The 61,915-nt window shown below is 38.3% G+C and overlaps 4 protein-coding genes across 11 annotated transcripts in view; 2 read left to right on the forward strand and 2 right to left on the reverse strand.

Annotated features, from left to right (window-relative positions):
- The window catches only part of tspy (testis specific protein Y-linked), a 7,939-nt gene extending 7,722 nt beyond the window's left edge, over positions 1 to 217 (forward strand). For all 5 annotated transcript variants that reach the window (XM_028453897.1, XM_028453896.1, XM_028453900.1 and 2 more), the window contains one exon: positions 1 to 217. This exon is cut by the window's left edge and continues 1,051 nt beyond it. The gene's annotated coding sequence lies outside the window, so the exon portion shown is untranslated.
- Positions 218 to 13,707: 13,490 nt separating this feature from the next.
- Positions 13,708 to 31,714, forward strand: sema3ga (sema domain, immunoglobulin domain (Ig), short basic domain, secreted, (semaphorin) 3Ga). Its single transcript, XM_028451920.1, has 18 exons — positions 13,708 to 14,194; positions 15,924 to 16,060; positions 21,815 to 21,975; positions 23,168 to 23,230; positions 23,315 to 23,434; positions 23,635 to 23,728; positions 23,811 to 23,930; positions 24,040 to 24,185; positions 25,586 to 25,700; positions 25,793 to 25,862; positions 26,011 to 26,155; positions 26,270 to 26,492; positions 26,574 to 26,662; positions 28,890 to 28,931; positions 29,056 to 29,213; positions 29,303 to 29,370; positions 29,477 to 29,604; positions 30,978 to 31,714. Exons 2-18 carry the CDS (start codon positions 15,961 to 15,963, stop codon positions 31,356 to 31,358), a joined length of 2,223 nt encoding a protein of 740 aa, XP_028307721.1. The 5' UTR covers positions 13,708 to 14,194; positions 15,924 to 15,960; the 3' UTR covers positions 31,359 to 31,714.
- Positions 31,715 to 32,946: 1,232 nt separating this feature from the next.
- Positions 32,947 to 44,241, reverse strand: LOC114466471 (wiskott-Aldrich syndrome protein-like). Of its 3 annotated transcripts, none has more exons than XM_028451922.1 (10): positions 43,998 to 44,241; positions 39,209 to 39,349; positions 38,316 to 38,402; positions 38,103 to 38,199; positions 35,879 to 35,914; positions 35,570 to 35,765; positions 35,310 to 35,485; positions 34,235 to 34,692; positions 33,297 to 33,408; positions 32,947 to 33,200 (listed from the first exon to the last, which is right to left on the reverse strand). In XM_028451922.1, exons 1-10 carry the CDS (start codon positions 44,097 to 44,099, stop codon positions 33,142 to 33,144), a joined length of 1,464 nt encoding a protein of 487 aa, XP_028307723.1. In that variant the 5' UTR covers positions 44,100 to 44,241; the 3' UTR covers positions 32,947 to 33,141. The 3 variants fall into 3 exon arrangements, with proteins under 3 accessions (XP_028307723.1, XP_028307722.1, XP_028307724.1); XM_028451921.1 differs by having other exon boundaries at positions 34,235 to 34,707; XM_028451923.1 differs by having other exon boundaries at positions 34,235 to 34,707; positions 44,005 to 44,233.
- A 140-nt stretch (positions 44,242 to 44,381) lies between these two features.
- On the reverse strand, positions 44,382 to 60,026 carry LOC114467385 (sodium-coupled neutral amino acid transporter 3-like). Of its 2 annotated transcripts, none has more exons than XM_028453623.1 (16): positions 59,896 to 60,026; positions 53,222 to 53,314; positions 53,040 to 53,124; positions 52,834 to 52,949; positions 51,991 to 52,064; positions 51,385 to 51,477; positions 50,562 to 50,643; positions 50,397 to 50,479; positions 50,149 to 50,207; positions 49,924 to 50,058; positions 48,552 to 48,631; positions 48,362 to 48,462; positions 48,154 to 48,278; positions 46,849 to 46,993; positions 46,495 to 46,598; positions 44,382 to 45,337 (listed from the first exon to the last, which is right to left on the reverse strand). In XM_028453623.1, the coding sequence occupies exons 2-16, from the start codon at positions 53,260 to 53,262 to the stop codon at positions 45,233 to 45,235; spliced, it is 1,428 nt and encodes a 475-aa protein (XP_028309424.1). In that variant the 5' UTR covers positions 53,263 to 53,314; positions 59,896 to 60,026; the 3' UTR covers positions 44,382 to 45,232. The 2 variants fall into 2 exon arrangements, with proteins under 2 accessions (XP_028309424.1, XP_028309423.1); XM_028453622.1 differs by lacking the exon at positions 59,896 to 60,026 and adding an exon at positions 55,766 to 56,308.
- Between the last annotated feature and the right edge of the window lie 1,889 nt (positions 60,027 to 61,915).

A 61,915-nucleotide genomic window follows, 5' to 3' on the forward strand; every position in this document is an offset into this window, starting at 1 on the left:
AGGCTGTTTAAAGGAAGTAATTTATGGTGCGAACTCGTCAGTAAATGCTCGAACCACAGCCACATCTTGGGGTTACACTGTTTATGTATTTGCTTACTTTTATTAGCAAGTAACTTGTAAATAATACATTAGGCTTGTCTTTTGTATAAGACATCTGTGTAATCCATGGAGGAATTTATCAAACACTCTGGAGTTTTTACAAAAAAAAAAAAAAAAACATGATCAAGAAGGCTATATTTTGTGTGCTATGTTTTTATAGAAGTGCAGTTGGATACTATTCTTTTGGTTGCTCTTGTTAAATTTGTTTGCTTGAAGATAAATGTCCACCTTTTGGTTTCAACCTAATAAATAGAGACTTGTTTCACTTTGTGTAAAATGTGTAAGATGTGTAAAACAAATCAAAACAATGAATTATCACAATGGACAGAAAACCAGACATTTATGTACAAGAATCCAACATGTCACATAATTTAAAATTTTGGGTTTGTTGTCATTTTTCTCTATTCATGGAGGAAAAATACTTTTTTGTATTATGCGTTGAGATCCAAAACAAAAAATGCTCTAACAAGCATCTAATGTATCAAACTCAAGGCCCCGGGGGCTAAATTCGGTCCTTTGAGCATCCAATTCTTCTCGTAGGGGACTGGAAACATGACAGAGAAAACTTGAATTATTGTGTACGTTACCCTCCAAATACTCAAAGTCAAACTCCACAATATTTGTACAGCTCAGTTTTCCCTGTGCTTATATCGCTTGCTGGTAGTTATTTGCTAATGTCATTGATAAAATCCAGCAATTTTCTTCAAATTATTCCACAAAATCAAGGAAATTTGAGTGAAGATCCTACAGGGATTGATATTAATCACTTATTGCTTGGGTTTTATTAGTGCCTTACATTTTTTACTTATAAATTATAGAAACAAAACTTGGGCACTTAACTGATGAAATTGCTCGTTTTCCTGCCAATAATCTTTGGCCCACTTCAGATTAAAATGCTCTAGGTTTGGCCCCTGAACTAAAACGACACTTGATTCATCCAAGCAAGAAAATTTGAGCATTTAAAAACAACACAAATGGTGAACAAACCTGCCACTTTTTGCTGTAAAGAGAAGATGATGCATTGTGTCATCGGGGATTATGTGCCAAACATACATACATCAATTGAGAAGATCAGATGACAAGAAGTTGTAAATTCCCCACAAAAACACTGAGATCTGGAACTTTCCCCCCTTTCATCCTGCTTATTTAACAGGACAGTGGTCAAACAAGGAAAATACCCCCTTTCTCTTATTTCTGAATCCAAGTACCCCCTTTGACTACACCATTTGGCTTAGAATATTAAAAAAAAAATAACTAGAGCACAATGATGGAATGAATGAGTGATAACACATTTTAAATAATCTAATTTTTTTAATAAATGGAGTGGAACCATTATAGTTTTTAAAATTTTCCATCATCTCCCACCTTGTGTGAGACCAAGACTATTCAGTTCATGTTCTAATCAAGATCATTCCCATCATCATTATTATGGGTATCACTTTTAACTAAAAATAGACAATACAAACCTCATATTTTTAATGCTTTCATCTGTTAACTTGCCACCATCTCTCTCTCAAGTACCTCCTGTAGTGCGATCGCGTACCCCCATTTGAGAAACACTGCAATAGGGGGTCTCCTTAAGTCTATCCCAGCTGACTCAAAGCAGGGCACAGGACCTGAACCCAGCACTGAGGCTGTAATGTCAACCTTAACCATCAACTGGCTCACTATTTCCTTTTTGTTGCATGGTCCAAACATGAATGCCTTTACATTGTTGGTTGAGGTCAAACCAGAGCACCATTGTAACAGACACAAGGGAGAACATGCAGACTTCATGGAAATCTGCAGCCTAAGGTCTAATGTCCTCTTGCTGGAATGCAAACATCTTCTCCTCTGTCATCATGTAGCCGTGGTGATGTTAACAGGATTATGTTGTGCAGTGAAGAGCCACTTGATGGCGTTATAGTCCAATTTATCACCTTCTCTATCTTCTAAGGTAGAAGAAAATATTTAGAGTATTTACAATTTATAATCAGATTTTATCGCCCTTACCACTGCAATCGTATTGGACAAATCTGTGACTTGTTAAAGTAAATCCATTAGATTTCACATTTTTTGTCAAGTCAGATGGAAAATGTGACTTATGGCTGAGGGTGCACGGTGGCTTAGTGGTTAGCATGTCTTCCTCACAGCAAGAAGGTCCTGGGTTCAAGCCCTGGGGTGGACTTGGGTCCTTTCTGTGTGGAGTTTGCATGTTCCTCCGGGTACTCCGGCTTCCTCCCACAATCCAAAAACATGACTGTAAGGTTGATTGGAGTCTCTAAATTGCCCATAGGAGTGAATGAGAGAGTGAATGGTTGTCTGTCTGTGTTTCCCTGTGATGGACTGGCGCCCTGTCCAGGGTGTACCCCCGCCCAGCGCCCTATGAGAGCCGGAAATTGGCACCGGCAGACCTCCGCGACCCTGTTAAACGGGAATAAGTGGGTATGAAAATGGATGGAGTTATGGCTGAGTTTTGTTTTTCTTTTCTTTTTTCTAATAGTTTAAAGTCTCCAATAGGACAGCAGTGTCTGGTATCACTGACAGTGTGAATGTAGCACTGCCAATGGCCTCCAGGAAGACATTTTTGGACAGGCCCAGACAAAGGAACAGCAGCGCTGCTGCATTGGTACACTTAAACCCCCTGATTCCACTTTTAATGCACAGCTATAAATATTCCACGAGCAAAAACCTGTCCTACTGTTGGCCCAGCATTAGACGGGGGCATGCAGCTGAGGATGGACATTAGTACTATTAATACAAATAATGAAACACAATGCTACACCCCCTGAAGCAATCCCATGTGAAACAGTGTTTGTGTCCATTGAGTAGCTTTATTCAGCCCGATAATCCAGAGCATTGTTTGTCAGACTATGAATTAATAATAGAGTCGGTTCTTACAATATTGATCGTGACAAACTAAGTACAGATTTCCAAGACAGCAGAAACAATCCCAGGTCCCAGGCTTGTCTGTGTATTGTGTAGAAAGGGATCCACAGTGTAAACTATACACTCCTCTAGGGTTTAGGCCGTGTTGCTACTGTACACAAATCATCTTGTCGTGCCACTTCATGCTCTTCAGCCTTCAGGGGTTCTCTGGAATCTCTCTGTGATGTACGGTAGACTGAAAAGACACACAGGCTTATTCTTTGTGTGATTGATGGTCGGAAGGCTTCTTTTTCATGTCTGTGCACAAGAAAATGGTTCGCAGGGCCTCATGTGTTGACTTTTAAGGAGAGACTCCCACTTATTAACAGCTTTGTACTAAGAGGCCAATTATAAGTGGCATTTTTACATGATCACCGTGACCAACCAGGGGACTACATACTGTATCAGGACAAATGAGTAAACGAGACAGTTTTTATATTTAGCTACGTGAAATCCATTGAATATGTCTACGTAGCACCTGTCAGAGGGTGAGCCCAACATTTGTCCTCACAGTTTATTACTCAGAAGGAGAAAAATAGCTCATCGTTTACAATCTTTAGAAGGTTTGGAACAATAATTGTTTAGGTGGGAGACCGGATTGTGAATTTTATCAGCTTCATCTCAAAAAGACTTTTAAATGTACCTTTTAAATGAAAATATGATTTAAGTCATAGATTTTAACAAAGACACTGTAAAGCAGTAAGAAGTACCTTAGACACACTTTAATTCCTTGTTTTTAACAGTATTTCATTTTGCACATAAATAAAGTTGGTTAATCCTGTCTCGATAAGGCTGAAACCAAACAGCTAAAGGAAATAGAAGATTGGGTGAATGATTATGGAGTGTCAATATTAGCACAGTAGTTCTTTCCTAATTTTTTGTCAGCTTCAGAAGATAAAGGATATTGTGTCTCGTGGGGTGTGGATACCTTTAATTGTTTGCTTTGAATTTCCTAATGTTTAGACTTCAGTCAGAGAACGGTGCTTATACAAAGGGCCTGGCTAGAGCTTACTGGCAACTGGGAATAATCAAAGTCTTCAACCAGACATTATTTAACAGTTGGACTATGTTCGACTTCATCAGCACCACATTTACTGACATAGGCACTGGAATTTGGATTTATCTACTGTATTTCGCCAAATATGTGCCTGTTTGATAGGACCCTTTTCAGAGTTTGATAGGCTGAATTATAATAGTATAGTTTTTACCATTTATCCCCAGTTTACACTAAGTATTATCAGTGAAGCATTTTGCCACAAAAATACTCCACATCATGGCCAGTTTCCACCAATCACTTCCTGCAAAGTGCAAACCCAGTTTACTGGTGTATCATTACCAACTGTTGAACCGTTGAACTCCAGACTAGTAGTAGGGAACATTTAGAAAAAGAGCACTCAGAGAGCGCAAACCTCCAAAATATCCTCTTTGCCAGATATTGGCAGTTACCTGGACCACTGATCCTGATCATGGTACCATGATTATTCACACTTTAAAGGCACGGAAGACATTTCTATCCCCATCAATAACCATTACTGTAGGTCCAAATGTCCATGCACCCCCATGTTTTTGATAAATTGCAATAAAATGCGTAATGTGGATTCAACCCCAATGGAATTTGATGAGTTAACTAAGGAACCAACACAATCAATTACAAACCGAAACATGGATTTCTAAAATTTTGCCAGTAAGAGATAGGGATTTTTAGATTTTTAGAATCAGTATATTGATCCGGATCCCCTCCAAGAAATGAATGGAATCTTTCATGGTCTTTAAGGTCTATCAATGGTTAATATTTTGTCATACTTTTGACGTAATCCTGCGAACAGATAAACAAACAAACAAGTAAACACTGGTGATGATATTAAACACGTAAAAAACACGCTATAACATAAAAACACGTTATAACATATGGCCATCTGTTGGATTTAAGTAACAAGTCTTTCTGAGATCTTCCGAATACCAACTCAACTCAACTTTATTTATATAGCGCAGAATACAATAAAGTCATCTAAAAGCGCTTAACAATGTACAGTAAAATTCATAGTAAGAAAGAAGGAATCTAACAAGATCCAACAGCCTGTTTCTGTATACCTTCACATGCTCATGCTTTTAGGTTATGTTGTTCAAGCTTAAACTGTTTTTCGCACCTCCACGCCTCCGTGAAAATTTGCTGAAGCGTCACAACTCCTTTTTATTTGCAGCTTTTTAGCCCAGCCTCACGTATGAGCTTGATTGTCTGCTCGCCACCCTAATCAAGATGAAGCACAGCATTTAAACTGTGCAGAAGGGAAAACAGTGAAGGTCGAGAAAAGGGAATAGAGTGAGCGTGATGGAGGGAAATGGGTGAATGCAGTGATAAGCTGCAGCTGCCCAGGCCCTGACAGATACACGCAGCAGATGGATGACTCTTATCTGGGAGATCACAGAGAGCTACTCACGCCTGGGCCCGGTTACACAGAGACACCATCACACCAGACAGATGAATAGGCCTAACCCCCACCAGTCTCACAAACTGTAGACACACGCACGCACAACAACCTCCCCCCAAACACACGCACACACAGGATGGTCGAACAGATTGCAGCACCCATGTTACCTTTACGTCTGACATTGAAATCTGGCTCTGAGGAAAGAGAGCAAGGGTGTAAACAGAGATAAGAGAAATCAATTTAGTTTTAATTCAACCTGCAGAATTTTAAATGTGTGCGCAACTGGGAAGCCAGGAAGACGAGCTGGTACCAGCTGATGTGGATCCTTAATAAAAACATCAAAACTCTCTTTCACACACGAACACAAACATTTACTAAGCGTTCATGAATGTTAGCATTGACATTTTCAACATGCACGCCATCCACAAAAAATTTTCAGAAACATTTTTGGGCATATTGTGTGTAATTGAGATTAACATGAGGCTGGAGTTACATCCAAAAGTAATGAAAAACCTTATTATTAAAGAGAATAATATATGGAAATAAAACAGAATAAATGCAGCTATGCTAACCCTTCCAACATCAAATAACATGAAATAATCTTTTGAATGCAATTGCATGGACACTTGTCTAAGATTCACTGAATTTAGGATGTAACAGGTTCAACTGTCAAACAAATGAAGAAGAAAAGAAGAAAAACAAAATGTGTGAGAGAGAAATACTGTATATTCCATTACCAGATAATACTGTACATTGTGTTTCACCTGAAGAACTTTCTGCTTTAGATTTTTATTTTTTTATTTGATAGGGACAGTGCACACTATCTTTTGTTATTTTTATAGTTTTAGGATTGTTCTTTTATGTAATTTTCATAGTTTTTAGTTTTATCTTTTAGAATTGCTGTCCCAGTGTTTCCTCGGAGGGAGGCCCTCTGCGTTGGGGGCTGTGATGGACCATGGCTGCAGTGGTGCCGTCTCGTGGCCCTCAGTGTTGGTGAATAGCTTTTTCTGTTTTGCTGGACTGGGGACTCTGTCTCAACACCCTGTGCCCACAATCTGTGTCCTGCTCCTGGTGCAGATGGCTCCCTGTGATGTCTCCTTACCTAGATCCTCTGTATCCAGCCATGTGCCATTGTCCTTATTTTAACTTGTGTGTCTGTCTGTGGTGGGCGGGGTTTGTACTGGGTGGGTGCATTTTTAAGAAAGTGTCTATTTGTGTCTATTCGCCGTACTGACAACCCCCGGTGCTATTGGTACGGTTACCAAAGTACACGTATGTAGCGTCTTAGGGTTAGGTAAAGGTTTAGGTTTAGGTTTACGGTTAGGTTTAGGTTTAGGTTTAGGTTTAGGTTTAGGGTTAGGGTTAGGTTTAGGTTTAGGTTTAGGTTAAGGTTTAGGTTTAGGTTTAGGTTTAGGTTTAGGTTTAGGTGTAGGTTTAGGGTTAGGTTTAGGTTTAGTTTTAGGGTTAGGTTTAGGTTTAGGTTTAGGTTTAGGTTTAGGTTTAGGTTAAGGTTTAGGTTTAGGTTTAGGTTTAGGTTTAGGGTTAGGTTTAGGTTGAGTTTTAGGGTTAGGGTTAGGTTACAACCCAATATCGCAACAATTTTTAGGGTTAGAGTTAGATTTACGGTTAAGTTTAGTCTTTGTCACACAACCTAAACTGATCAATGACTGACCTATCACGTGACCTAAACTGACCAAATAGGGGCGCTACGTACAGCTAGAATGTCGGTATAATGATACGTAAACCGTACGAATAGCTACTGCCTATTTTTAACAATGTAAAAGCACTTTGAGCTGCATTTTCTTTGTATGAAAAGCGCTTTTTATAAATAAACATTGATTGATCGATTGATTGACATTTATTTTAGCAACAATAAAGGTAAATATGCCAGATCATTACAAAAATTCTAATTTACATTCACAATCCCTAGACAAGTAAAATACAAACAGCAATATGTCAAAAATTAAGACAATTAATCACAAAAAACCCCAAAACAACAACAACAACAACAACAACAGCAGAACACATTATAAAACATCACACAAAGAAGTTAAAAGTTAGTGGAACAAAAGATACCAATAAACAGAACATATTGAATAAATTATGGGCTACTTATGTATTTTGAGTGAAGCAACACTGCCAGTCTGGTTAAATTGTGCACACCCACCAAAATCCATCCAAATATTTTCTAGATCTGCTTCTTCCTGCATTAAGGGTCACATTGGGTTTAGGGGCGGAGTCTGTCACAGCATGTTGACAAACAGCCATTCACACGATCCGTGCTGTGGCCAAAAGATTAGCATAACATACATGCAACACACAATTAATTGTGAGAGAAAGCTGGAGTAATCCCACAGAAACCATGACCCTATAACTGTAAATCAGAAAATCAAAAAACAATTCAAGGTTATTCAACTTCCGTCATAAAGCATTTCATGCATCTGAAAAGGAGAAGGAAGAAGGAAGTTTTTGGGGTCCTAGGCCCTAAACCCTCCTTTTATATTACTATTGAGGTGCACCCACTCACTCCCTCATTCATTCACTCACTCATCCTCCCATTCATTCATTCTGAAGTGTGGCAAAGTTGATAGAGACAAACATGATACCATGAGTATCTTCATACATAATGAGTATCACTATCCCCAAATGCAACAGTTCCAACAGAAATACAATTATGACAACAAGAGATACATATTATTTTTAATGAGAATGAATTGAACATTGCTTTAGCAACACTTGGCTCTCCTCCTGTGATTCTATACCTTTCACTAATAGCTTGTTTTATAGAACTATTTTTGAAGTTGTTGGAATTTTTTTACTCCTTTTCTGATGTTTTTCTCAACCATTTTTACAGTGTCAGCCCACTGACAGAAATACACAGACTGTTGAGGTTAGTCCAAACACTCTTTAATTCATACCCTCCCTCTTTGACCAAGTACTACTGTGCAGTTTGACTGAAGTTTTGTTTGTGCCAGAGATGGTCGAGCTGGGTGTTCTGTTCACCCTCTGATGGACTTCAACTTTTCCAGTATGTAACCTGCCTTACACTATGAGTAGACTTTAATAAGATCCAACGTGCAGGCATGAATAATGGACGAAATATGGTTTATTCAGATGATTTTTTTAAGCTCTTTTATTCTTTGACACACGCTTTGTACATGGCTAGCATTACACTCGCTTTAGGTTTCTTAAAGACGAGCTAGACTTCCATTCCTCCTCCTCCTCCTCCTCCTCCTCTCTTCCTGCACCATCATTTTTATTCTGCCACTCCTTGTTATTTGGAAGCAACTCTTTTTCAACAGCTGTTGATACTCCCAGCTGTGTTTTATAACACGGGGAGAAGTGCCAGTCGTGTCTTCGTCGAGGCAGATGGCGGGTGGCTGGTGAATACGTGGCACGCTGAACGACTGCAGACTCCTGGTGTCGTCGTCTCGGAGAAGCAGTAACAATAATGCCTTTAGCAGAAATCTGTGTAAAGCAGTCGCCTCACTTTAAATGCAGTGCGAGGTGGGCAGGCTGCGACTGGAATGTACATCACGTAGGAGACCTTTATGTCAAAAATGTTTTCCGACGTTGGCTCTCCTTTGATAATCACTGGTGTGTGAAGTTCACGTGTGTCACACAGCATCTGTTCCCTTATCTTTCAGTTTAATGTTTGCATTTTTGTTAGACCTCCAGGATAATAATTAGGAGGCTTGTAAAGGTGATAAATGTGGTTGAATACGAGGCAAATATTATCTCTGCCCTTTCATTCCCGCTCAGGTTTGTCTTTTCAACCTCAGGATGCAATAGGAAGGCCTTGGTCACGCCTATAAAGTTGTGGACATGTTGAAACACTCCAGTTCCCTTCAATTCATCAATACACTCTATTACTGGGTCAAATAATGGTTTGTTTTTCCTCCAGGGTACAATAACTCTGCCTCTGGAATCATCTTGATTGATGGGTCTGGGGGTTTTGTTGCTTTTGGTGCCTACGGGGATAAATGTCTTTTCACGTTATATTACAAAAATGAGATTCTTTTGTGAGTTTTTATAAGGGGCAGAAAAACAAAGGACTTTTTTCTGATCCAGTGGTTCTCAAACCTTCTTGGGCTTACGTAACCCCTTTCTCTTATTTCTGAATCCAAGTACACCCCTTTGTCCGACTACAACATTTTGCTCAGAATACTATTTAAAAACAACAATAATGGAACAAACGAGTGATAACAAACGTTTTTAAAGATTCTAATTTTGAAAATAAGTGGAAAGAAACAGTGTTTAATGCAGTGGTCCCCAACCTTTTTTGGATTGTGATGTAATTTTGATATCAAGAATTTCTGGTGTTTTTTTTTTTCTAGAATTAGTATTTGATCATGTTTGAGGTCAGAAAATAAAAATGATACTGCATTTTAGTTAAACTACATTCACAGAGTGAAATTATAGAAATACTGATGTTTAAGATTATGTGTTGTTTTTATAAATATAATAATAATTAATTATAAATTAAAAATTTAAAAAAATCTATTTTAATTTTGGAGAAATTTCAGGAGACCCCATTTAAACTCCAGGTGATCCCACATGGGGTCCTAACCCCAAGGTTGAAAAACCCTGATTTAGTGGCTCCTGAACAGATTTATTTCTATAGTTTTTATAATTTCTGATCACAACAGGCCTGAGGTGGGACCAAGAATGACACTTTATTTGTTAATTTTCCACTCTCTGTCTTTCAAGTACCCCCTGTAGTGCCATTGCGTACCCCACATTTGAGAAACCCTGTTCTAATCCATTCCCATCTCCTTGATACAAAATCCATCAATCAATCCTGTAAGAATGGTGAATTTTGCTCCTCTTCTCCACTCCTTGTAATCACGTAAATTTCAAAATATAGTTTCAATTTTAAGTGAAGAGCTGCTGCTATTATTTTAGCAAATTGAGACATTAACGTGAGTACGATGGCCAGATACATTTGAAGGATGATGGAGTCAAAGATAATACGTTTCTGAGACATTTTAAAAGTTGGACAGGATGGAGCTCCTTCAGAAACCTGAACTTGGCACACACTCCTGACTCATTTCCTTAGCTTAACATAGGGATGCCTCCTGTGCGACGGGAAACAAAGACCCGGTCCCTGGGCAAGGTTTAACACAACAACTCCTTCATCATAACATGGTCCATACCCAACTTAAGATAAGCTCATGTAGTTCCCAATGATTCAGACTTGAGGAAGTAAATAAAGTCAGAAAAACCCACCGATGTTTGCCAGGAACAACCTCTGTGACCTTTTGCACAGTGACACACGACATTGTCTCATGTGTATATTTCCCTTCACAGGCATGTATAGAGCTCAGAATACATTCAGCCTCTGCCTTTATGCCTCCAGAGCACCGTACTGTGTCACACCCCTCCTCTCAAAGCCAGTAATGATGAGAGACGCCCTAAAAAGCGGTTTTAATTTCAACCTGGGCACTCTGTTAACAGGATGGATGTCCTTTACATCACATGCCCCCCTTCTGGCTGCTTTGTCACTGTTGTCATGAGTGCTTGAAGCCAGCCTGAGAGGAATCCCTGGAATCTCTTTCCATGGACAGGCCTCTCATATGGAGCTGAAGAGTGATGGACCTGACTGCTCTATGTTTAACACTACATCTAAGACTGTTAATCAACTATAAGAATAATCTAAAGAAAAGGTATAAACAGAAGTTTTGTTTGGTTTCAAGACAGAATTGTGATGTTTATTCCAGTGGACCGTGCAGTTCACAGCTATGATTTTAGTAATGTCCAGATTTAATCTATTCTGAAACTTGATATCATTATAACATCATTATGGCTTCAAAAAGATCAATATTACAGAATGAATGGCTTTAAAACTAATTACCATTAGCAAGCCTATTGAACCTAACCAATAAATGTGTTCAAGACAAGCCTTCTTAGTAATGAAAGTTCCAATGTATATAAAACGTCAATATCTACCTATTTAAACAAAAATAACAGTCTATCAGACTTTTCCTTTAATGTAATTTACACCAGGCTTTTTTTGGAAGCCAAGCGACCACTTCTCTCTCATATAAACGTATAAAAATGCAAATAAAGAACATTTTACTCATCAAAAGTATTGATTTTCAATTAAAAGTTATTCTTTTGTAATCTGTAGTTAAATGTTTCATTGTGGGTTAAAAGGAGTTCTAATAAATCAACTCAAATGTGTCATCACTTTTGGTGGTGTTAAAGATGCAGTCTGCAAGTGGTACGGTCTCATGTATATATATGCATATGCTGATGCACCTGCTAGAAAGCCCTGGTGCCAAAATAATATAATCGTATTGTGTTTTGTTTTGTATGTTCGACGTGATTGGGGTAAAGTGACAGTTCCTTCACACTTATTTGACATAATTAAAGCTGCAGTATGTAGAATTGTGAGGTTGGAATGGAAACAACCATGCTCCCTTCTCCCCTCCCTGTTCTGAATCCTCGTGAACGCACAACTGTGGAGGCGTTTGTTGTGACTTTGTTGCAAAGTCCGCTCTGTGTACGTTTTGCCCGAGTATCTTTTGGCCTTTAGACTGTCGCTTCTCCACCACGTCGGTCTTCCTTTTTTTTGGCTTGATTTGCCATATAAGCATTGTGCATCACGCCGCGATGGAGACTTTTCCTGCAGGAACGCTTGTCATTGCACCTTCACTACTGATAGGATGTGAACACCTATCAGCTTTTGTCGAGCAGCCAACAGTAATGCCCAAACAGCTCATGGAGCACTTTATTGGTAAAAAGATCTCTAATTGGCTTAAAAAGAGCATCACTCTGTGATTTGAAAAGCTTGAATACAAAGCCAAGAGAAGGAGCAGAGGTCCAGTTTCCTCTCACAACAGTTTGAATTACACTAAGATCAAAGGTTGTTATAGATTTTTGATAAAATGATGCCAAAACAACTTACATACTGCAGCTTTAAGTGCTGCACATCTGTTTAAAAAAAGCCTCAAGGCAGCTTTCTTTGACTGTGGAAATGGAAGAGGTTCAACCAAAATAGTTGACTACTACTTTCCCCACTCCTTCCACTGTCCCACCCGAACTCCCTCTCACATGTTCCTTTCCCCCTCAGCAAGGCGTAACACTGTCCTCTCTTTTTAAAACTTCCCTCTAATAAAGTGTTTCTTACCCTTCTTTAGGGAGGGCTGGTGATATTATGCAATGAAATAAATGTATTTATTTCACTGAAGTTACAAAACACTCATAGTTGTTGTAAAAAAAGATTGCACTACATGTAGTGTTGAGCTGCGACAGCATGTGCAGATAAGGTGGGAAAAAAGGAAGTGTAGGAGATTGGACAAAAGCCGAGTTATTATACTCTACTTCAACAAATATGAAAATAATAATATATTTACTTATTTTATGAAGTGCTGGTCAAGAAAAATCGAAGAAACTTTGCAATGAAAACAGATTAAAAAAAAAGTGTACATGAAATAGGAATAATAATAATAATAATAATAATAATAATAATATAGCTTTTAATTCACAACTTACTGACATTTGATACTATATGGGAAGCATTTGGATGGACATAGCACCAAAACACTCAGCATTCACATATTACTGACATCTGTATCATATTTGTATATAATTTGTATATTTGTATTATTATTATTATTATTATTAGTAGTAGTAGTAGTAGTAGTAGTATATATCCTACTTTATTTTCTACTATAGAACAATGGACTTAATGCTAATCACACCATGCACCCTCTGTCACACACGCACTTTATCACACACACACATCTACAAGTTGGACTCTAAGTATGTACAAACTGACCATTACGCAACTGTATCTTGCACACTGTCATCTGCACAACTGCACTTGAACTGGACTGGCAGACACTATACTGTATTTCGTTTTTATACCATTATATTTTACCTTAGTACTTTTTTTGTACTGTTTTAAATTTTTACATTGTACTTTCCCTGCATGCCCCTGTGTTCCCATACCTGTAAGCTGCTGGAACTGTGAATTTCTCTTGGAGATGAATAAAGTATCTATCTATCTATCTATCTATCTATCTATCTATCTATCTATCTATCTATCTATCTATCTATCTATCTATCTATCTATCTACCATTTATTGTTTATTTTTTTTTTTTTTTTTTTTTTTTTCTGTGGCTGTAACATAAGCAATTTCCCCCTGGCATTAATGAGGGAATTCTGATTCTGACTGTGATCATTATTAAAATCCAGAGTTTGTCTGTGTGTTGGGCTCCCCAGCAGTGACAGGGTTAATCATACCCATATGGTGAACCAGGAGGTTTGGTCCAATGCTACTGTGGGCCAGCAGGAGAAGGAAGACGACGGCGGGGCAGGCTCTCTCCTTTCCTTCCTTCACCTACACCTTGTCTGCTGCTGCTGCTTTCCTTTCATTCAGCCATTAAAACCATTTGACTGATCAATAGATCTGCCAACAACAGCTGAAGCACAGCGCGCACAGGATGGCCGCGTAAACTTTACCAAGAGTGGATCAGGCGCGGATTTACTGCGGATTCAGTCTCTGCAACAAAAACTATCCATTTTTGTCTTTTCAAAGAGGATTTTTAAACCATTGGGATGGTTTTTTGTGTCTGAAAGGAGATACTGAGGAAGATTTCTTTTTTCTTTTTTTTTTCCCCAGTTGGTTCTGGACCGCGGCGCAACAAAACAAAACAACAAAACGCATTGAAAATGCAGTGGTGACAAACCGCAAGTTTTGGATTTAAAAGAGAGAGAAACACACGAAGAGAGTGAGATCTGAAAATCAAAGGTAAGGACGTTTAAGTCCCCCTCGGTTTAACTTTTAACCCTCACTGGGTTACTGTGTAGCGAAGAGTGAGCAGTGGATAGTTCACAGGTAAGTGCGCACTGCTCCACTGAGGGAGGGAGAGAATAAAGGTTATTATACTGAGCACAAATCCGGTCATTATTGAAAGAAACGCTCTGTTATTACAGACTACATGTAATCTGCCCCACTGAGCCCAGAAAACAGCTCAAATCTCTTGGAAATACCATTTTAAATCAGACCTCTGTTTATTTGTAATTCCTTTGGCAAACAATGATGCCATAGTTTTTACAATGAGCTGACACACTGTGATAAACCTGTGTTTCTGATAGATCTCAGCAACAGTGCACACCCTCTTTTGTGCTGCAATCCTTTATTCACAAAATTGCAAAATAAGTACAAGAGGAGCAGTTTTGGGATCATTCATCCAGTCCTGGTGCTCTAAAATGGTCATAAATGTGTGTTTGGGGCTAAACACCTGACACACACCAATAATCATTCATTATTATTTGTTTTTGTTTGTGTTAATAAAATACACTTGCCTTTTCATGTGCTCTTTTTCATTTGAAATTGTCTTTCCTGAAATCCCAACATGCTCATCTGTTTTGTTCATGTGTGTTATTAGCAGTTAATTTGCAGTCTTTTATTGGGGGAATAAAGGTGAGGCTCCCCTGGGATTAGATATGCAAAATAATACACCATTAAAAAAAAAAAAATCATGTCAGTAAGGATGCAGGGTGTTAACAATGGTTTCTGTTTTAAAACTTCTAATTTCCATTATTTTCAGTGGGAATCATTTTCACACATTAGGTGAGAGACTGAAATGAAATAATGAAAAACAGTAAAGTTTGTGAAATCACACCCCATCCATGAATAACTCTCCTTAAAAGCTCCTATTCTCAGGGCTTGTATATATCACGTGTGCCTGGAGACCTTTGGCTACATGGTCGTCATCAGAAAAAGAAAAGCCTGTGGGACGCCTTATAACCACGAGCAAGGCACACCTTCAGGGAGTGAATTTAATGGATGTTATGGATTCAGCTTTTAGTATTCATAATTTATATGGGATCCTCTCCAGCAAAGTGCAGATGCATAATGAATGCTTGAGTTAAGGTCTAACAGTTAGGCCACGTTCCAACACCTCTAAACTGTCAGAAATGATTTCGGCGAGGGATACCTCTTTCTTTGATCTGACGTGCATTTGGCTTATCAAAGCCAGATCAAAGGCAAAACACTGATGAACACTGTATTGCTATTCTATCAGTTCTCTATTAAAGCAATGCTTGAATCCAACCTGCAGTTGAGTGTGACATGTTTAGAGGAACGGACAGTAGTCTGTATTTTTCAGACTTTTTCCAAGGACTCATGCAGGCTTCAGGTTCCATTATACAGTCTCTGCACATACCCCAGTGCATTTACTCTTTAAATAAATAATAGGGCTGTCAAATTTTCCAGAGCAGGTGTGAAGATTTGGACGTTGTTCTCTCCTGTGAAAATATACGTCTTGCATTTTGAGGCTTCAGGCCAAACTTCTGATCACAAAGATCAGAGAGAAATGAAACGAGAGAGAGAGAGAGAGAGAGAGAGAGAGAGAGAGAGAGAGACAGTATCATGCCTGTCTTTCCTTCCTTCCTTCTTTCTTTTTTTTTCTGTCTCCTATTTCTCATGGGGCACCCTATAATAATAGTTCATTCCTCTTTCTTCTTTTGTCCAGATTTAGATCTCTGTGGGCTACCTGCGTGACCGTTGCCATGACAGCATCTAGAGCCCAATTCCTTCTGTTGGTCTTGTGTGTTTACAGAGGCTCGGCCCTGCAGCAGTCGTCTCCCAGGGTCCGCCTCTCCTTCAAAGGTGAGTTCATGGGAGACAGACGATCAATCCTTTATTTGACTTGTTTCAAACACACATCGGTGCTCATTTTGACAGCAAGTTTAGCTTTAGTCACAGTATTTTGACTGAAAGGCCACATTTTTGATCAAAATTTCAGGACTATTTCAGTTATAGTCTAGATTTAGTCACCTGAATGACACAGTTTATGCGTTTTTTAAAGATTAATTTACCATTGATCAACCTGAAATGGGAATGTATTAATATTTGTAAATACACACAGACAGATTTGATGTGATCAATGTTTAAGACCAAATGAACTGTCTCAAAAACATCAGCTTACTTCCTATTGGATCACTTATCGGCTTGCCCCACCTTCCATGCAACAAAAGTAGTTTTGATTGGATACCTTCCAAAAAAAGAAACTTAGCTCTGGTTGGATTTTGGCCCTTAACATTAGTCATAGGCCGTGTTCGAAATGGCATACTAACATACTACTCATACTAAGTCTGAGGTCAAGATTAGTATGCAGTGCGTTCACATTAGATAGTATGGAAAGATTGAGTATGTGAGAAATACTGTGTCCTATATTAGGACATTTCTTAAGTATGTACGGTGGGCACACTACTTATACTCAACCTCCCCATGATGCATTGCGAGCGGAATGTAAAATCGTCCTGGGACTGGTGTCACGGTCTGAGTTTACCTCCGTACTGATATTATAACCCTAACCCTAACATAATTCAATAAACAAATAAAACACGTGTCCGTTCACTTCGAAAACAAAAATGAACAAAAATTAGGTATTTTTTTTTAGCAAAAATTAATTTTCCGGTAGAGCGCATGTGCACGCATATATGCGCATATACAATCTCAGTACGATGCGCACTCAGACCATGACACCGGCTTCAAGCTAAAAATCAAACATTATCTTTTCAAAACAAAAGCATCTCTTCTTGTCTTCTATTTGTTTTTGTTTTGTTTTGTTTTTTTACCATTTTGTAAATAGGGTTTTGAAGTTAACCGGAAGTTTTGTCAGTAACACAATAGCGGGTGTCCGAAAATCTCCGAAAGGTCGGCATGAAATGTGTTGTATAGATCCAATGAGCACATGTTGATATTGTACTTGGTTAATATGCTTTAAGAACTTTCAAAGGTGGCGAATCAACGGAGATATTTAGCCTCAGTGTGCTTCAGGTTTTTGTCATTGTAGGTTTGAAATGCATCTTGGGAAACTTGGAAGTATACTTCAGTGGGAACGCTCACCATCCTAATCCTCCTAATTATACTTATAGTATATAGTAGACAGTAAATACTCTGTGAGTTTGTAGTGCATAGTATGGAGTGTGCCATTTCGAACGCAGCCATAGTGTCTTTATGAATTTAGTCGACGAAAACTGTGACTAAAATTTGTACTATGTAGTCAACAAAATGAAGACTGACACACATGCACGTTCACATGCACACGCCAGCAGTTATGCTTCCTTTTTGCTCATTTGTATGATAGGTTTCCTGCCTGATGTCAAACAGTGCAGCTCTGAAAACAAAAGGTGGATGTTACATGCTTGGTTTCTTCTTGAACCCTCAAACAGAGTTTTTCTCCACACCCTAAAACACACACGCGCTACAGTCGGACATGTGTTTTTATGTTTGACAGCAGGACATGAGAAGGAAACGTCTGAAATTTGATCACAGGCTGCACTGATAACAAAGGAAGATATTTTTTTTTTAGCCTGGAGGTGTGAATTTGATCAGGAGTTAATTGGTTTGTCTGAGTCTTTGTTGTTGGAATTTGGGATTTTCCTTTCACGTCTCCCTGTGCTCTTTAAGTCTCCAATTGTAGAGATTCACGTTACAAATCTGCTAAAGATGTCTTTGATCAAAACTGACATGGACGGATGATTACAGTCATTTCTGCATCCCTGTCATGTTGGTACTGTGAGTTTGTGGACTGGGCCACAACCCGAGATGCACTCCAATGTCACACCTGAAGAATGTGTGCGTGGCAATCACAGGTTCAGATCACGCTATCACATTCCTGTGTGGTTTCATGTGCAGCAGACTTGAAACGTGCGTTAGTGGTAGGTCAGGTTCAGACAGTGAAGAGGTTTTGTAGCTCTCTGTGATTAGACAAGGAACACAAATAATTCCATGAGCATAAAAAAATGCCAGAAGATCAAAAATGCCTGAAGATAAGTTCCAATTATTACTAATGACATTTGAAACGTGTAAAAACGAAAACAATTATATTTGGATTCTATCAGTTGGTGTATATTTTGACACCAAATTTTAACATAGTTTTGATCATGGTCTGTTGACTAAAATGCAACTTAGTTTTAGTCAAAATGTAGTCATCATGACTATTTCATTTATAGTCTAGATTTAATCAACTAGGCAGGGCAAGGTAAGGCAAATGTATTTGTATAGTGCATTTCATACACAAGGCCAATCAATGTGCTTTACATAATAAACAAGTGCAACAGAAAACATTTACCAGTTTAAAAATCAATAAGAGCATTACAATCAGCAGTAAAAACATTAAAATCAACAATAATATGATTATAAATCTCCTTCTCAGTCATACACAGTATACTAAACGACATTTTTGACGACTAAATCTGTTACTAAAATATACAGCATTAGATTTTATGCATTTAAAAAAAAATAAAAATAGATTCAATTCCCACTGATCATCCTGGAATGGAATGGTATTAAAGTTTGTAAATACACAGACAGAGCTCATGTGATCAAACACATGATCACATGAGCTCTGATTGAATTTCAACCCATTTGACGAAATGATAGTTTAGCTTTTATTAACTGATGAAAATATCAATATATTTTTGATATAGCTTTGATTTTCGAGTATTTTTTCTAATTAGACATAGTCTAGTTATTGTCAATATGACAAAAATTGATTGTCAAAAAAATTAACACTTTGCCTATGTTCCCATTCATCATCAATAAGATATCTTCTCAGTGAAATTTCCTCCCACAACCTAAAAACACGTATATCTTTATGGGTGTCTATTTGTTAGGGATTGCAGGGAATATTTATCAGATGATAAGATCCTTTCTTATCATTTTACACGTCTATATATTTTCTTTAAAAAGAGCACTTTTGTTCCCCATAGTGTTTGATATTATTTGTCATGACTCTGTGAAGATACTTTTAAAAGCCAAAGTTGTAAAGTTGAAATGGGAAAATCATCTAAAAACATGTCTAAATGGCTTCGTATCCTTGTTTGTGTGAAACTGGTACACACATATTGAGCACACAACAATACAGGCAGTTACTCGTGATGTGACACATCAGACAAAAAGACTGCAATCCACTGCTTTAGTTTGGTCGTAGGAATGAGTGTGTGTGCGTACGCGATTCTCTGCCTTTGTGTGTTAAACCAGCAATAGACTGGGCTCCCACAGTAAGCTGGGATAGGCTCCAGCCCTCTGTGACCCTGAATATTATAAGTGGATGATGGATATACATATTTTTAGACTGTTCAAGGAAATCCGCTTTTTTTTTTCTGAGAATTTCTTCTCACACTCTGGCAGAACACGCACTTAAAAAAAACAAGTACAGTCTGCAGCATTTAGACCAATGATTCTTAAATATAGGAACCATTATTAAATATTTCATTAAAAAAACAACTTTAAGTTGATCTCGTTATCCTAAAAAAGTAAGTTAAAATGAATTTAAATGCTAACCATGACTTTTAGAGCAGGTTTGCAATCCTAAAAATGTGTTATTTAGATAGGAATCCAACATGGAGTCACCTATTTTAGAATAGAAATACCAAAGGACAATGTATCAGATATGATATGTTTGTACTGTAGGGATGAGTGAAGCAGTCTGAGGCTGAAATCAGGCAGTGGTTGAATTCTGCACTGTGCTGTTTTGAATTGAAATGATTTTGCAGGACTTAAAGCAGCTTTTACAAACTGTAGGTGTTTTTTTTAAGGGTTTGAGAGGTCTAATTGTAGTGCATTTTCATATGGTGTTTAGCACTAATCCCTTTGGAGTAAACAGCTTATACTTAAAGTGTTTTTGCAGCAGCAGAAACAAAAGTCTGACCAATTACACCAGTTTGTTTTAAATTCCAGAATCAAGCGTTCACATCTCTAACTATAACTATAACTAGGTCATGCTTGCCCTTGCCTTAAAAGCTCTACAGTTCATGATCTCTACAAAGCGTGGAATCTCAGAACTGCATTCAAGTGAAGCTACTGCATTCACAGATTTCGGTCAGCCTTCCCTTCCCCCCTTACCAAACAAAAAGGCGAAAAGTTGGATTTACTCTCCAAACTGTTTTGTGCCCCTCCAAGAATTTATTGTTCATTGTTTGTGACAGCGAGGCTCTTTGTTCCCAGAGGTGCCTGTAGAGGAGCTTTTGGGCGGCTGGAGGACATGTGACCCTTCTGAGGGAGGTGACACACAGTGTGGGGTTAGGAAGGCCTTTTGGAGTATGGAGATCTAGTATCATTCCTTCTGCTCCTGGGAAGCTGCGTCGCTCATCTGCACTTCAAAGTGATTCTTATTCAATTAATATTAGTCAGCATTGCTAGAGAGCAAAAAGAATGGTGTAACTGACACTGACACCATGTTATTGAATCTCATGCCCTTGCTGTGCTGTCACCAGTTTGTTCATAGTGGAGATAAGTCTGGGACTAAATGGCAGCAGTGACAATGTGTTGGCTGGTTGTAACACGAGAGCTTGTGGAAACCCAACTGTAGCCTCTTACTTGAATTGTGCGTCCTTCCTGGTGTTTGCCTATCAGTATCAGAATGTTGGCAAGCCATAAGTGTTTCATAAATGTTTACCTGATGATGGCAGGACATTGTTTTCTATTTTTGGACATTGGGGACATGTATGGGTGTGGCGTTTCTACATTTAGCCCGTTCTCTGAATCTACTACAGCTCAGAGAAGCTCAGATAGTGGCTTGTTATCCTGTGTTTACCTCTGGGAAACAGAACCGGACTTTGTTCCATCTCAAAGACTCCATCCTTCATCATTCCGGAGATCCGATTGCATCGCGTATTTTTGTTTTGGTGGCACCTTGACTGCATCCTGTTAGCGCAGGCCTCAAAAGGAAGAGGGAAGTCACTTTGAAGTAAATAAAGATAGCGCTTCCCATTGAATCCCCGTAAGCCTGCTTCTGAGGGTCTCCGTGAACATTTGTCACTGTATAAGCCCGCTGTCTTTAACTGCCCCCACCATGTCGCAACGAGGACATATGCTCAATATTGTGCACATGCCACAGATGTGTGCGTGTGTGTGTGTGTGCGTGCAGGTCTTCTGCTCTCGTGTCATTTACTGAGTCGTTGGCTGGAAGAATGGAAACAAAAGTGCTCGACGGTGCTTTTTCATATGTTTCGCTCAAACAAAGCTTTCAGAAGAACTTAGAAGAGTGGAGAAACTTTTTCCCACTGCAGCACGTCTTAGCAGGACATGCTCTGCTGAACACAGACCTAAGCTTCAGATTTAGCTGAGTTCCACTGACCGTGTTTCCCTGGGGACTTTCAGTCTTCGTCCGACTCTGAAACGCATGCCACCACACACACAGTGCCGCAAATCCAATCAGCCAGCCAGGACGCATGAAATATTGAGATCGTAAAAGCGAGGGTGATTTTTAAAATGCTCTAAGTTGAGTTATATATATATATTCAGTGGCACACATCAAGTGATAAGTGAGTTGTTTCAAGGCACCACAAGTTCATCCATGTCAGGAATGAAATATGTTGAAGTCACACAAAAAAACTTCTATTTTCCAAACAGAACTAATGGACACAAGAGCAGCGCGTCCCTTCAGTTTCTCCTTCAACACCAGTGATTATCGCATCCTCCTGATGGACCAGGATCAGGGCCGTCTCTACCTGGGGAGCCAAGAGTACCTGGTGGCTCTGGACATGCACAATGTCAACAAGGAGCCACTCATTGTACGTATAAATCTTGGACCTTGGATTTTCTGTTTCAAAATTTCCCAAATTCCGATCCAGGGTATAATCATTTCCACGTCACGTTCGTGTCACGTCACACTTTTCCGTTTCGTTTCCGTTTCACCATCTTTCCCTGTTTAATTGACTTCACAAATAAACTTCCTGAAATTGTATCAAGCATGCTAAATGGGTACATTTAGCATGTACAAAATACAGAAAAAGGCAAAAAAGAGAAAACATATAAATGCAGAATAAATAAACAAAAAATATTCCACTCCCACGAACCCCCCACCCTCCCATCCCCCTGTGCAATTACATTCTGGCTGGGCCCCTCTGTTGGTCTGGGCACCGGGTTAACTGGTTAAGCTTTCTTTGTTTGTTTGTTTTTCTCTCTGTTTACTCATTTATTATTACTGACAATTCCCTTATTTATTATTCTTTCCTCTATCGCTTCACTCCAATTGGCTCCCCCCCTCCCCCCATGGTCCCAAAACATTATTTGTTAAACATTTAATTCCCGCCAACCGGCAAATCACCCTCACACTTTTCACAAAAACCCTGTGCAGCCATGTACTTGAAGATGCTTCTGCCGTGACGTGTCACCAGTTAAAATGATCACCAGTTTAACTAATACACCATCAGCTAAACCTGTCTTTGCACCAGTGCCTTTTCTGATTTGAATGCAGTCAGTCATAATAATCTCAGCCGCTTGTTCCCAACAACGCATTAAAAACACACTTCAGTAGATGCTGTCTTTATAATCACAGGATAACATTATTACTACTTGAGCCGTTACGCGTAGCAAACAGGATTTTGAATGGGATTATGGGTGGAATTGGACATATTTGTCACACTTTGTAGACATTGAGTTACCCATTCACATGTAAATGTGTGATATTGACCCAGAACATGCATGTGAGACATTTGCGTGTCATGCTGGGGCCCGATTTCAAATTAACAGAGAGAGAAAAAAAAGCGAGACGATTGATTTTTTTTCCCGTGTCAGGTTGATTTTTCCGTTACGGAACATAAATTATGTTTTTCCGTTCGTTTTCCACCACAATGGAAAATCAAAGGCCCTACAAGTCTTTATGGCTTTCTTCCTGAATCCACTCTGCCTGGAACGAAGTCTCTGACAGCAATAAACAACACTAATATGGCAGTTTGTTGTTTTGATTCTTTTGAAAAACAGATCCACTGGCCAGCGCCTGCTAAGAGAAAGGGAGAATGTCAGATGACAGGAAAGGGAAAACAGGTGGGATCATGCATTTTTTACATCCTGCTTTCAAAACGAGGAAATTCTTTTTTTGAAACCTGCATTACGCTGCTCTTTGTCCAGGGAGAATGTGCCAACTTTGTTCGGTTGATTGAGCCTTGGAACCGCACCCACCTCTACACCTGTGGGACGGGGGCGTATCAGCCAATCTGCACGTTCATCAACCGAGGTTGGAGGGCAGAGGTAAAGATGTTTAAAGCTCCCACAGTGAGATTTACAGTGAAGACAAATCATTCCACCGCAGACCTGGAAAGCCTTGTCCTGCTAAATATTTCAGGACTACAAACTGGGACACTAATTTGTTTATGATGTTCTCATGCTCCCTTGTGATGTCTGCGTGGCCCATTTTAAACGTCTCCTCCCTGTTGGATGTGCCTTTGCAGGACTACCTGTTTCGGCTGGTTCCTGGATATGTGGATTCAGGGAAGGGAAAATGTTCCTATGATCCCAAGCAGGAGAATGTTGCCATTCTGATCAGTAAGATATAAATTGTTTTCAACCTATTTGGAAAAAAATCTGCATGGTTACCATGTATTCTCATGCTGTCCCACTTTTGCAGATAATAACCTGTATGCAGGCGTACATATAGACTTTATGAGTACAGATGCCGCACTTTTTAGGACCATGGGAGGGAGAACAGCAATTAGGACGGAGCAGTATGACTCCAGGTGGCTCAACGGTGAGTAAGTGTGGGTGTGAAATGGTAAACATTGATGATTGCAGGTTATGGTTCTTCCCTCAGTACTTGACGAACACTTCTGTCTGCTTATGTGTTTTTATCCTTTTAGAGCCCGTGTTTGTTCAGATCCAACAGATCCCTGACAGTGCACAAAAAAATGATGACAAGCTTTACTTCTTTTTCCGTGAGAAGAGTTTGGACTCCAACGGCGGGGCGAGCCCCACCGTTTTGGCTCGAGTTGGAAGAGTTTGTCTGGTGAGCCAAACTAAGCTGTACTTTAATCAGAACATGTATTTAATCAAAACAGAACTAAAAACCATCTTAAGCTGCGTCTTCTCCACAAAAGCCTTCTTGATTTCTGTGGATTATGTTTCCTTTTAGCTCGTGTTGTTCAATATCAATATCAAGATTTTTGATGGAAGTTTTAAGACCCATCATACATTTACTTTTGTCACTTGCAATGTAGCCAATTATTAACCTTACACACATTTTTTTTGTTTAGATCTTTTTGCTACAAGCTAGCATTGGTACATCATGGAGGCATTTTAATTTCCTTTTATATTTATGAAAGCATAAGAATGTTAAATCAGGAAGGTTTGAGATTAACCTAAAGTTTATAAAGTTAATTCAGTGGCCATACAGATTCCATAATTCAATGATGCCTTGTTAGCAGTAAGTTCAATCAAGGCTTTTAAAAATAATATGAAACAAGCATGAAAATATCATTGAATATGATTATTATTAGAACAGAATAGAATAGAATATATTTATAGTCATTGTAAATGTCATCCCATTCGTGCACATTAATAAAAGTACCATAAAAAAAATTAAAAATAAATACAAATAATTAATATAATTAATGAAATCCAAAGATTAAATAACCCCAGTAAGGCATGTAATCAATTAATAACATCTAGATAAGCAGGTGAATTTATGTCCAAAATGAGTGAAACCAGAATATAGTTCAAAAATAAAAATGTAGGCCTACTACTGGGTAAAGAGAGGAAATGTTCTTATACATTAACATCATGAGCTTATTCACAGCTTTTTGGAATGTAATGTAAACAGCGGACTATCTGTGTGCTAATACTGATGTTATGACCATGATGGCAACAACAGAATTCTGACACTCTGCATGATGTTTAAATCTCTTTGTGCACAGTTTGCATGTGCTCCAAATGTACACATATTTTCTTTAACTCCTTAGGTTCCTCCCGGTAGTCCAATACACGGTTTTTGAAATTAAAAAAATGACTGTTGTAGTAGTAAATTTGAGCGCGTGCCTCGAATTGATTCTTTTTTCCCACCCCTTTTTCATTTTTATTTATTCATCGTTTTAATGTTTTAGTCGTACTTCGGACTACAACATGCCATAGCTTGTTTTATGTCCTGAATTATTTAAGTAAGGTTCTCACAGCCTTAGTAAAATGAAGATGAAAAAAGAAGAGAGATGTACATCTCGTTAATAATTTAGATTTACATTTCCTAAAACCCACAAACAATCTTGACAAGATGCAGTTTAGCCCATCATTCCAACACCTAACACAGTATTTATCCTGTGAACAGTGTGTTGGCACAGATCTGTTGGTAAGCAGTGACAATCTGTATAAATTATTTTGGTGATTGAATCAGGAACTCATTTCCTTCCTGTCTAGAATGATGAAGGGGGACAGAAGTCGCTGGTGAACCGATGGACGACGTTCCTCAAAGCTCGTCTTATCTGCTCAGTGATAGGAAAAGATGGAGTGGAGACGCGATTTGATGAACTGCGTAAAGTCACAGCACGATCACTTTGAACTGATTACATTTTGATCTCATTGCGTGCTATCCTGGCAATAATTTGTGTATCCGCCGTCTCCCAGGTGATGTATTCATTCAGCCAACACAGGATGAGCGAAGCCCCATGGTGTACGCTCTCTTCACCACAGCTGGGTGAGTAATTGCCATGGACTGCTGTTGATAAAATCACACCTTTCCCAACCTCATTAACTCTTTTTTTTCACACTTTTTTCTGGTCCGTTCATGCATTAATATACACCCTACCACCCTGCCTTACCTCAGATATCTTTTTTTGCTCCAGCTCTGTGTTCAAAGGCTCAGCGGTCTGTGTGTATTCGATGGCTGACATTCGCAACGTCTTCAATGGACCTTTTGCCCACAAGCATGGTCATAATTACCAATGGACTGAGTACACTGGGAAGATTCCCTATCCCCGGCCTGGAACAGTAGGTTTTGAGTCATATTATTTGAAATAATGCAATAAAATACATTGCAGAGGTTTTCAATAACTTTCAAACAAAGTAACGCCAGCCTTTTCTTTTCTTTTTTTTATCAATAAGTGTCCGGGAGGAACCTTTACCCCTGGTATCCGCTCCTCCAAGAACTTCACAGACGAGGCTGTAAATTTTATCAGAGCCCATCCTCTGATGTTTCATCCAGTTTACCCCATCCACCGTCGCCCCCTGGTGGTGAGAACAGGGGTGGACTATCGCTTCACTGCTTTAGTGGTGGATCAGGTGGATGCTGTGGACGGCCGCTATGAGGTGCTATTTTTGGGGACAGGTGAGAGAATAGCAAAGAGAATAGATACATGATGGAAGAAAGCAATAAACTACATCAGAGTGAATTTTATTTCACTTCTAGATCGTGGCACGGTGCAGAAAGTCATCGTTTTGCCTAAAGACCCAACCAGCTTTGAAGAACTGACGCTAGAGGAAGTGGAAGTGTTTCGTGTGAGTCCCGATGAGAGTTTCTCTTAATTGTCCTGTTTTTTAAACTCCTCAGTAAAACAATGCTGACTGGGCAAAAATTCATATTCAATTTAGTGTCTGCAGTTCATGATATCTCATAGGCAATATTAAATAGTGCCATATGCTTCAATTAAGTTCATTTTTCGATTAATTTTTATATGCACTAACATGAGCATTTGTGAACATGCTAAATGGGTCACTTGGTTTTGCAGCAAGATCATCTCCTTCTGCAATGCAATGCTCTGTGAACCTGGTGAGGGTCGTCAGGCTCTGGAGCCTTTCTGTCATTAGTAAGATGATGGCAGGAGAAAAACAAAACCATAGTGCACTCTTTCCAATCCATTTATATACCACTGAGTAGGAATTTTTTTGGTATTTAAAGCTGCTAGCGACAATTTATTTTTTATTATTATTAAATTTGATTTTAATCTCGATTTCTATCAAATAAAGACATAGTAAAGACCTTGTAGAGCAATAAATCAAAAATAATTTGCTAAAAAAAAAAATGATTTATAAAGTTGAATTTGGTACTCAAAAGTTTGTTTTGATCTCCACTGTAAACACTCTGGGTCTGTACTATGAAGCTGGACTTCCTCTTATCATGCTAACTTCCAGGATTTATTCCATGTGTGCTGTACAACAACGCTAGCTAACTTTTTACCAGGGTATAACACCATGGTAACTTATGATGAACAGCTAACCTGGTCAGGACCAGGTTAAGTGTGAGGATAAGATCTGAGCGTGTATAAAGCACCGCATCCTGACCAGTCAGTTCAACCCAGGAATGTGTGGATCATTCTCTGTACACGTGGCTGTGTGGATTTGATCTGACAGCTGACAGGAGAGAAGGACGACTTATGGACTGACGCAATCCTTTCACTGAGCCGATGACATCCTATAGGAAAGATCTGATGGACTGACCTACATTAGTCAGCTGATACAGCCTGCATGAGTCGGGCACTCTCTGTGTTCATGTAGGCTGTTGGTGTTTGGTTTACTCCCAAAAACACTGTCAAAGTGACTTCCCAACACATTTCTGGTGTTTTCACAAACTCAAAATTACAGCACAAACAATGGCAATTGTTTCTTTTGAGGCTTACACGGAAATATCCAAAATGAATGTGTCGTGGAGTGAGGTGAACAAAAAACAAAGATGTTGCCAAGCCAAACACCGTCCTCCTTGTCTGGCAAGGAAACACAAGAAAGTAAAAACACTTCTATACATCCGTCTACAGGACTCCACATCCCACAATGTAGTGCACAAAACTTTTCCAGGCTATGTCAGTAAGAAAGTGTTTACAGTGGAGATCAAAACATACTTTCGAAAGGCAGTATGTTTGCCTGGGGCTCCCTGGCCTCTGCTCTTTCTGCTGGCCTGGCTGCATCTGCGGCCCCAGGGCAGTTCCTGGGCTTGCTGTAGCGGTTTTTTTTTTTTTTTTTTGCACATACTGTATGCTGGTATACGAAGAACAGTCTATTCTTCCCCACCTTTTCTATTTCCTGCCTTGAGTCTCTCCTCCCTGCTCCCTTTCCCCTCCCCTTCCCCCTCCCCCTCCACTTAGGTGTAACACTGCTCTCCCTTTTTATATCCTCCCTATAATAAAAGATTTCTTACCCTTCCTTAGGGAGGGCTGGTGATGGTCACAATTAAGCAATAAAATAAATCAATGTATTTTATTGCAATAACAAAATATGCATTGCTGTCTCATAATGATTGCACTTCCTGTGGTGTTGACCTTTGACAGCATGTGCAGACAAGAAAAAAAAAAAAGGCAATTTTAAAGTCTTTTTTCAGGCAAATGATTCACAATTAATTGCACCATCAGAACCCAACAACCCTGAAAAAAGTAGCTAGTGGGTCAGAAAATGATGGATGGATGATGCATAATTTATTGGTCTATGAGGTCTACACTATGTTGTTATCTGATTTTTTTTAAAAAAAAGTTTTGTCTGCAGACTTTGATCAGTAAGGAAGAAAAAAATTACTTATTGTATGTATACAATGTCATTGAAGATATAAGATGGCTGGACTGAGAGCAACAGATTATAATTTGTTATAAGTGAGGTATAGTTTTTTATTATTAAAGAAATAAACCAGTGTTAATTAGTTACTGTTAGTGACACACTGATATTAGGTAACAGTTTCTCTTCCATGATTTTCAGTCGAAATGCAGCAGTTGTTGCTATTAAATGTGCATTTTGTTTGTAGACCAGAGCTCCAGTCAAAACGATGAAGATTTCATCTAAAAGAGTAAGTCTTTGTTTAGAGACACATTGAAGTGTATATATATATATATATATGTGTGTGTGTGTTTTTTGAAGCCTTTTCTTTGAAATGTTGCTTGGCTGAGTTTGTTGTGCATGTGTCCGTGCAGCAACAGCTCTATGTGTCCTCTGATGCGGGGCTGACCCAGGTTTCTCTGCACCGCTGTGGTGTGTATGGCAGAGCCTGCTCCGACTGCTGCCTGGCCCGAGATCCTTACTGTGCATGGGATGGAGAGAGCTGCTCTGCTTTCACCCCATCAACCAAAAGGTCCTTGGTGTCATACGGTTCATTTATCATGTCATGGAGGGAAGACACATTTCTTGAACTCCTTTTTTAAATCTGAACTTTTATCTCAGGAGGAGCAGGAGACAAGATGTGAAGCATGGCGACCCACTGAGGCAGTGCAGAGGTTTTAATGCCAAAGGTCAGAAACTCAAGGATTATGTTACTGGAATGGAATGAAATTACTTTTGGGTTTGTGTTATAATAAGTCAAGGTTCTGCTTGTTTCTTTTCTCTCTATATGTGCAGTGGAGAAACGCCTGAGAGAGACGATGCAGTTTGGGGTGGAGGGCAGCAGCACGTTCCTCGAGTGTCAGCCTCGCTCCCCACAGGCAACTGTCAAGTGGCTTTTCCAGAGGGAAGGAAAAAGAAAATTGGTGAGGGAAAGCATTCAGCTTCCATGGTGTTGAAAGAATCAGACATTTTAGATTCAACCTTATTATCAGTATTCAAAATTATGCACAAAAAGTTGATTTCTATAGGGTCTAAATTTCACCTTCTACCAAGCTCAAATGTGATTTTCAGTTATCATTAGAGCAGCTCTCATTTGATCTCGCTTGCATTTTTTTTTAATCCATAGAACAATTCTAGAATGTTAAAGCTGCAGTATGTAGAGTTTGTATTTTACTTTAAAAATAATAATTAACTTATTTGTCTAGTTTGAGTGAACTAAAATAAGTAGTACATTCGTAATAAAGAAACATAAAATGTAAAAATCCCGGAGGAAGAACACCATTACCTCTGCTGCTCTGCAGGGGGGCAGTGTTATGCACTTATGTTCATGCTTGTTCAGAGTTTAATTTGTTTTTCCAAATCATAAACAAAACCACAGATCCACACCATTCAAAATAAGAACAGATATGAGAGAACAAGTCTGCTACCTACATTACATTTTTATTAGATAAAATGCAAGTATATGCCTCATAGATCAATGATGTGAGCATCATTTACTCCAAAAAGGTAAAAATTGCCCCTCAAAAGTTTGTTTTGATCTCCATTGTGTTATTGACATTTTTGTAAAAGTTACTGGCATTGCACTGTGGGATGTGGAGTCCCTTAGACAAAGGCATAAAAGTGTTTTTACTTCATTCTTACAGTTTCTTCGCCAGACAAGGACTGATTCGCTTTGATACCATTTTTGTTCTAGTTTGTTCCTGATATTCCCCGTAATATCAGATTGCAGTTAAAACACTTCAGTGCATCCATCTTCGCGATTCCACGTCCCACAACGCAGTGCGCGAAAATGTCAAACGTACCATTTACGGTGGAGATGAAAACTTTCAAGCGGCAGTTTCAACCTTTTACATCTTTTTTCGAGCAAAAGACCTTTGATTTATTGATCTATGGGGCTATGAAAAAAATTGGGTTCAGCAGCTTTAAGTTTACATACCGTTCTAATGTGTTGATCAGCTTTCACAGTTTATTATTAAAGTCCGTGTTGTGATTGGCGGTTATTGTAAAACAAACCACGATAATGACTCATCACATTTGTTTCCCCTCTCTACTGTACGTAGACCTCTGAAACTAAATTATATGTTGACTGTCAACATGTAGCTATATTAGAATAAGACATAACCACCAGTGTTGGATTGCGCCAGTTATGGAGTGAAAGCAAGTATCTTAATAGTTATCCTGTTCAGGTTTGCAGGTTTAATTAAAGATTAAGATTGTTTTGGGTTTATTTTCTTTTGCAATATGGTAGCCAAATTATTCAAACCTTTTTTCTTTTTTTTTTACTTTAAATCTGAAGCTCAATCGTGTTGCGGGAGTACTGAAGACCAACCACGGCATCCTCCTGAAGACTCTCAACCAAACAGATGCTGGACTCTACCACTGCCTTGCAACCGAAAATAACTTTAAACATACCGTGGCTCGCGTGGCGCTACGCATCCTGGACCGAGACATTGTTTTAGCTCTCACCGCTGAGGACGAGGATGAAGAGCCAAAAACTCGACCAGTGGAGCCTCACCAGCCTCAGTCCTCCTTCGTCTCCACACCTTTCCCTCCTGAAATCAGACTGATCAACCAGTACTGCCAGTCCTACTGGGAACAGCTAAGTCCCAAACAGCAGCAGCAGCGCAAACGCACCAGCCGCAGGCACACAGAGAGCCAGGACCAAGGTCTGGGCTAGTGGATGAGAGCCACACTCTCTACCACTTGCTGGTGTGGACTTTAGGATTGAGCTTTTGATTCGACACAGGTTTAGGTGTCACTTCCATTCAAATGGCTGCCATTCTGTCAACACTAAGATGGATGCATTTGCAACTTTCAGCCCAGTAAAGCTAGATTTTTTATAATGTTACACTACTGATGACCACATTTTAAGTAAAACTAAACATTTCTACTGTTCAGCACACAACTGTATTTTTACTGTGGTGACTACACGCTGGGAACAATCACACCTTTCACACAAGCTATGGGAACACAATGATGTAACACACAATGGCCAGTTTAAAATCAAATAGATTCCTTTTTTGCTGTCATGGCTGCCAAAATGTATACAGACATGGACTTCACTCGACCTTTTTAAGTTGTGCTTCATCTTCTGGTGCCAATAGGCTTTATCAGTAAAAGTTGTTCTTTATATCCCACAAATGCTTTATTGGACTGAAATCTTGGGGTTTGGAGGCCAAATCAACACAATAGACATATTTAGCTCCTTAAACCATTCCTTAATACCGTACTTTTGGCTTTAAGGCAGGGAGCATTAGCATTCTGAAAGAGGCTACATCATGGATTCTGATTGAAAAGGAGGGTCCGTCTCAGTGCTAAGGTCGGTGGTAAGTCGACGTAGGAACCACTTTGACAGCAGGATTTTCCCATGTAGAACATCCCACATAGCATTATGCTACACTCTTAGCTAGCAAACCTTTTTTCTTCTTTTGTACCAATCACTGATCAGTGAGCTATGGCTGCCAATGTCTGCGTCTCTCCTCTTTGGACCATTTTTAATTGATACAAACTACTGCAAACTGGGAACAACATATAGTAAAGAGGGTCTCTGTTACAACTTGACCCATTTGATACTTTTCAGACTTTTCTGCTTTAGAATACAATATTTTTGCAACCAAACATCTCTTACTCATCAATGACTCAATGTTATTCACTTTATCCACTGTTCAACGCTGAAATAATGTATATTCAAACTATTATTAGGCAACATCGAGCGAATCACAGGACATGATCCCTTTTAAGTATCTTGAAATGTAATATATTGATTGTTAATATAATATATATGGTCATGGAGTACTCTTGTATGAAGATGAGACAAAGATGCATATTTTGCATGCGTACTGTTGTTACGAGTTGTACATTTTACTGTTTAAACACAATGTTTGTACTGTGTATTCGGTTACGCTATTTCCAGTGGAAGTTGTCCTGTACAAGCCCTCTTGCTGTCCTGTGCTTTGGTGACCTAAAATGTGTGCATGTGTGAGTGCGTGTGTGAGTGTGTGTGTGTGTGTGTGTCGAAAATGTGTAAAGTGTTCTTCCAGTTATGCACTTTGTCGGTGGTGGTGTTGGAGGGAGTGGGGGATCTTTGCACATATGTATGAGAACATAATATTGAAAAAAGTTTTGATGTACAGGATGTTCTAAAACATGGGATGAGACTGGCTCAGATTTACTATTGTGTGCTGGTGGTGTGATGTCTTATGCTGTATTTGTTTTTAAAGTGAGTAACACAGTGCTATGTGTTGTTATGCAGACGAATCCTTCACTGGAGCTGTTAGATCCATTATATAAAAAATGTCTGACTTCTCTAAAATGTGTTATTTTGAGTTTTTTTTTTGTTGTTTTTTTTTTTCAATACAGTTCAATATGTATATAAAACATCCAGTTTGCAACTCATCAATATGTAAAAATACCGCATGTCCACTAGAAAAATTGCAGTTGGACTAAGATGGATTTTACTGTCAGTCGTCCCATTCATCGTCATCCTCGTCTTCATCTCCGTTATCATCTTCACTTTCATCTGGCAAAAAGGAAGAAGAAATCAAGATATTTGAGGCATTCGCTCTCTGATGTGTTGACTTGTGCGTCGTGTGTGAAGGTGAGTGTGATTATTCACCAGATGAATGAATGACTTTACTCCTCTTCTCCATGACCATCATGAGAGCACCAACAATGCCTTCGCCTGTCTCGGGGGTCGACGATGAAGGCGGATCAATGCAATCTGGCACCTGTGTTAAGAAAGGCCAAGGTTGATATATTGTATTTATTCTGAAAAACATATCTATTTGTGACTAGGGCTGGGCGATATGAACCAAAACTCATTTTCTTGATATTTTTTCTCAAGGCGATACACGATACAAATCTCAATTTTTTTTTTGCTGATACAGGCACATTTATTTACAAACGGCTACAGAATATGTTACACTTTTGGCTTTTTCTCTTGTAATGGACAGCACGTATGAGTGAGTTCTGTTGTGTGGCTCGTTAATGGGGGAGGTCTGGGTTACGACGCATAAGAAATCCATCTAACTGGGCTTTTCATGCTGTTCTTAGAAGTAGCAAAAGCAGCGAATATTTTAATCCAAAATAAGCAACAAAAATTCAGCAGGGGTAAAAGTATTTGTCAGGTACCGATTGTGCAGGCTGTTCCACTTAAAAAGATGAGAGGTCTGAAATTTTCATCATAAGCATACTTCAACTGTGAGAGACAATGTGCAAAAAAAATCCAGGAAATCAGATTGTATGATTTTTTTTTTACAATTTATTTGTATATTCTTGTGTAAAATAAGTATGTGGCACCTACAAACAAGCAAGAATTCTGGATCTCAGACCTGTTTGTACTTCTTTAAGAAGTTCTTCTATCCTCCACACATTACCTGTATTAATGGCACCTGTTTGAAGTCGTTATCTGTACCTGTCCACACCTTCAAACATATATATATATATATATATATATATATATAGTAATTTTATATATCGCTAAAATAGAAAACCTGATATATCTTGAATCTTGATATATTGCCCAGCCCTATTTGTGACACATTTTACTGTTACATTTTTCAGCTTCTTCCCTAGTCGAATCTGATCAAGCAGAGCTCCTCTGCCGCTGCCTCCTCCAGAGGATGGAGCTGGAGGGGGGGGTGAAAACTCTGAAAGGGCAGATGTTGGAGGAGGTGGGGGTGGAGGAGGAGGAGGTGCAGGGCCTCCTCTGCTGGGTGTAGGGACAGGAGGGGGTTGGAAACTTGAGGAGCGCATGTTGGGTGGAGGGTGAGGAGGAGGCATGCTGTGGGAAGACTTTGATGGTGTAAGGGGTGGAGGCTGGCCGGGTCGGTTGGTTGGAGGGGGTGGAGGTGGGACACCTCCTCGAGCTGGAGACGGCTGGTGAGTGCGCTGAGGTTGACCTGGAAGGGGAGGCAGAGGGCCGGAGCGACTCCGTGGGGGTGGAGGGGTTGGAGCAGAGGGGCCTGAACCTGGTAGAGGAGGGAGGGTTCCTGGTCGGCCAGGTGGACGAGCTGGAGGAGAAGCAACTGTAAAATGATGGATGAAGAATGAATCTATACACAACATCAAGCTGTAAGAAAGTTTAACACACGTGTCAAACCAAGGCCTGGGGGCCAAATCTGTACCCTTTGGAGCATCCGATTTGGCCCGCAGGAGAAAGCAAAAAATGCAGAGAAAACATGATTCATTGTTTAAATGAAACTCAATATTTGCTCACAGTTTTCCCGATGCTTATATCGCATGATGGTAGTCATTTTTAATGTTAAACTGTTCATAATTCTTACAAAATCTTTTAATTTTCCTCAAATTATTACATAACATTTTCCTTAATTAAATATAAACTGTTGTATGTCACTTATTGCCTGAATATTGTCAGTTTCTTGTATATTTTGTATTTTATGTATATGTACAAGTGCAAACTAGGGCACAATAAAGTTGAAATTACTGGTTTTCTGACATAAAACCTATGGCCATCTTGAGTTCAAGCTGCTCCGTATTTGGCCCCCTGAACTAAAATGAGTTTGACACCCCTGCTTTAATACATTTGTTGGCTTTACTGCAGGGCTTTGTTTGCTGAGCCTGTGTGGAGCTGAGGTATGAGTGTGTTAGACAGGAAGCTCATGCTCACCTTTGTTCGCTTCCCTTTTGACTGCTTCAAGGCCTCCTGACTCTTCAATGACGTTATAGATGAGCTGGGAAGTCGCTTCATCTCTCATCTCAGCTTCCCCAATGCCAGCTTTGGACAGCAGCTTCCAGAGGTCAGGGTCGATATTATTGGGGTCAAAGCCCACATGACTCACATGTCTGAAAAAAAAAATAATAATTTTTTTTAAATGAACAATTTCGCCTGGACTCTATCAATTTCTTTCCAAACTTTGAGGGACTCACTTAAATCCACTGGGTGCTCCGATGTCGGCTTTGGAAATTTTGGGACCCTTTTTCTTGCTCTTCTTGTCTTTTTTATTTTTGCCACTCAGAGTCAACGGAGCAGCCGGAGCAGGCATGGAGCGATAACGTGAAGACTGGATGTCTGGGTTTTGGATGTCCACAGTTGCCATGTGAAAAGATCCTTGTCTGCTAGATACTAGTTTTGGTGTGAAGACAGAATAGAGATGGTTTGTTTGCTTGTTTATGAATCAAATTTGTATTTAACTGGTCATGGTAAAATCAAAATTGCACGCCAGACATGATTCTTGCCTTTTTCAGTTGGTAATGGGGGAAGAGAACCTTTTTCTGCAAAAAGAAGGGAATTAATTATAAAAGTAAAAGTATTCCTGTTTCTTTTAAAAACAGCAACAACAACAAAGAAATGCATGGCTTTAAAACTAATACAATTTGCTCTTAGCATTGAAACACAATGCAAGTAAAGCCATGCCAACCATTCATGAGATTTCTTTTGGGACTTGGATAAAGGTGGAAAAATTCTAATCAATAATCTTTAAATGTATATTGTTCAGGAGGACAGCGCGGTAGTGTCGTGGTAAACCTAAACTTACACAAGACTCACATATTTTTTGACAATTTTAAGGGATAAAGGATATAATAAATGAAGAAAGTTAAGGGTTTATGAAATTATTTGTTCATAAATTGCTCTAATTACAAAGTTAAATGATTGTAACAAACAGGGTTGGGGTCAATTATAATTGTAATTGCGTAATTGATAATTAATTACAATTATAGCGTAATTAAAATCGTAGTTGTAATTTGAAAAATCTGTCACCATTGTAATTCAGTTAAGATAATTGACTTTGTAATTGTAATTACCAAGAAATTCAATAAAAACTGTCAATTACAATTTAATTAAATGCAAAACAGATCCATGGCTTACACGCATGGGTTGGGAACCATGGGAGCCAGCTTCCTAAATCACTATTCCTCCAGCACAGAGTTGATCAACAGTGGATTATTTTCTGATACAGCACTGATATGAAGCTGTACGGACACAAATGACCCAAAAAATAATACAATTCTTTAATTCTAAGTAGCTCAAAAGTAACTTTTTCCAGTAACACATTACTTTTTGGTGTAAAATAGTAACAGAGTTACTTTGTGAATGAAGTAACTAGTAACTTGGGCCGGGACAACGCATCCTACATAATCGATAACGTCAACGCAAAAAAATACGTCAATCCAAAATATGCGCACCGATGCGTCTTCCGACCAAAACAAAGATGGCGGCTAACAGAGTTTCAAAAGTGCAAGGCAATGAAGACACGCACTCGTTCGTGGAAGGCAGCTGTTCCCCGCAACCCTCGTCCTTTATCCCGGGTGTGACCGGACGGCAGCGCGTTGACGCGACAAGGAGGAAACACCCATCGTGACTACAGCGCATTATTTTCTACTTTTATATTCTTACTTGAACTTTATTTTGGAATTTTGAGTTGAAGAGCAATAAACGTATATTGCAATGTTAAGGAATTCATGTTTTTTTTTTTTATTTTACAGTAGATATGTAAATCAACATGTATAAATTACTTTTAGTCAATTAATGGGGAGATAATTGAATCGAGTCGAATCGAACTGGAAAAATGAATTATTAGATTAATCGATGCATCGAAAAAATAATCACTAGATTAATCGTTTCAAAAATAATCGTTTATCCCAGCCCTACTAGCTACGGTGACGAGTTACATTTTTTCAGTAACTAGCACAACACTGCTTAGTGGTTAGCATGTCCACCTCACAGCAAGAAGATAATGAGTTCAAGCCCCGTGTGGAGATTGCATGTTCTCCCCGTGCTGCGTGAGTTTCCTCCCACAATCCAAAAACATGACTGTTAGGTTGATTGGAGTCTGTAAGTTGCCTGTAGGAGTGAATGTGAGTGTGAGTGGTTGTTTGTGTCTGTATTGCCCTGTCCGGGGTGTACCCCTGCCTAGCGCCCAGTGTGAGCAGGAGATAGTCACCGGCAGACCCCCGCGAACCAGCAGGTCTGAAAATGGTTGGATGGATGGAAAAATGCTGGCTATCGTAATCATGATTAAACATGGATAATTTTAAAACGTAATTGCAATTGAAAAATGTAATTGACCCAAACCCTGGTAACTAATCGATATGATGACAGCGTTGTTAGAACAAATTGGCCCTTTAGATATATTAGTTAGTGACCCCTGGTGGGGAACTCTTTGTACGGCTGTTGTGAAGCTGACAGTAATCTTACTATTGGTCGGCAGAGAGCGCTGTTTCCTGTCTGTGAATACACACAGATAAACTCTTGTGTCTCAAACATTATAAGCTGCGCAAAACATGAGCAACACTTTATTTCAGAGGCTTAAAATGCAGGAGAACATGCAAATTCTACTCATAAAATATACTGTACATAAAACCCTGTAAACCTACCCTGCAAGTCAGCCTTCTGTCTAAAATATAATTCATTCAGTGTATCTTTGCAGATTAGTGTTAAAGTTGAGTCGTGACCTCTGACCTTGACGGTTGCTCCTTAGGTTGATTTTCTCCTGGACAACATTTTTAAATGTTTCTGCTTCATGCTGTTCACAGAAGTTCAATCCAACTTGACAATCCTGAATACAAAGAAGTTTAAAATCCTCATTTATGATAAATGATAATAATAAAAATCTGTTTAGGATTTAAGGAGAGTTTGAGAACTGATGTGTTAAACTGAATTATGGATGCTTACGTCTGCAGGAAAGGTGTGGAAGAACGTCTGTGGTGCAGCGTAAACTATTTGATTGTACAATTCCTGCTCCCAAATTTGTCTCCCTGCCTGAAGGAAAAAAATACATTTCATTATGTGGCGCCAACGGTAAAGTTGTGCATACTAAAATAAACATCAACTTTTTGCAACATTTAGAAACAAACCACGTTTAAAAAACATTTGTGAATTTATTTTTTAATTGCTTCTTTTGACCAGATTTACAGCAATATTTGTGAAATTTGTTATTAAATCTAAATGTAAATGTTAAATGTAAATGTTAAATGTAAATGTTAAATGTAAATGTTAAATGTTAAATCTAAATGTTAAATCTAAATGTTAAATGTAAATGTTACATTTAAATATAAATGTTAAATCAAAATGCTAAATGTTAAATCAAAATGCTAAATGTTAAATCTAAATGTTAAATGTTGAATCTAAATCAAAATGTTTAATTGAAATACTAAATGTTGAATCTAAATCTAAATGCTAAATCTAACATTGCATATTTGCTCAATATTTAGTTTAACCTGTGACATATAGATTTAAATTTAACATTCATATTTCACATTTAGATTTAATATTTAACATTTAGATTTAATATTTAACATTTAGATTTAATACTTAACATTTAGATTTAATATTCATCATTGACATTATATTTTTACGAGAAAAGCAACTATCACAAATATTGCGGTAAATCTGGTCAAGAGTGAAATTCACATATGGTTTTTAAACGTGGTTTGTTGCTAAATGTTGCAAAAAGTTGCTGTTTATATTAGTATGCACAACTTTACAATCGGCGCCCCATATTTCATGGCCGTCTTCCAAAGAAGCACAGAAAAAGTTCATCAACATGGATCTTCTGTAGAAGTTACCTTTAAATCAAACATTCGTATGAAGTAGGAGCGCTGAGGGTTGTCTCTGACGAAGCAGACGACCCCGGTGACCTGAAAGCTCCATGTGAACGGAGTTTGTGGCAGAGCCATGAAGAGCTGAGCCACTGCAGTGGCCACGGACTGAAACACACACAGGACATAAACCACGGTTTTCCATTCGTTGTCAGCTTGGGAACATAAAAGTTAGCTCACACATTGTAAACCATGCAAGGTGCACAAACTGTTTCTTATTTCATTCAAGGACACTGTGTGCCTTGTCTTGTATGCTCTCCTTGCATTGACAAAGCAGTCTCAAAGCTTTATGAATCATTGTTAAGACACGACCCAGCAGTTCATAATTTTAAAATGTTTTGTTTCCCAAATTGATTCATAGTGTAACCCACGTGACCTCGAGGCCAGGCCAACTTCCTGCCATGGTTTTATTGTGACGAGCCCGCCCTGGCTCCTCCCCCTTCACTCTGGTTTGCTCCACTGAATGCTGTGATGGCTGCTCTCACTGTGGCGTCTGCATGGTCGGCTCACTGATTGAAAATCACCACTGAAACAAAACCTCCATAAGAAATACCTGGATGAACATCTTCTCCTATAACCTAGACATCTCTCCACTCACCGGTGAGTCGTTTCACATTGTACTTCAATGTGTTTCACTAAGTATTTTGCGGATTTGTGGTGTACCAGACTCCATTGAAATTCCTGCAAAATTAAGCCAACATTAGCTGCGGAACACACATGGTCAGTCTGACCATTTGCACTTTTATTTAAGTAATCCTTTTATTTTCTAATTTATAATCAAAGCCGAATTGTTAAATGGACGGCATTATAGTAAGATAATACTTCGCTTTTTGTAGTTTTGATTGATTTTGACCATTTCTGTTACTTTTTGAAAGAAATGCCCATTCGGCTATGTGGTCTTGAATAGGCTTTGACCTACTAAATGGAATGATCTGTTGTGCTACAACAATGATTTATTTGAAGAATCTATTTAAAACATGCATGTTTAATCTATATGATATGACTTAGCTTTACAGCTAATGATGTTGATTTAAAAGTGCACTTTATTCCCTTTGATCTCTGAATACATAGAATGAAGCTTGAATTTGATTTACCTTCATATGGATTTTTCTGCTATGATTTATAGCATTTATTTATAACTGTTTATTTATTTAACAATGACAAATTGTTTAAATGTGCAAAGGTGAATGTATTTTCTGTTTTAAAATGTACTTAAGTTAATTCCTTTTTGACTGATTGTTGTTGGCCTTGTTTTATAGGTCAGGTTTTTATGTTAGTCCTGGATCACCTACCACTCTCGACCACTAGAGGGCGAACCACCACACCACCGCTGCATCGCGTTAGGATTATTTGATCTTTTTGTTTCCTCGGATACTCGGACCTAATACGTGGATTATACCCTGGGGACCTTTTCTGTTTTGTTTTTTTTTCCCCCCCAATGCGAAAGAACTTTGCGAAACCCTTCGCTTTCCAACTTAGCGGAATCAAACAAACTGAACCGAACTCACCAAAGGAAATGAACTTTGAACTGAACTTTGACTACAATTTTGAAAGAAGAAAATATTGTCTTTGTTATGTATTTGTATTTTGTTTGTTTGTTTATTGCCTATACCTGATTATTAATAACAACTAAATAATTTATTGTTACCTTCACCAGGTTATCTCCGAACCGTGGTAAGGAGGTCTGGTATATCACTGAGTTTATTGGCTCGTTATTACTGGTAACAACAGCGGTCCGTAATGCCGACTTTGCATACCGGGTGAGTGCAGGGAGGAAGAAGCAGGCAGGTATCTGAGGGTATGATGTACTTTAATCCTCTCGTTTTGGGTTATGAACACGCTGCATCCAAACTTTACAGAGAGCGCACATGGAACCATCTACCCCCGGACCGACCGGAAAAACTACATTTCCCACACGTAAACAACCCGGTTATGCCTTCACCTCCCACAATGCAACACCTCTCTCAAAGTGACAGGCCGTGCCTGTAACAATATATCAATATAAATTGACTCCAAATATCTTCACTATATATAATATCTTTAATATACATATACTAAAACGAAATCCTTGTGTCTGTGTCCAATTATTCACACACCTTGGCTCTACAGCCGAACCTATTTGTTGACCTTTTACGCAGTCAGTTCCTGAGCCCTAGTGTTATTTATTTGTTACAATACCTTGATTTATTTCATGCACAGTATAAGCATTAGGTTTAAGGTTTTGTTCTTGGTTTGTGTCTTCAGTCTGTACAGCTACGCTAACCTGACATGCTAGCAACAAATGCAACGTGGCCTTGAGTGTCTCGGTGAGCGTACGTGCGCACACAGTATAAACAGAGTATTGGGTTCTGACTGGCACTAGTGGAGCTATTAGCTATTCAGAGCACATGAGTATAGCTTTCATAATTGCATTCCAGAGTAAAATTTGTCACATTTAAGATAGATTTTTACAACATTCATTAGAAAACAAAGTAGGTTTGCTTTAATATTAGGTGAAAAGGCTTTGTTTACACATGGCCATGTTCTAAAAGAGGGTCTGAACTCACACAGCCTCATACTGTGCTGTAATTGTGTTAAATATGTCAAATATTGACTATATATGGTCTATATAGTTTGGAATTGCAAACATCAAAAATAATTTTATATTGGTTTATACTGCACATATTAGACAATACATTGGGTAACACTTTACTTGAAGTTTTATACATACGCTGTCATTATTATGACATGACACCTGTTATCAGCATGAATAAGGAGGCATTAAGCATTGTTTGCTGCCCTAACCCCACTGGATCCCTCCACCTAACCCAAAAATTGCCAACATACAGTACGTGTTGTGTGCACACAGTATAAACAGAGTATTGGGCTCTGACCGGCACTAGTGGAGCTATTCGTTTTTTTTTTTGTTTTTGTTTTTTTCAGTTTATTTCCGACATTGTTACATTCACTTTTGTTTTTTTTTTTGTTTTTTTTTAGTTATTCAGAGCACGTGAGTATAGCTTTTTTAATTGAATTCCAGAATAAAATTTGTCACATTTAAGATAGAAATTTACAACATTCATTAGAAAAGCAAAGTAGGTTTGCTTTAATTTTAGGTGAAGAGGATTTGTTAACACATGGCCATGATCTAAAAGAGGGCCTGAACTCATACAGCCTCATACTGTGCTATAACGCTGTGACTGTTAAATATTGAATATATATGGTCTATATAGTCTGGAATTGCAAACATCAAAAATAATTTTATATTGGTTTATACTGTACATATTACAAAATACATTGGGTAACACTTGAAGTTTTGTACATAAGGCTGACATTACGCTGTCATTATTATGACATGACACCTGTCATCAGCATGAATAAGGACTCATGAAGGTTACTCATTTGTTACCCTAACCCCACTAGATCCCTCCACCTAACCCAAAAAAATGCCAACATAGCTCCAAAGGTGTCTTCATTTAGTGAACAACTCTTAATGACAGCTGCCATGAGACCTCGTGCTAATGAGAGATAATGTCAGCCTTATGTATAAAACTGTTACCGTACATTGTTTGTCTTTTTTTTTCTTTAAACTTCATTCAAATTTTAATTATTCTTACAGCATTTCTCAATTAACTGGAGTCTTATCTTCTTTGTTGTTCCTAAGACGTCTATGAAGAAAAGTTGTTGCAAATCATATGAAATTTACCTTTTTATTTTATTTTTTTTTTAACCACAATCAAAATTTGGATAAATGATCTTGCTGAATAATATATATTGTCAACAGTCTTGAATCAATCTATGATAATTAAGTTTTTCTGCTGTCATGTTTTACTGCTCTCTGGATTGGAGTCACAAGCCGTCTCTAAAACAGGCTAAACCCGTAGAATACCAACGCACACACTAGTTTACACATACAGAAGCACACTTTGATCTTGGTGCACTGGGTGCATTCAAACGCAACTCTTCTCGCTCAAAAGCACCAAGTGGCCACGAGACTTTTAGTTACAAATCATCAGCTTTGTGTGTCACACACAAAGATTAGACGCAATGAAAAAAAAGTTCGCACAACTGCGTAGTTAGGTCCCAATTTTAATTTAACTTACACCAAAAAACGTGACGAAACGTCACGTTTTTTGGTGTAAGTTAAATTAAATTTGGGAGCCAACTACGCAGTTGTGCAGATTTTTTTTTTTTCACTGCATCTGGTGGCTTTTTTCATCCAGCACACTGCTTTCAAAAGGGATGTGCGTGTTTTTTTTTTATTGTGCTACACACAAATATTATATCATTGACGCGAAGAGACCAAAGCAGAACCAAGCAGTTCAAACCACACTAGGACGTCTAATTCTGACAGCAGAGGAAGAATTGGCTCAGCCACCATTTCCTCTTAGCACTACCTCTTTTTTTTTCTGATGACCTAATGACAGCACAGAAACTGCACAAGCATCCATTGGCAATTATTTGATTAAACTAAACTGTATTTGTCTAATTTTGAATGAACCAAAGCAAAGACAAACAAGAAACGAGACGTCTGTAAACCAGAAAAAGAATTTCACATTAGAATAGTTTAGAATATGCACGTGGCACGTTTCAGCTTTAATTATTTCCTTTGGTTGAATTTAAAGTAGAGTTGAAACGTATTCAAACTGCCTCTTGAACTGTCGTTTTTAAGTCATACAAGACAAAACAACATCCTCTTTTCTTTTACAATGGAAAATAAACTAACAAATAAATAGAAGATGCAAATAAAATGGGATATACGGCGTTATTGACTTACAGCACACCTTCTGCCAAGCAGCTCCTCCAGCTTTTCATTCTCCTGTGGGCTCAGAAGTGAGCTCCGAACGCTCTCCGTTTTACTCTTATGTCCCCGACTCATTGTTTGAATTATCTTTAATTTCTTTGGAACGTTCAAAGGGTCGTCCTCATAGCACCGACTGACGCTGACGCTCTCAGCACATCCACCCGTGAAGGAAGTTTCTCTTCTCTGTTCTGCAGTCGAAGTCACATCGAGTCGAAGCAGGAAGTGCACAATCACACTTCTTTACGCCTAACTTTTCTTCTTCCTCAGTTTCGAAAAAAAGAAAGCAACACCTCCCTTCTTCAGCTGCAGACTTTTCTGTGCTTTTCCATTGAGATTCAAACACACACACTGCAGACCTTACATAGAAATGTAAGTTTATTGATGTTTAAGTTACTTTAAAAATGTACAGCAAGAGTCACAAAGATAGCAGACCTTCTTAGTTTAAAGACATATAAAAACTTTGTTCATTTACCATAAAATTCAAGACGGTGAATACATTTCACACTGCTGAAACAGCCATTCTAACACTGGGTGTTTCAAAGATAAGTTAATGTTCTGCCTTCATGAAACATGATTTAAAAAAATAATAATAATTGTGTGACACTTTGCTAATGTAACACAACAATAAAGACTCTCTACAAATATTCAGTCTTACATATAAACTTTGTTTCTACTGTACAAAGCACCTCTGTGTCTGTTGATTGTCAGTAAGAGTCTGTTTGACCATCATGAACAGCAGCGAAATCCCCACGTACTGACTCAGCAAAGGTTTACAAAATTCACGTCACATGAACTCCCAGAAAAAGATAAATAAAATACCACATAAGTCAAGTAAACTCAGCTGTGTGTGTTGTGGGCTGACTGGGAGTCACTCCCGCTTGTTATGCTTAGTTCACTGTCTTCTGCTGAGCAGCACTGACATACTGCTGGTCCATGTATTAAAAAGCCAAAGTTGACTGAGCAGCTCAAATATGTTGGTTTGATAAAGATCAATCATTCCAAAGATGTTGAATGTAGGATGTTGGGGGAAGTTGACCCTTTACAAAAGTTTTACAGGAAACAGCTCACATTTATAAATACTCTGCACTAAAATTGGATTTCCCATTAACAGGTTTGTGTTGTCACGGTTTCACTTAAAGCTGTGGCTGGTTTAATCCAATCAGAACACTTGGGATTGTGTCCCTTCCTGCACCTCAGTGCATTGGTAGCTAGTGACCTCCAACGCTTCGATTCTCACCGCTTACCCAGTCGATGATGATAAACGACAAGCTCATGATCATGAAGATGAATCCCAATGTAGCGAAACAGGCAGCCTGCAGGTCAGACAAAAGCAACACCAGTGGAATAATTATTACTAATGTTTAGTCATTTAGGCACACAGTGCAATGTAAAAAATAGTGTTTGCTTTTGCCTTAAAGCACGTGTTAGACCCAATGCCCGGGGGCCAAAACCAGCTCTAGAGCATCAAATTTGGCACACAGGAGAAAGAAAAATTACAGAGAAAACATTTCTCATCATCCCAAAGTTCACTTGTGGGTCTCTCAGTTTTATCATGCTAATATCACAATACTTCTGTAATTTATTAATTTTTTTTAAACGTGGAATTTCCTTACAAACAACTCCACAAAAACTCCCCTAAAGATTACACAAAAAATGTTAAATGCATTATTTGATTGATTGATTGATTGATTATACTTTATTAGTCCCCGAGGGGAAATTCAGTTTCAGTTACATCCCGACCAAGAAACATGAAGGACAATAACATATCACATGGGGAACAGGTACGGGAGTACTGGGGAGCAGCCAGCAAGGTGGGAAATATGAAACAATTGGTAAGACGAAGAGGTAAAAAAACCAAACGAGGCCCTTGTAGAGAGGGGCGAAGTTTGGGATCATGACAAAACTCCTCAGCAAACATTGCAACAAAAACACAACATACATTATTTTACTTCTTGCAAGAATAAATATGCATGCTGTCAAAAAAGGATTGCACTACATGTAGTGTTAACCTTTGATGAGGTATGCAGACATGCTAAGATTAATGGAGGAAAACATTTATAAACCTATGCTAAAATTGGTGTCAAAATCAAGGAATTTAGAAGTGAAGATCCTACAGAGACTCAAATTAGTCATGTATTGCTTGGATGGAGATATAATTTACATGTGGAAGTGCAAACGAGGGCACAATAATGTAGAAATAGCTTTTTTCCGCCCCCTAAAATCTGCGGCCCACTAGATATCAAACTTCTTGCTATTTGGCCCCTGAGTGGAGATAAGTTTGACACCCCTGCCTTAAAGAAAAGAAAGAAAAAATAATAATAATCTGCCCATGCATAGCAGCTTCTGTAAGCCTGGTTTGGTAATGGTTTTCTCCAGCTTACGTTTAGTTACTAATTTGACTGCTTTTATGCTCGTAATTGTCTATCTTTTTGTCAGAGCTGTGGTGCACTGTGACCTGTCATGGGTGTACCTGAATTTTGGGTCTTGAGAGTAAAGGCTCATCTTCTTCAGGAACAATTCGAATGTAAAAGATAGCAGGTAGGATGAAAATGAGACTTGGGGCCGATGTGGCTCCTGTAGAGAGAAACAATTGAAAAGAAATAAGCTAAACCATTTCATATATGATTGTACTGTTTCTTGCAGCTCTCTGTTTTTTGCTTTAGCCCCCATAGTCCTTATTCTGGTTTTTCAAGCTGCACGTTTTACATCCTGGAGGCGGGATTTACAGTAATATGTCTAGTGACAAAGCTAAAATCTAGGTGCAGTTAGCGTACAAGAAAGACCGGGCTAAGATTTAAAATGCTGCAGATTCTGCAGAACCTACCAATGAGGCCGAAGATGTCTCGGATGGAGGGCACAAATATAACCAGCAGGTTAACCACAAAGATGAGGCAGAATGCAATGCAGATGTGTCGGGCCCAGTGGAAAGGCTTCTCAGGGAACAGAATCTGAAGCACAGCCCTTCGGATCTACAGACACAGAGAAAAATAAAGACCCACAGTTAAAACCCTTTCAAATGAATGTATAGCCCATACCTTTTCTTTGCTTTTACATGACATTTAGGCGTTACGCATTTATCTGCAATTAGCTGACGGCAAAATGTTGCGCTAGATCCTGAAATTCAACATTTTTCAGTGTCAGCCTATAGAAATAAACGAGGACAACTCTGCTTCCAGATTAAATTGGCTAAAGGCATAATAAACACAGATCCCAATCTTTGTGTGTGTGTGTGTGTGTGTTTCCCCATCTATCAACACCGCTGTCTGTGCGCGTCTGTTTTCGGGCTGTGTACATCTGCCTGTTTGTCGCAGCATGTCTCCATGTGTTGCAGCCAGTTCTTGATCGGAAGTTTAAGTCCTCATCAGTAAGTCAGCCTTTTGGTTTAACCTGTGCTGTGCAGAGGAGTGTGTGTCTGCATCTACGGTTTGAGAAAGTCACTGGAGCGACATCAGAGAGGCTGCTGCCTGCTTTGCCTGTGCGTGACAGTGATACTGTGACACGGTTATTTATTTACTCAGTTGACGAGGCCTCCGAACCAGGAATATTTAAAGGTGCAACATGTGAATGACGATCAAATTCAGTCATTAAGCCAGATTCATCAACGCCAGATCATTTTGTCTCATCAATGATAAGACAGGGTTTTTAAACCAGCAAATTCCAGTAGAATACTGGGACATGGAAACAAGTTAAATCTGTTACCTTTGAGCTTCTTCAGAATTTAGCACTCATAATAAAATAAATAAAGAAAAAAAATAAGTGCAAATGCTCAAGAAAACCCAGAGCAGCTTTGAGTTTAACATTTTGAAAAACTTGTAGAAAACTGATCTGTTTAGCACTCATTATAAATCAAATGTGTCAATAAAATGTTTAAAAGAAAAAAAAAATGCAAATACTCAATTACCCATAAAAACTAAAGGACCTAACAGAAAAAAACTCAAACTACCAACATTTTGTGTCTTTTTACACTGTGGCGTCATCTTTGAAGATCCTAAAAGTAACGAGCTCCTTTTTTTAAATGTAAGTAGGAGAAAGTATAGATCTGTTAAAAGTTGCGAAAAAAATAAATAGTAAAGTATAGATATCAGATAAAACTAATGAAGTCACCTCTGGGTAGAACTAACGGTCTTACCGGGAACAGAACCACAGGGACCGTTAGAGTGACGGCCACGAGCACAGCCAGACGTACGCAGAGCACCAGGTTATCCAGTGGGTCGACCCGACTGTAGGTGTGAAGCAGCTCCGACTCCACAGCACCTGTCCAAGAAACGGTTTACACTCAACATTAACTACGGTGAGAACAAATTAACCAGCACTTTCACAGATGGCACAACTCTTACCATAGAAGGTGAGGTAACCGAAAGTAGCAGTCAGCAGGTACATGACAAACATGGCGAGGATGGAGATGTTGGCTACTTTCTGCATGCGTTTCTTGGTGGCACTGAAGTGAAGCCAGACAAATAACCATTATTAGCAGCAACTTTTAGCACGACTATGGAACTTAATACAAGCAAGAATGTTCGTACTTACTCGCGAAGCTCAGTGTAGATTGGCAGAACCTCCGGGTGGCAGACGAAGGCAAAAGCCAGGATTGGGATTGTGTACGCAGTCTAAAACCCAAACAGCAAGAAATGTGTGTGAAGACTAAATCATGGCCAAACAACACTAAAAGTACAATGTTTGGCTTTTAGAAATAAATGTGAATACATTAGGACAGTATAAGGCAGTTTAGATTCATAAAATGTACAATGAACTAAGGTACATTTAAAAATTGGACGTTGAGTCATTTCGGCACCAATGATTTATAAATTACATTATTATGAACAATAAGACTGAATGAATATATTTGTTTGGCTGATGTAGCCTCACCTTTTAAAAGGTGTTTTTATTTACACTACATGGTTTCGCCACGCTTTATTTGATTGTCGTACACATTTTCATAACGTTCCTTTTACACATGAATCCATATGTAGATTCGTTCACCCTTTTTCTCTTTTATGCACAATTGAAGGATCACATTACACTTTAGCACAGCCAAAAGAGCTTAATGTCCATCACTCCTTCAAATGTCCCACCCTAACTCTCTCTTCCCTGTTCCTTCCCCCCTCACCAGGGTCTAACTTTGCCCTCTCTTTATGTTTTTCTTTGTAATAAAATTTTGCTTTGCTGGTGATTGTATTTGTTTGATTGCAAGAATAAAACAACAGGCAATGCAAAAAGACTGCAGTACAAGCAGTTTATGCAGCTTATGTCAGTTATAATCTGATATTAGGTCTTACATATCATAATATATGGGTTTTAGATTATTTAAAGTTGTTCAAGGCATATTATTGCATTGGTGATGAGTGTGCGTTTCCCTTTAAATGTTGTTGCCGCAAGTAATTGTGTGTCAGCATTATCTCATCTCCTTTGGTAAAAGATGCATCAGTGTTTCCTAGGCTAAAGGAGGTAAAAAAGGAAGCATTGAGCCTATTTTCCTGAGCTTAAAGAGTACTCGGACGTTCTTTCTCATGGCCACCACTTAAAGGTCCCATGTCATGTTATTTTTCACCCATCTCTATTTGTTATAAGAAAAGTTAATTTGGCGTAACATGGGCCCTTTAAACACTTCCGGGGGGAAGGAACAGTGGATAGGAAAGAAGATAGGAGGGACTATTCGGACGCAGCCTACGTCTGTTAGACAGACATTTGCACTGTTTCTGACCAAAGCCGCGGCTGCTGTTGTTGACACATACAAGCTAACAGTGAATGTCCACTTCTAAATATAGTAACCTAGCTCCCACTAACTCTGGCCCAACATCAAAGAAATAAGCAACATTGCTTTAAAATAAAGGAGGTTCTTTGTTTTAATGATGAATGTTAGTTTGATAAAGTAGAAATGTAAAAAAAAAAGTTCCCTTACCTGAGAGTTAACGGTGAACATTTTGGCCTCACAGATATCCTCAGTCACATTGACTGGAAGGTGGTAACTTAGACCTGTCATGTTTATATGTTCATCCTCCAATGGGCACTCAATGTTGAATTTCTTGTATATTACCTACAGAGGCATATCCGTGATTAAATCAAAGAACATTTTCAAGTAAAATCAGTTCATTTTTGTCGTTATGCATTGCATGAGTTGACTCACAGAAATGAGGAAAAACACCATGCAGGACAGGGAGAAGCCACTCGTATAACCGAGGTAACCTGAATTAAAGAAACATATTTACAATTATTCCTGACTGTTCTTTAATTATAAAACATGAAATGGATGGGCCTAATATGAGAATAAAACACAAATGAAGTGAAAAACGGTGACATAAATACAAGAGAAATGGGGAAATTAAAGGCAATACTAAAAAGGAGAATCTGTGACCACAGAATGGTAAAACATACCAAGTTGTTTCATGAGTGCTAGAGGTAGAATGATGGCAGCACTAACAATGATGATCAAGTAGTTTCCATTCAAAAACCACTCTCTATGGGACAGCCAGATGAAAAACCATTAAAATACCTATGTGTTACTCTATCTATATAACAGGAAGCTGTGATGACACTCACCCTGTGTTTTCGTATTTCATAAGGAAAGCTTGGATGACCAGCGGGAGCTCCGACTTCACAATGAAGAGATAGCTGGACATTGCTAAAATAAACATGCAGACACGTGTTACAGACACAATATAATGATGACAAATATCAAAGAATAAAGGATGATATTTTTTATCAGATAAAATCTTTTCCAACAATGTCAATAAGATGTTGTTTACAGTGGGGTTCAAAACAGATGTGCGGCAACTGCAACATTGTGCATCTTTGATTTATAGAGCCCGAAATGTAACAACGACCCGAAATGTAATAACTGGTTAATAACGTAACAAAAGTGCTGAGTGCGAAATGGCACCCAAAATGTTACAACTGGTCAATAATATAATAAGATGCTGAGCAAAAACGTAAAAACTTTTTGTATTTGTTATTATATTATGGTGCAGGCAAAACATTTTCCCCTGACGGTGTAATAATTTTATTACATCATAGAGTGAGTCAAAGATTTATGGATTAAAGGGCTTAGTGCTTCAATGTAGAGTGTAGTATCATACACAAATGCATGTGCGTAAATATGTGTATGTATATATATATATATATATATACGAGCCGTACACACTTCACACACACATATACACCCAAAATGTTTGTACATTTATTTTGCTACATTATTAATTATATTACATTTTGGGTTTTATTACATTTCTTTTTAATAACAATTTGGGTCTTGTTACATATTGAGCTCTAACAAGGCCTACACTATGTCTTTATCTGATTATAAAGAAAAAAGAAAATTGCAGTCTCTAACGGCTTTAAATAGATAATAACAACATGACATTACCTCCAATATTGTGTACTGTTATAATGCAGCCAGCCAGGAGTTTTCCTGGAGGTCCAAAAGCTCGGTTTCCAAGCTGCTCATATGCCCGAATCCCTAAGAGCACACAAAAATAACACGACACCTTAAGGTGACTCCTCTCATATTTATATATTCATGCCATTTATTCATAATTGTCTTAATGTAAAAGCAAAAGAGGGCGATTTGTCTGCTTTAACACTGCATTACTAACAATATTTTTATTTATTTATTTATTAATTTTTTTCTAACGAGTAAAAAGAGATGAAAATGCATAAACAAATGGTAAAAAAAAAAAACCTGAAGTCTAAAAATAAAAAAGCCATTTTCAATATAATACACATTTGACACTTTATTCACCATTAAATGCAAAAACAATACAAAAAAAATACTCCAATTGAGCTATTAAGAAAAATTGTGAAGAACAAAATGTAATAATCTATGAAATTAAAGCCTTCCCTGTCTAAAGTCACAGACTTTAACATTTGTACACTTTCAATTGTCCTGTCAAATAAATGTGAATGTGAATAGAAAACTATGTGACTCGATGTGTGAGCAATAAATAAAAAAATGCCATAGGCTCCACCTTACCAACAACTCCAGCACTTTTGAGCAGGAGATGGATTGAGTAGGCAGACAGACCGGCGATGATGACTAACAGGATTCTGAAAAAAGACAAGGCGACAAAACTCGATTTCATGGTTTAATGTCAGTTACAGAATAGAATTGGTATTGGTAATTTGCACAGATTGTTGATCGTAAATGTTTCGTTCTAATGCATGAGCGTGAAGCTAGATTTGTTTTAAAAATATCTACATTTGAAAAAAATTAAAATTAAAAATTTGACAATGGAGAACTCCTTTAAATCTAATCATTCATACATTATTGTGTATGTAATATTTTTGATGAAGTCCTGTCCGTATCAGACATTCACTTCCTGTCCCCTCCCCGCCACATAAAACAGGACTGATCCTGTGAGGTGTGTCTTGGATCTGATCACCAGGATCTATATTTATCCCCTTAAACCTGATTTACTCGAGCTGCGAGCTTTAATGTACATTCTGGCACTTCGCACTGAGGCAGCTGTGTGTAGGTGTCAGTCCTGTTCTGTACACACACAGAGTTACAATCATTGATTATTGCCATCTGAACACATTCTAACAGTCAAAATGGAAAATAGGAAGTATTTTCATGTAAGAAAAACACCCATGTTTACTGAAAATATTGAAAGTTTGGATGAAAAACAGCTTTTTGTTTTTCCATTATTTTATCTATAAACACTTTTTGGTGGCAGATTTCTCTTTGTGCAAATGCTAAATATAAACATAACACTAAAACTATGATGCATTCTTCTTTTTAAAGCCGAGAACACAATATTCAAGCTATTCACACACTAACAAAAGGTCCTATTTGGTCTTTGGCTTGTATACTCACATAAAAAGAATGATTCCCGTGTTGGACATTCCAAAGGCCAATCCCAGAATCCCACTGCCCATGATGGCATTACTCAGGTTAAAAACTGACATGCCAAAAGATGTTTTCCCTTCAAACTGCAAAAATAAGACTTTATTTCAATCACACACACAAAAAAAATCTTCCTTTTATTGCACTTTTATCTTTTATAGTGAGCATGCACTCACATCTGTGAAGTGGGTTTCCTTTTTAGCACCAGGTTTGTGAGGGAGAAACTCTTCATGTTCGGTCATGGCTTCGAGCCCGTCAAAGCTGCAAGAGAGAAAATTAAAATATGCATCGGTCAGAAAACAAAACATAACCAAGATTCGTTGGGTTTAACTTTTATCCTGATGCAGGCATCACTTACCCATCATCCCTGCTGTGTCCATTCATCTTCTGAAGCTCCATTTTGATTGGCAGATATTGATAGTTGTACGGATGGTTTTTAAATGTCAAACAGCTGAAATGGAAAAAAAGCTGGCCTTCAGTTCACAACATACCGCTACTTAATTCCTCTTTAATCAAAGCTATCATGATAACAGCTGGGAATGTCCAGCCCAAGACTTCAAGCATCCGTATGCCTTATGACGTAGTTTAGATAAGTTTGTTTGAGCAATGATGTCACAGTGATCATTTCAGGTGTTTGCTTTAAAGTGACTCATCACACTAAATGGCACTATCACCAGCCAGTTCACTCTAAATGTAAGCCAGACAAAAACTCTGATACGCTTCAAACAAATGTTTTCTCACTTTTATCTGGCAAAAATCATCATAACCCTTATTCAAACACATTACAAGTAAAATCTTTGGGTATTATTATTTGTCTTAGCTTCTTCTAAGTACTAAGGAACCATGTCATTTCTCACAGTCAGTATTACAATCAGTGTAGACAATGTATCACTACTCAGTAGGGATGAGACGATACTGAGTCCACAATACTATACTGTATGATGGACGATAAATGTGTGTTTTTTAGAGCATTTAACTTAGGGAAAAACTTGCCTAGGGACCTGACAGGACATGTCAACTTTACGCATATTTCAAAAATCTTTAAAATCATATTTTTTTTTACCAATCTTCAGCATGCATTCCATTAATGTAATAACATTACATGGCCAATTAAAGGCGAAAGCCCCGATTTAATCTTAATCTTTAATGTATTTTTTTAAATGTAATTGTTGGTGTAATGAAAATGTGTCTTTATGTACCTTTTTATGTTATGTTTCTGTATATTTTTAACTGTCTTTAATTTTTTCTGTTCTTATATGTACTAGAATCTTGATATATTTTTTTTTTATAGACCCAAGGAAGATTAGCAACCACCATGGTGGAAACTAATGGGGATCCAATGAGCAAATAAACAAAATAAATAAATAATAACGACACAATGCAATATTTTTGGAAAGGAAAAATGACAAAATTGTATTTGGAAAAATAACGCGGCCCATCACCACCACCACTTGTACTCTTTGACAATACATCTTGTGACATTTTAATATTGAAACCCTAATAATAAGAATAATATTTGCAAGGCTTTTGAGCAGAAGAAGAATAGTCTTAGTGGGCAAGAAAACTAACAAAATTACCAATGCAACAATAATCCTAGTTTGAAATAAAAAGATGTCACAGCAAGACTTTGTAACTTGTCACACAGACTAGTGTTTCACTTGGGATATAGAAATACACATCTTTAAAGTGAAATAAAAATGATAACGATTTTCAAGAAGTTCCACAATAAAAGTTTCCTCAATAAACATTTAATTAACCAGTATGGGTCAATTAATATTAAGATATAATTTTAAGAAGTTAAAGGAAAAAGGGGAAAAAGTTGAGTATCACATCACAAGGAAATCATCTCCTCTTTAAAAACTTTCAACAGTAATACGTTAGTGGGCAGGGTTGAACACATTAGTTGAAGGACAAACCAACCGGTCTCCCTTTGGTTTTATATAATCTAGATAATTGTGACAGTTAATCGAAAGGACAATTAACTAAAATCCTGGAAGATTCGTCATGTTTGGTGACGTCGTCCATGAAAACATCTTAGATAATTGATGTTGTCAGGGGATTTGTGTTGTGTTAAGCTGAGACTGTCTGGGATGGCTCAGGAGACCCTTCCCCTCGCACTCTGGTGCTACATCTGCCATTCCAAAGAAGTCTCACAGAGGAATGCCTTCACTTTCCAACACTTGGCCTTCCTATGGCCTGTTGGCCTACAATAATCCATACAGCATGGCTCTTGAATGTAGCACGCAGAGATAAACAAAGCGCTCCTGTGTATATGGTGCCATTTAGTCTAAATACTGAGCCGCCTTCTCATTGCATGCAGACCTATAATGAAGTTTGGTTAGAGAAACTTTCTCCAGCGTCATGTTTGATGACTTTCCCATGGCTCATTGCCAACACAAACAGCCAACAAAGCAAAGGATGAATGTTAGAAGTTGGAGAACATGAGGCTTTTTAGATCATCTTGACGAAGAGAATTATTTATTACACCCACTACTTAGTTGAGTGAAAACATTTGCATTCTGCTGCCTGTAGGTCTTTTAGACAGTCAGCCTAACTAGAATTGTGTCAGTTGGGCTAGAGCTGCTCCTACGTGGTGGGAAACGGCCATAAAAACAGGGGAAACAGGGAAAATTATGTACTTTCCATCCATCAGCTGCTGGGTAGCCTCAGGCTGATTTACAAAGATTTACAGAGTAAGCAGCACTGATTGTCTGATGCAAGAGTTTCACACTATTGACAATTAGCCGTTCACTCCTGTTCCCCAGCATTTTTAACAGGAACTCATCACACACACACACACACACACACACACACACACACACACACACACACACACACACACACACACACACACACACACACACACACACACACACAGACAGACAGACACACGGCAGCTTACCTTGATGGTTCTTGTCCTGTGTTTGTTCCAGAATAGACCTGATATATATGCCTGTTTAATTCAGTTTTTCAGACTCTAGTGTGTATATGTACAGCTAGTCTTGAGAGTCAAGCTTAAAGCCCCTTGTTAGTGAAGAGAAGAGAGTGAGAGAGGTTACAGGCTGGAAGGGATAGCAAATGGGAAATGGGAACTCCCTTAGCTGTTAACCCTTTCTTAAACCAGCCATATAGTATCAGTTTCAAACTCATCGACAGTGAACACCAGCATAGGCAAAGGCATCACTAAGGATTTCGAAAGCCAAGCTTAATTTGTGAGCCTGTTAAAAAGAAGAAAATAATTGCGGCGATATATCGCAATTGTCATAATCCAAAAAACGTCCAAATTGAATTGAATCATGTTTTTTTTTTTTTTTTTTTACAATAAAACCATTTAATTGCGCAAAGATATGCATAGCACGTAAATGCCTGGTCACTAGGAGTCGGTGAACTACATCAGATCTTGTTAAACAACCTCACTCCTCAATGCCTTTTAGCTTGGAAGTAGATTTGGATACTGCAGGCAGACCTGCTAATAATGTATCATGTTTTTCTGCAGTCTGTGCCTTCTCCTCACTCTTCTCTCTTTTTCTGTTTCAGGTGTCTTCAAGCTGGAGTTGACAGTTCCTGATCTGTGGTTCACAGCTCAACTAGTCTGAGACACTCTGATGTTCTATTTCTCTATTCTGTTCTGTTCTCGTCCTTCTGTCCACTAACCCCAACCAGTCAAACCAGATGGCTGACACCTCTGAACCTGGTTCTGCTGGAGATTTCTTCCTCTTTTTTCTTCCCACTGTCGCTAATGTTAGATCCTTTCAACTCATGCGCGTAGACTATGTCACGTCATTCACTAGTAATCTTTACGACAGAGCTCCTGGGACGTGATATTTGAATGTAAACCTACCATACAACGTTTGTTAAATATTTTAGGCAGTGGCTATCCGTACGGTAGCCGTATCAATATACTGACATGCTATCTGTACGCAGCGCCCCTCATTGGCCAGTTTAGGTCACGTGATAGGTCAGTCATTGGCCAGTTTAGGTCACGTGACTAAAACTAAACCTATCCCTAACCCTAAAAATTGTTGCGATATAGGGTTATAACCTAAACCTAAACCTAACCCTAAGACGCTACGTACGTGTACTTCGGTAAACGTACCAATAGCATCGGGGGTTGTCTGTACGAATAGAGACTTTCAATATTTTAATAGTGTACATGTAAATATGTGACTGTTTCTGTGGTGTTTTTAATTGTTCATTTAAAAAAAAAAATGGACAAAAAGGAAAAACCACCGCAAGACGATATATACAAAAAATGATCAAAACAAAACACACAACATTGAGAATCAAAAACCAAATAGAAAATAAAATAAAAATAAAACGCAATTCACTAAGGGCTCGATTCTCCCATGTGCGTAAGTCCAAAAAGCCACACAGCTGCACTGTTTCTGGCTGTGTGCTATTCTCCCCCTGTACTTAAGTCTGTCGCTGCACGCCTTCATTCCAGTTATGCACTGTGGGTGGAGCAGCCCTGAAATGTGGGTGTTCCCATTCAAATCTGGCTTTATGCGCATTCTCCGGTGTGAGTAAGTCCTTTTCCTCTTACGCGCTTCTAACCCTGGAATAAGTGCAGCGCCCCGATAAGGTGAAACATTATATTGCACTAGAAATATGGACTTAGTTACATTTGAAGCCAAACGGACTCTTAATTAAGACTCTGACAGACGCAGACTTCTGTCCACGTTGGTCACAGTGACTCAACTATTTTTATACTATGTCCAACATAAAGTCACAGTTTAATCCACTACAGAGTGAAACAAGCTGTCACAGGCAGATGAGGATGGACCACAAACTGTTCCCACATATATTTTAATGAGGCTCAGCTCGGGTCGCTTTAAACAATTGATATTTAAAACTGCGTATTATGGAAGCCAATAGTTCTGTTTCACTGCAAACATCCCTCTGTATTAAAGCAGGATGCTATGCGGCCGGGTTATTTCCTCATATCTCCAGCGCATCTAACTCGGTCAAGCTTTACAGTGATGATGATGAAGGAAATGATGGTCAAAGAAAAGAGATTTTAACTGTGACTGTCACACTGCAATAATCTGATCAATGATCTGATCAAATCAACCTGTTACATTGTTTATCAATGAAGGCGTTTCAAATTAAAAGTGAACTTTATCATTTTCGCGGATTTCAATGACATTTACATTTACAAACTCCATGTTCCATGAATGCTAGACAGCCCAAAAAATGACATCCCCGCCTCCTTTCCTTCAGCCCGCCTTCATTCACACATACGCGCTTTTGGTCTACCTTACACGCGGTGGGCGTGTCAGCAGCCTGGACCGGAAAATACGCATAGGAGAGAAACGCGTAACTGCAGGCGTGCAAAAACGCGCTTAAGTCCAGACGGGTGAATAGACCCTTAGCAACATACATTTCCAATAATTTGGGAAATGTTGGCAGCTGGTTTGGAATGCACAATAATCATTTTTAAATAGCAGGTTTTCAACCTTAAAAATAGTACACGAACTGCCGTAAAATAGGCCCCCCTGAATGTAAACGCGTTTCGCGCATGTGTTGAAAGGATCTGAAAGGATCGGGTACTGACACACTATATTTTCATAAAACATACTGGGCACTTTTATAGAAACATGTGGTTTCTTTTTAAGAATTTAAGAACTTAACACATTCCGAATCTGTTGTAGAAGCAGAAAAACGTTTTTGAAAAATGTAATTTGACACTTTGATAACCATACCACTTGCTTTTGATATTTTGTACAGTTAGTTACCATTTACGTGTTCTCACAAGTTAAAACAATATTATAAAATGTATTTCATACCATTTTGAACTTGATATTGTGAATGATATATCGCAATGTATATTGTATTTAGTATCGTGACATGCAAATCGTGAATCATATCATATCACCAGATTCATGGCAATGCACAGCACTAGAGGCTACAGTTTTTACCCGGCAGTGATCAGGGCTTTGGAAGACACTAACGTTGTAGTCCTTACAGGCTTTAGAGGCAGGAAGGAGGGGGAGAATGCAGGTTCTCCCTCTGAGGTAAGGCTTTTGTTAGAGCTCATGGGCTCACTGACTCACTAACAGTTTCCCTCCTGCAGGAACTAGTAGTGATGCTAATAAGCTTAGGAGATAAGAGCTTTTTTTAAGATTGCTCACATGTGATTGTGCTTAAGAGTGGAAACATTGTGAGGGCTGGCTATATAACACCCAGGAGGACCTGGACACACACGAAACATGAGACACGCAACAAGGTTTCACCAACAAGGACATCTCCACTATTATTAACACTTGTAGGTATTGTATTTATATCTTAAAAGCGTGAACATAAATGTTCATTTCAGGAAAAACAATGATAAACTGTTGGTGGTTCATCAGAAGTGAAATGTCATGCATTTCTCAGAAACAGCAGTTCAGATTAGTGAGTAAGTTTCAGTTAACTGAGATACAAGCTGCACACCCAAGAAACACCCATATCCTCTCTATCTCTAGTGAAGTGTGTAATTACACACACACACAGACACACACACACACACCTTCCTATATGACCTGAGGTGACATCTGTGACTTTGTAGGGGATTTAAGTGGATGAACTCCAGCTAAGTAACATGTGACATGCCTCACTTGCGTGAAATGTAGTTCAGTGAGAACAATCCTTAAAAACATGACATAAAAACTTGGTATTTTCACGGTCACATAAGCATTTCCAACCAACGTCTCCAGCTCTGTGCTATGAGTAATAATAGCTGATAACAAATAAAGACGTGTATATATATATACATATATATATATATATATATATATATATATATATATATATATATATATATATATATATATATACGAGGGACGCGCTATGAATGAAACTGTTGTTTCATCGGTCGATATATATATATATATATATATATCGATATATATATATATATATCGACCGATATATATATATCGACCGAAAACAACAGTTTCATTCATAGCGCGTCCCTCGTGCGCACGTCCATGAATGAAACGCGGCAGTTGTGGAGCGTCACATCCGTGCGCGCCCCCTCAGGTTTCAACTCACCTCTTAAGAACCTGGATCGGTACCTTGTCTTCGGTGTAACACCAAGTCAGGATGTAGGAAAACAATCCAGATGGCTGTTTTGGGTCGGAGCTGGGCTGCTCTAGGGGTCAGGCAGACATGAGCGGCAGAAGAAAGAGAGAAAAGAGAAGGAGGGAGGAGAGGAGGGAGGGAGGGCTGAGTGCGCGCGTAAAGGAGATTTGCAACCCGAGACACTGCCTGTATCAAACCCACATGTAGTTTTCCTCACTCCAGCTCTTATTTATTAGTCCTGAGAATATGTTCGTTGCAATTACACAGTTTTCCTTTTTGTGCCGGTTTAGGATTTGCGCTGTAATGGTGTCAGTGAAATTTAGCAATGAATGAGTTACTATTAGAGGTCAAGCGCTGCTTTTGTTTATGAGTGCTGCCTGTAAACAGACATTTATGCGCATAAGGTAATAGTAAATACGTTATTAACTTATGTTATGCGAATATTTATGCGCATAAATTAGTAATATCATAGGTCAAACTACAACATTGTCAAAAATCATTTCAGTTTTGGCAAAATAACACGTGACCTATTCATTATAAGGCAAATTAATAATTTTAAATTTTTTTTAATATTTTCTACTTTTTTCTCTTAAATAAAAATAAAGTGCTAATTGTTTCAATATGTTACTTGTTTTAAAATTTTATTGTGCAATGAGTCAAATATATATAGTATATTTTCGGGACTCTTGAAATGTCTACAATAGTGGTTCTCAAACTTTTTTTGCCTCAAGTACCCCCTTTCTCTTAATTTTAAATGCAAGTACCTTATGTCCGACTACTACATTTTGCTCAGAATTCTGTGTAGAAACAACAATAGAGCACAATTATGGAATGAATGAGAGATAACACACATTTTAAAGAATTTCATTTTGCAAATGAGAGGAATGAAACAGTATTTAGTGCCTCTTGAATAGATTTTTTTTTTAGTTTTTATCATTTACGGTCATCTTCCTCCTGATGTTGTAGCAAGAGACTGACCCTTGTAAATTCAGTTCATGTTCTAATGGAGATCATTTTTTGTGTATTTTGTTTGTTCTTTTTATTATTCAGTATTTTTTCCTCTTATTTTGTGTGTTGTTGGTAATTCAATTATTCTCTCAGTATGTGTTTTTAGTGTCATTTTGTATGTTATGTTTGTGTATTTTGTAGTGATCTTGTGTGTTTTTCTCTCATTTAGTGTATCGCTGGTAATGGTATTTTCGCTCAGTGTGAGTGTTTTTGGTGTCATTTTGTGTATTCTGTTGTTGTTTGTCTGTTCTTTTTATTATTCAGTATATTTCTCTCTCTCAAAGAGAAACCCCTCCCTACGTGTACCCCCATTTGAGAAACACTGGTCCACAATCTTGTCAAAAGTCATTTCAGGAGTTTTGGCAAAATCTCACGTGACCCGTTCATTATAAGTCATATTAATATTTGACAGATTTTTGGTTTTCAAATTTAAATGTGCAATGAAAATGGATCAAAAAAATTATTTTTTAGGGCCTTTTGATATATAATTATAAATACTTCATATGGGCACTGCACTAATACTAATAAAATAATATGTAACGTGACACACTAGAGTAAAGCATTTTTACTGTAATGATTAAAGTAATGCATTTAAGCTATTTATTGCTTTACCTTAGCGTTTTTCAACCTTTTTGAGCCAAGGTACATTTTTTCATTGGAAGAAATCCCAAGGCACACCACCAAACCAAAAAAAAAAAAAAAAAAATTAAAACGTCTTAAATATGAATAAAATAACCACAAAGGAAAATGCTTTTATGTTTCATATTTCTACTTATTTATTCAGTTCAAGCATTATGCTTATCCAGATCCGTCCCGATTTGAACACAGGTAATTTTACATCAAACCTCGCTTCTAATAAAATAGTGCATTTAACAATCTGCATAAGTGTTTTTAATAGGAATAAAATGAACAGCAAAAAAAATCCATTATGATTTTTTTATATATTTTTTGCCGGCAGAAGATATATATACGTATGTATATA

Source organism: Gouania willdenowi, chromosome 7, assembly GCF_900634775.1.
Source record: "Gouania willdenowi chromosome 7, fGouWil2.1, whole genome shotgun sequence".
Taxonomy (NCBI): domain Eukaryota; kingdom Metazoa; phylum Chordata; class Actinopteri; order Blenniiformes; family Gobiesocidae; genus Gouania; species Gouania willdenowi.

Bases quoted from the DNA above. Each gene is read 5' to 3' on its own strand.
- LOC114466471 (XM_028451921.1), bottom strand. From the start codon at position 44,099: ATGAGTCGGGGACATAAGAGTAAAACGGAGAGCGTTCGGAGCTCACTT. The intron at 39,350-43,997 runs GTAAGTCAATAA...TGTGTGTTTCAG, and splicing joins TGCTTGGCAGAAGGTGTGCT to TCCGTGGCCACTGCAGTGGC. The intron at 35,915-38,102 runs GTCAGAGGTCAC...TTCTTTTTGCAG, and splicing joins CCTAAGGAGCAACCGTCAAG to AAAAAGGTTCTCTTCCCCCA.
- LOC114467385 (XM_028453623.1), bottom strand. From the start codon at position 53,262: ATGGAGCTTCAGAAGATGAATGGACACAGCAGGGATGATGG. The intron at 46,994-48,153 runs GTAAGACCGTTA...CTGTGTCTGTAG, and splicing joins TCCCTGTGGTTCTGTTCCCG to ATCCGAAGGGCTGTGCTTCA. The intron at 45,338-46,494 runs GTACACCCATGA...TCTGACCTGCAG, and splicing joins TCTCAAGACCCAAAATTCAG to GCTGCCTGTTTCGCTACATT.
- sema3ga (XM_028451920.1), top strand. From the start codon at position 15,961: ATGACAGCATCTAGAGCCCAATTCCTTCTGTTGGTCTTGTGTGTTTAC. The intron at 25,863-26,010 runs GTGAGTAATTGC...TTTTTGCTCCAG, and splicing joins GCTCTCTTCACCACAGCTGG to CTCTGTGTTCAAAGGCTCAG. The intron at 26,493-26,573 runs GTGAGAGAATAG...TTTCACTTCTAG, and splicing joins GGTGCTATTTTTGGGGACAG to ATCGTGGCACGGTGCAGAAA.